Source organism: Falco rusticolus, chromosome 3, assembly GCF_015220075.1.
Source record: "Falco rusticolus isolate bFalRus1 chromosome 3, bFalRus1.pri, whole genome shotgun sequence".
Lineage (NCBI taxonomy): Eukaryota > Metazoa > Chordata > Aves > Falconiformes > Falconidae > Falco > Falco rusticolus.
Window position 1 is genome coordinate 119,520,826 of NC_051189.1, and position 70,325 is coordinate 119,591,150.

Genomic DNA, 70,325 nt, shown 5'->3' on the forward strand with positions numbered 1-70,325 from the left:
GCCCCGTTTCTGGCTTGTCCTGCACCACGTCTGCCAGCTCAACCCTCTGCTGTGATCTTTCCCCATGCCCCTGAGTGTTTTGAAGCATTTGGTGTAATTGCACAAGTGCACGCTTCAGCTGGCACACTCACCTGTTCTGCACTGGAAGCTACCCCTGCTCTCTAGAAGGCCCCAGGGAGAAGTCACCTCCTCTCCAAGAAGTAATTTTTTCAGGAATGCTGGGACAGGGTTTAAGACATTGGTGTCTTACTGCACAGCACACTGGAATAGAACAACTTCTGTCAGCTCATTACTAGCTCTTGTGATGCATGCTGGGTGCTGCACTCTTGCATTTCAAAACCAAAAGGAGAGAGAAAAGTGGTTAACAATGACAATCCAGTGAATGCTGTAAGGACAGACGTCCCTGGAAAACACTGCCATAATTCTTTAGCTCAATCGTTTATTCAGCTGCAAACTCTTCTCCACATCTTCAATCCCATCTCTGCATTCCACACTGCAGAGAGCACTTTAGATTATAATGCCAGTTGACTGCTTTGTAATACTTTTTTAATACAGGAAATTAACTGCTAACCACACCAACACTTAAGAGTGTCAGACCACAAAGTTCTCTACTTAACTTGCCCCAACTGTTTCTACCTTTGGCAGATCAGCGGCTTGCACATGAATTGTGAAGGCTGAGCCTTCTGCTGACACACAGTAATAAAAATGTAACTATCCCTGCTGCTTAAAGGATATCGCTGGATTGAGAAGGAACACTATTCTATAGCCTAAATATTACTAAACTCAACAAAGCAGAATGCCTCTGTTGTGGTTTAACCCTACAATGCAGGCACCATGGCTCTCTTTAACCAGGTCCCAGTTTACTTTTCACTACAGCTTTCCCCAGTGAGCCCAGGACAAGCTGCAGACACAGCGTGACAAAGGACAGTGCACTCAGACTGCCCAAGGCCACTCTGTGTCAGAGGCAGCAAGCTGGGCAATGAGAAAAGCAATGTTGGGGTCTAAAGTATAACTTGAAGAGAGAATCATGCCAGAACCCGATAAAACTTTACTCAGAAACAAAGGCAACTGCTGTTTCAAATCCACTGTTACGTGTCACTCCGGTGCGCGAAGCTGCAACGTGCTGCAGCACAACCAGCAAAGCAGGTCACGAGCAAAGAAGGGGGGGCAGCTTTAAGCGCTGCGGCCTGAGCCAGCCACCAAGAACAAGACCCGCGGTGACAGCTGCGCTTTGCCACAGCAGAAATCCTTCTATAAGCCACAAAACAATGTACAGTCTCAACTGTAGAAGTGTGGACTGGGAACGAACACACTACACTCTCCAAACTGGCAAAATCTGCATTTAATTTACAACATAGTAAAGGTTACAGGTAAAAAGCTCAACAGAAAGTGTGAAAAGGCCTATTACATATTACACAAGTGTACAAACTTCTGTACAAAGCCCCTAGATGTTATACGGACCCCTCCCGTACTGGCCAGCTATGGCCCCTAAGCTCTAAAATAATGAGAGCTTGTTCAAACCCAGGGAGGAGAAGAGCTTTAAAAAACAATGAGCAGTAAAGCTTCCCTTTTCAAGAACAATCTTGCAAAGAGCCATTTGAAAAAAATCAAAACCACTACACCCCCCCAAAAAAAACCCCAACCCCCAAATGAAAACCAAAACAAAAACAACCCAAACTCAAAAAAATGAAGAAGAAAACCTGTTCAACTTTTACTTGCCCTAACTAGTCTTACCCTAAAGAGTTGCCTTCATAAAGCAGACTGACTGGAGAAAGAAAATTCTACACACCAGAAAGAAGCAAAACTAAAGGGAGAAAGATTTTGGAAGCAGCACGGAGTGTTTGGAAGCAGAACGTCTGAGGACTGCATCATATTCAAGAGTAACTAAACACAGAGCAGCACTATATCACGGCGGAGTTACTGTGTTCATCCATATAACAGTTTGAGCTAGATATGATGGTGCAGGGAGGGGAACAAACCAGTCTCTAAAGCCATTGCTCTTGCAAATAGGGTAGCTACTAGCTCATTTTTACCTTGGTAACATGACAGAAGCAACCACCCTGCAGATGCAGAAGTCACACTGATTTTGGAGCATCTGTTCAGAACAGGTCCAGTGCGTAGAGCACAGCAGATGCACCGTAACACAGCGCTGCTCCAGCAACCATCAGATCTTCCTAACACTACTTAGCCAGGTAGCTACAGTACACAATGAACAGCTGGGTACGCTGCTGCCATTTTAGTGCATGTTTCCTGGAAAAACTCCCCCAAAGGAATGCGACTATGTAGCTGAACTGCATTGCAGAACGTAAAAAAATCCAGAGTAAACCTAAGAAAAACAGAGTTCTGGCCTTACCTTGCAAAAAGTAAAGACATAGTGTCTGACTACATGTAAATCAGATTTGGAAACCTAAACCCGAGGATCTGAAGGGCTACAGCAACAATCCAAATCAAGCTTCTCATATTATTCAATGGGAAAAAGCGATGAAGTCGTCAAAAACGTAATATTATGAAACCAACTTGTGCATTGCTTTATTCAAGGTGAGTCAAGATTCTCTACTGAGAATTCATATTCTAGCTTTAAGTAGCACTCAATCCTCACCCACTGTTATTAGCAGTAAAAATAGTTTGCGGATTGTGGGGTTAGTTGTTAAATACAGAAATCCTTTGACACTGCTGATGGCTGCTCATTTTTATGTGTGTCTTCTTGCATCCCACATATACTTTAACCTCACAAGTTCCATTTGCCAATGAAAATTCATCTATTTACGTTAAAAGGGCCATCAAGTTTACAAGAAACTGTTGTCCTCCATGTTAACTCCATCTTAAAAGTTATTACAGGGTAGGGTCAACACTACTTTGTTGGTTTGGAAGTGTAGAAAGTGCCTACCCACCAGTCAAACGCTCCTAGGCTTGCTACGCTTGTATGTTGGCATTGGCATGAACCCAAGCTCAGATCCACCCGTGTGTGCACCCCTTTGCCCACCCACACAGCACTCCGTCGCACAGTACTGGACCACAGCTGAGGAAGACCACCTACTTCTTGTCCATCTCAACTCCACGTTCTCATGACCTAATGGGATGCTGTAGTGTTTTAGGTGGAAATTAAAACAAGCTGTAGCCAAACTAACAAAACCCCCAAAAAATTAAAAAAAAAACAACAAAAAAAAAACCCCCAACAACAACCCCCCCCACATTGGTGGAGTTTTAAAAATGTAAAAAATCAAAGCCGACCTGTATTTTGCAAGCTTTAGAACCCATACCAATGGGATTTCTGAAAGGCTTGGCCCCACAGACATTAACTTCTGACACAGCTGTCCTGCTATTAGCAAGTCCAGCAGGAACAACATCACCCACAGTAAGCACGACACCCAAATACACGAATTTGCAGGGTCATGCCATAAATGATTATTAAATTATATGACTCCTCCCCTTCAACTTACAGATCAAAATTCAGGGGACGGTAATGGCTAAGAAAAGGCTGCCAGATATTTTGGTTCAAAAGGAGATGGGAGCTGTATTTTTTTTTTTTTTTAAACAGACATATAAAAACATTTGAAGACAGATCTTTAAAGGATATTTCACTTCTCCAATCTTGGTATTACATCTGGTTAGGACACTGAAATTTTAAAAAGACGATACCGCACATAAACAGTTTCTGGAGTTCGTAACTCCCACCCTCCCTCAACAACACTCAACTCAGATCAGTAGGGAAGGGGTTGGCTTCTTGCCCGGCCATGCCTCCTTTGCATATTTCTTCTTCTTGGGTTCATTCACAGCTTCAGGGTTAAAGACAGCAGGGTTTGGAGCTGGGTTCATGTTAACTGTCGAGGGCACAACAGGAGTCAAGTCCACATCCGGGGCAAGATTGGGGTAGGGCATTGGCAGACCACCAATGAGTGCTGTCCCATGGACGCCGTGCGGCTGGGAACCTGCCTCATTGTGAGTTGGAGGTAAACCACCATATAATCCTCCGCTGTAGGGAAAGTTTTGCATACGTCGCGATGCAGAATCATCTGTGGTCAATGAGCCTGGATTCTCCAACCGTTTTTTCTGTAGATGGAAGCATTTAAAGAATTATTCAAAATACGTGAAAGCAGCAAGCTATTTAAACTGATGCCAATGCCATTTTCCCCAAAAAGGCACCTAGACCAGTCACATAGGAAGTGGTTACAGACCATGCCCCAGTCTTTGTCCCAGAAGATTTCTTTTGGGTTTCCTTGAAAACCACTTAATAATAAACTCTTAAAGGTGCACAGTGCAGGAAGGGGTGACAGAAGCTGAAGCTCAGGTTTAACTTAGATCAGGTCTGTGCACCTTTTTACCTCCTGTACATGCCTGGGAGTCTTGAGCTTGTCCTGAATGCAAGACCGAGTAGGTCGGTAATCAGTAACACAGACCTGCCCTTCCCACCACAGTAAGAAACTGCAACTTCCACATCACTTGGGTGATTTTTGTCTAACTCCTGATCACGGGAATCTTCTCCTGCAGTCTGAGGTTTATGTAGAATTTTTTCCTTTTCCACATACATTATTTAGGGTATACCAGCAACAAGTGACAATGCTATTCCACTGTTGCTTAACTACCCTGAAGTTCTGCAAATCTTCCCTACTCCTAGCATATTCCAAATAAATATAGCACTGGCCACACACTCATCTTGGAGCAAAGTCTAAACCCTGCTAGTCCTAGTAGACAACTTTACGAAATCTGTAGTACTTACAGTATTTAAACAAACAACCTCTCACTTTTACTTTCCATTTTCCACATTTCCCACAATTTTAACTGATGCCTCGAACTACTATATTAAGTTTCTGGAAAGCATTTCTTTTTGGGAGCAAAAAGAAATTGCCATTAATCCCATGCGTTATTAAAGAAAAGAGCTAAAGCTGGTTTTGAAGGGAAATGGTCAAATCTGCTAAAAGATGGCAACAGTGAAACATGAACACGACTTTTGCTTAACAACAGAACATCTTCCACCATAGAACAGTACGTTTCTACGGTGTAATGCAAAACGTGAGTTGATCAATGTAATGTATTAATTAGAAAGCTGGGAGTTACTCTGTACCTTAACAGGAACTACTGCTGTCTGTACCATGTTCCTGAAACGCCCAACAGAAGGGTCCACATCCTCTGTAAAGGCAAGAACAGTGAAGCCTTCAGTAAGAATACAGGAAAAGAACATCTATCAGCTAAAGGAACTTTTATCAAGAACCGGCACATGGATGTTCTCTTCTCAATACTCGGTAAGCACAAGCGTGCCCAAACAGAGAGGCGCCAAGGGGACACCTAGTGGGCTTTATCTCAAGGTGGGCTCATCAGATATTCTGGTAAGAAAGGCTTCCACTCAAATGGAGAACGGGAAAAGGGAACAGATGGATGGGGAGTTTGCACTGATCTGACAGACTGGAGTTCCAGGCTGAAAGCTGCTCCTGACAAGGCACTGCATGCGCTCAAAGGCACAACAGCTGGCCCCAGAAGTCCTTGAGGGACCTTGAAGTAGGAGTCAGAAGAATTCAACACACAGTCTCTGAAAGTCTGAAAAAAAATTATTTTTCGTAATGCAAATGACTGGTGTTTCCATTAGGACGTTCTGCACACTAAATTGCACAACCTTATAAATCAAAATGGTTATTCTGGGTGGTATACACTGCCAAATAAAACTAGCTCCAAACTGTATTTTGAGATGCATGCTAATTAATAAGCTACTCTTATCAACAAGAACATTATCCATGTAAAATATTGTAAATAGGAATGCCATTAATATAAAACAGCTAAGGGAGAAAAATGACTAACAGGCAATAGATACATCTTCAGAAGTATTGTTTTGAGTGAGGGTAATGTGTTTCAGATATGCAGACACAGCAAAAGACCTCTGAGCTTAAGATACATATCCACTAGGCAACAGGTAAGTAAAGCAATAAGGGACAGATGAAAAACAAACAAGTTCAGTTCCCATTTACACTCTGAAGAAGGCAAAAAAACCCAAAATCCACCACGTTCCTTTTGGACACATGAGATTTTTCCAACATTTCATAGAATTTTGAACAATGAAGCCGAGTGTGATATCCCTGTCCCACACAGATTGTGCAGTTATTTTACAGGTAGAAGAGAAGAAACACAGAGAGGTCAAAGACTTCAGTGAGACACGTGGCAGCTTCTCTGAAATAGCAGATCCCAAATATTGACTGCCAAGTTTCTGTTCTCCTTATCCACATGCAGCCATGAGGAATCCCTATGAGAATACTGGAAAGAGCACCTTATGGGCATCAACTAAAGATCAAAGCAAACTCTTACCTGGATTGATGATTTCATCATCATCGCTGAACGTCACTCTGGAGTTCTTCCGTTTTCTCTTTGGTCTCTGAATATCCAAGTTCCCTTCCTCAATGGTTAGCGTGGAAATTCTTTTGTTGTGGGCTGTATTAAACTCTGTCAGGTTCTAGCGACAAATTTAGAGATGAAACAGTTTAAGCCACTAGTGTATGAAGTCTGATTTAATCGTATGATTGCGCATATCAGAAGATCACAGCACACTGTTCAGTTTTGACTTTAGATCCCTAGGAAGAGAGGGTGCTCCCGTACTGCAACAGGTTGCCCAGCGAGGTTGCGGAGTCTCTGTCTGCAGAGATATTCAGAACTTGACTGAGCATGATCCTGGGCAACCTGCTCTAGCTGACCCTGCCCGAGCAAGGGGGCTGGACTAGATGATCCTGAGAGGTCCATTCCTACCTCAACAATCCTGTGAATGTCACATACACTGCTTTCCCCCTTTTCACCAACTGTTGGAAACAGGGTAGCATTCATTGCTACTGGCCGTAGGGAACAGTGTGGGAAATCACCGTTGACCTGGGGTAATCTTAGCTGGACAGCATGTACTCCCCGGCAAGCCTTTGTGAGAAGACCAGTGGAATAGTAGGATTATTAGGTCACTGATTCTGGGAAGCAGCACGATCACAGACATCATGGCAGAACGAGATGGTTTGTGCCTATCTGCCTGCAGAAGACACCTCAGACTATCTTCAGGGCCAAGAAATTAAGAACCTGAACCTAAGCAAACAAGTGGGAAATGCCATCTGCTTAGCTAGAAATGCCATCTAGCTACAATGCGCGATGTACTCACATCAAGTTCTGTCTCCTCCTCTGGCAGGCCCAGCAAGCCCTTGAGCTCTTCATCTTCACCACCCATTTTCTCATCTCCTTTAACTGCTGACGGCAGTGTCTGAGGCTTCTCTCGCAGCGTATATGCCCGTGTAGAAGCACCAAATGAAACTGTGGAGTCAATGGGTATCTGTTGGGGTTTGTGAGGTTCCAAACGAATATGACCCAAGAATGTGCCATGTGCTGAGAACATCAAAATACAAAACAGCCTGTTAGTCATCAGCTTGGGCTCACAGTATTTGAGTTCAGGTCTTGAGAAGTTCAGAAACTGTACGTGGCTGCTCCAAGATACAAGTCACTAAGGTACTGCTGAAAACATTAGCAGTGTACAATTTTACCTACCATCTCATGAAGTAAGATAACAGACATCAAAAGTCTAAAAAAAGTCAGGGAAATAACTTACAAACACCATTTACTTTCTGGATTCTCGTAGGTCCTCAGTTACTATGTCTGGAATCATTGGAGGAAAAAAAAAACAAAACAAAAAACCAGTTTGTCAGGTTTTAGATCTTGGGATACCACCCTCAGAAGAGAAAACGTCATTAAAATCGTGAAAGGAAGGCCAAGTCACTTTCCTCCTCTCCCCTAGCCTCTTAAATGCCCCAAAATGCTGTTTTAAACACCAAGTGAAGCAGATGTAAGCTGAGTGGAGCAAACACTCCTTTGCTCCTGATCCTTGCCAACCTTTCACTAGGACGCTAATTCAGATCATAGTCATCTATCCATACAGTGCAAACAACAACAACAACAACAACAAAAAAAAAGAGGAAAAAGTACCTCAGATTCAGAAATGTTTAGGCACTGAAATATCATACTTCTGTCTAGTTAAATGTCATGCTACTTACTGCTGTTTAGATCTATGAGGAAAACCCTCTTGAGATGTTTGTGATAGACCAAGGCAGCATGGACCCGAGAGCAAGACTGGTGGTCAATGGTAAAATCACACAGATCAGGATTTCTCCCAAAGAGATAGTATTTCTTCTCATCAATGATGAGTTTCTGAGGTAGAATATCAAACAGAGAAGCATATTAGACTCCTATAATCTTTTGCATCTTCCTGAAAAAGTCAAGAACATGAATAAACAGAGCAAATTAAAAACAAAGCATCAACAATTTTGTCTGACACCGTTCAATACAGAAAGTCAAATGTTCTCTTTGTAAAATCAGAACAGCTGAACATGGAAGAGTCCCAGGTTTTCCCTTCTGGGACTGGGAAAAATAATAACTCTTCAAATCATGAGACTGCCTCTTACAAGAGATTCTCTCTCACATCTGCTCCCAAAGATTTTTACACATTCCCTAATGCAGATGACTTAGGCCTTGTCTAAGCCAGGAATCTATGACAATGATTTCCAGTCCGAAAAAGAACATCAGAATTATATTTCTGTACAGAAACTGATGTACAGAAGACTTCAGACTTCTATGATAAAGATGTAAAACTATACTGATTATGTATTGTGATATGAATCCATTCAAGTAAACCACTAATTTTAGGCATTGCTTCTTAATTCATCCTAGTTCTAATCTCTTCTTCAAACAAGACCTTACATACCGTAATATCAGTTACATAAGCCATCTATGAAATGCAAAGGAACATGTTGACACAGTCCTACAGAGTACACAGCATATTTCTATTAGCAGACAATGTTGTTGGAAAGAACTCCTCGTGCCTAAAAGCTGAAGCACCTAAGCAGCACAGACTTCTTTCTCACTGTATTCCAAGACCTTAATGTGTCTTCTTTCTTCCAGCTGCACAAGTCAAAGGCTGGCAATGCATTACAGATTTGTTAACAGATGGCTTCTCCTGCTTTTTGAAACATTTACCAAAGCCCACACAACGTTCCAATAGCATGATCAAGGGAATGCTGATGATACATTTTCTATCAGAAAAAAACTAGACCTTATTTCAAGAAAGCATTGCTTTCCTAAGATGCTCTGAGCCGAATTAACGTTTGGCCTGCTAGAGCACAAGGATTTCTCCCTTCTCCCTCCTTCCATTCCCAGCTATACAATCCTCTCCTCAATTCCACTGCCACACATCTGAGCACAGTTTTCAGCTTGCAAAGCACTTTTTTTCTGCATTAGCCTTCTACTGTTTTAGTGGACTGAATCAGTTTGCCTTCGTTCAGATGCACATCCCAGCTAGCTCTAGTGAAGCAGTGGATTACATGCACTGGGACTGCGTGATGAGGAAGGACCTCCCTTCCTGGCAGCAGCATTCATGTCAATCAGTCACTTGCTACTCAGTTTTGCCAGCTGTATAAACGACATGGCTAGAAAGAGTGAATGTATCAGACCCGTTACAGGCAGCTGGTTTGGGTTTCTTCTGAGCTATCAGAAAGACTGACACAATGAGCACCAAGAGGGCTGCTCGGAGAGGTGGTGGCACTGCCATCCTCAGAGGCGTTTAAAAAATGCATAAATGCAGGGCTTAGCAACATGGTTTAGTGACTGACTTGGCAGCCCTGGGTCAACGGTTGGACTTGATCTGAAAGATCTTTTCCAACCTAAATGATTCTGTGGCACTACCAAGTCATACAGAAAATAAGGAGATGGCCTGGAATAAAACATAGTATTTCTATTTCTCTGCCTTATCTGCAAGCGTAAAAATCACACGGGCCTCATTTTCTACTACAAATCACCTTGCAAAGTTACATCTATTTACCTACCCACCAATTATGAGCTGTGAGGCTTTTAGCACTGCTGCATTCAGATGTCACTTCCCCACTGACTTTTTTCAGATTCCCCCCCCCCCCCCAGATGTGTTCTCCTGTGTTGGATTTCTCATTGTTCTGCTGAACACTTGTCAGCCTCCATGCTGCAAGTTCTCATAACCTGGTATTCAGTATTAAGTGTTTAATTTATTTTTGCATGTTTATTCTCTCTTGTAGGTCACTACAAGAACTGAACAACTCAGCTCCCATTACACATCATGATGACTTCACAATTAATTGGCCCCTTAGGTAATAATCTGTAATACCTTATTCCCAGCTAACTGAAGGTATATACTTCAGGCACGATTTCATGGGAGTAAATACTTTGTGAAATCCACTGACTTACGTATTTTCTGTGCCTCTGAGTTATAACCCAGTGTCATTCTTTATACACTGAGCTTAAACACTTCATGGCTTGTTTTAATGTTGCACTTTTCAGACCCAGCAATCACAACGTGTACCTCAGACCTCTGCACAAGACCTGGGACACAGATGGCTTGGTTAGTATCAAGTGCTCAGTAATCCACAAGATTTAAGAATGTTCTTTCTTGGTTACTGCTGCCTACCATAAAAGACAACATTGAAAAACTATTTGTCACATGTACCAAACACAGAAACAAAAGCCAACTTACAAAGCCAACTGGGGCCTCCTGTAGGTCCAAAAGCTTTGGGCAGCACAGCCTCAGAGTCTGACACCACCAGGACAACATTCCTGACTGTCAAGTTATCAACACCAGATTTGCTTATCCATTGCCAAAAGCAATGGTGCATCCTCAGCTTCCATATGGCGTTTTGTTCCCTTTTTTCTTTCCCCAGTCCTGACCAGGACTCCCACGACAGACACTTCCTTAGCACCTGAGGATTAATTCAGCAGAGAGCTCCATATAAACTCTTTCATCCTAAAGCTCTCTCTCCATGCTCAAAAATCCAAAAGAAACATGACAAGAAAAAAACTCATCTCAGACTAAGTCTCCCAGGTGGGAAGGCTGCATTATGTTTGGCCACCTGCCACATACCAAAAAACTAAAAGTCACTGCCATTTGGCTTTGCTCACTGAATCTCATTCCATGGCCTAAAAGAAATACTGGAATACTTGGTGCCAAGTACAATCCTTACCCCAGACACTGCTGCTGGGATGTCAGCAAGAAGGCTGAGCTGAACAGCAGTCCTACTACATACAGCTCTCTGATCTCTGAAAGTGATTCTGAAGACGTAACAATACCGTAAGAAGCAGAATACGTGGTCCATGGTTTGAAGACAAATGCAATGCAAAGGGTTTGAAAGATACAGCGCCTACGAAAAGCCAGTGAAGGATAGCTCCAACACAGTCCGAGTAGCAGGTGAGAACCAACTCAGCCATGTCTTGTAGGAACTAATGAGCTACTCTGAAGATGCGGCAAATGTATGTTTGTTAGTACCTAATTCCTTTTAAATTAAGCCTGAGCAAACACCTCTTTTTAGGTCAAGACTGTCTTTGCCAGTTTTCTGTGTCTTTAAATCCAGAGTAAGCACTCCCTCAAAACAGTCTGTAAAACCAACAGTAGTGGACTATAAAGAAAAGCCTCATTTTACTGGTTTCTGGCCTGGGAAAACACAAGTTCATTTGCAAGATACCCATTTATGACATCTCTATCTGCTTTCCTATGCAAAGCATATTCTGGTAACTTAACCAAATTCTAAACAGTAAATCTCTCCTGCTAGACACCAGAAGGAACACTTAATACTGTCTGCTGCTCCTGTGGTAGCATAGTTAAACACCAGCCAAGATTTTAAGTGACCTAAATCTTTCTTGATCTAACACAGAGTTCTTAATTTTCCAGTTTCTGTTCAGAAAAGCTGGCTCAACTTTGGAAATGTTTGCTGCCCAGAAGCATTTCTCTTTCCAGTCAATTGCAAGTTAGAAGTCTGTCCACAGCTAAAATACATTTGCTGGCTTGGGTCCTCTCTGTCAACCATGTTAAAGAGCTTTGTTTTGTTTGTTTACTACTTCTAGTGGGATATAAAACAAAATATGAGAGAACGAGGTGGTGTTATTTCAGACAAATCCCTTTGCTGTAATAAAAATAACTCATTCTGTCTGTGCTAAACACAATGCTGTTCACAGAACCAGAACATGGGAAGAAAAAAATCATACTGTATTTTATACTGTAGGACAGGGGAACAATCCTGTAAAATACAGGATACCTAGTTAACCTTACTGTAAAACAAAATAAAAAATAAGCTGGCCAGACAAGTATCTCAAACAAGCAGTACAAAGTGAAGAGGTTTTCCTCTTAATCTTTTGTATTTAAGATTTCTTTCCCCATGTTATTCAAATGTCTGCTCCTGAAGTTCGTAAGATGAGGTGCCTTCTGTCTGCAGTCTGATACCTCCTATATAAAGTGTCTTATAGGGAATAAGATGTCAGCTCTGCTCCAAAACTACGTTTGCAAGAAATAAGGCTCTGCAAAGTACCAAGTTTCCCTTACAAACATTTTATTTTTTTCTCTCTCTCTCTTACTAGGACAAGTTTTATATTCAGAAATCAAAGTGTCATTGTTTGCTGGCTGAGGACTGCAGTTTTCTATCACTTCAAACACGGCATCTAATCGGAAGACAACTGATAGAAGCACTTCACAGTATGAGACAGCCTTGGAGTACAGGCAAGGGAAAACGATTTCTGAAGTTTCAGAGTAAAACAAACTGATCTGAAAATAATGGATATGAGAGAGAAAGGAAATACTTATGAATAAGTGTGGAAAAAGCTGGGAAATGTTTTACTGATGGTGCCTATGTATATGATACACTAAATACACACAAAACCTGTTTTCATACCTCAATGAGTTTGTCTCCTTTGACTACATCCAGATGTAAGCCAGGTGGCGGTTTTCCTGCCCTAGAAAATAAAGGAAAATACAAACACATTTAATAAAAAGTTTATTAGTGTTAGAGCTAATATTCTATTAGAGCTACAGACCAAACCCAGACACGTGGAAGCAGAATTAGTTTTGGGAAAATGTGAAAATCCTGTAATTTTCTTTTCCTCCCTGCGGATTCCTTCTGACAACACATAAAACATGATTTTTTACAAAAAGAGTTAAGCTAATAGGACACAGTGCACTTCAAGCTTTACTTCTCCAGGTGAAAAATAGCTTATTTACAAAATAAACAGGGCAGCTGCTAAGAGAACATGGTATAAGGCCAGGAAGAGGCTAAGAACCGGAGAAGGGGACAGACTGGGACTGTTTGCTTAAGGACCTGCTCAAGGGCTCTGTTTTCTCATGGTACTTTCAAAACATTAGATCTCTACCCTTAGCTGCTGAGAAGAATGGAAGCTTTTACCATCTTTCCCCTCTAGGACTGGTAATGGTAAAAAACCTGAAAGCACCTCCACACATACCTGTAATATTATAAAAATGTTGGCCAATAGCCAGTGCTCCTCCACACTCCCTATAATCAAACTTTCCTACCAAAACCGGTAACACGGAAGAGACTGCAGTATTAGGTGGCAGAGGGACTCCTACCCTATGACAATACAATCATCCTCCACCAAATTCTCAAACAAACAGCAGCTCAGCTCCCCCAGCCTTATAGCTCCATCCCTGCCCACCATAGATTGGTCACGGCTGGAAGGGAACTTGGGACATTACCGAGTCCAAGCCCTGCTAGAGCAGGTTGCACAGTCGCGTCCAGGTGGGTTTTGAATGTCCCCAGAGAGGGAGACTCCACGACCTCTCTGGGCAACCTGTTCCAACGCTCCGCCACGCTCAAGGTAAAGAAGTTCTTCCTCATATTCAGAGGGAACTTCTTGTGTTTCAGTTTGTGCCTGTTGCCCCTTGTCTTGTTGCCTGGCACTACAGAAAAGAGCCTGGCCCCGTCCTCTCGACACTCGCCCTCAAAATACTTGTATGCACTGGTAAGATCCCCTCTCAGCCCTTCTCTTTTTTGGAGGAGAACAAACAGCAGCAGCAGAGGATGCAGAGCTCCAGGGAAATCTGCTAAAATGGTGACTGCTTCCTAGAAACAAGATTATGGTGGTGTGGGCAAAAGACCACCAAGTAAAAATGATCCCGAAGATGACACAGTCTGTCTGATGAGCTGATAAATGACAGACTCTTCCAGTCACTTCAGCATTGCTAGGGGGCCACCTCCTCTTAAATACTGCGCTAGGATCATACAGCCAGGCTACACCTAAGTATTGCTGCCTCTGCCTGTGCTCCCCTCAGACCTCAGTGCTCATTTTTCACTGAAATACAGGTTTCATTCATGGATCCATGCCCACTTCTCAGTGTTTCCTCTTCCTGCCCCTGAGCACTGGCAAACTTGTTTTTCTCCACTGCACTGAAACTGCAAAGTTGTAGCTGCCCCCCTCCCCCCCCCCCCCCCCAAGTAAACTTTCATTACAATGAAACTCTTCAAAACTGGCACAGAAGATACATACTATTTATACAGTGATCCAAAAATACTGTATTAATGTTTCTTTAGAACATTTCTCATTAATCATGAGAGCACTGTTTAATCATGAGAGCATGTGCTGGTTCTGTTTGACTTCAAGTACTGATTTCTCACATTCCTGTGGAGTTGTATCAGGCAGATCAAGCTGACAAACCCAGCGTAAGGAACCTTTGGCAATCTAAGAACTACCTCCAGGAACAGTATTGGGTGCCTCCCACAGGAATACTCTCCCAGTTACCAGCTCAAGGTTACCAGCTCAAGGACTTCCTGCACCATAGCTGCTATCCATTTAACCAGCTATCTACATAAATTGCTCGAAGAACAAACAAACTTAATGCATTTACAGAATCTTACACAAACAACTTCACAGATCACCTACACATAGCTGAAGCACCCTCTTCTCTATTTGGCCACAAGTCTGCTTGCCATTAATTTCATTTTGCAAACTAGTTCACCTCAAAAGGACAGCAACCACCTGTCTCCTACAGACTGTCAGTTCACTCACAGTTCCAGACACCTAACATCTCTCTTGGTTGTTCCTTCTCCAGACTGAAGAGATGCCTAGGCTAACCATCTGTAGCACAGCTTCTTGTATCTTTGACTGAGATAATACTTAAAAATAATACTTGAGAGAAAGAATTCACATGGTTTTTGAGGAGGCAAGTAGTATCTCACAATTTACCAGAAATACTGGAGACAGCCAAGAAGATTTTAACAAGGCTATCAGTACAGTAGACTGGCATTTTTACTAAAGCTTTTGACAAAATTATCTAACGGTCCTATGGAAATTAAGGTGTGATGGGGAAAAACACTAATCAATGACAGAATGTACATGATTATGAGTCAGGAAAGAGCAGGGTTCTGCAAGGGCTCTGTTTTGTTATACGCAATTTGGAAAAAAGGAGCCAACAAAACCAAGAAAAATCACTTATGACAATTATGCAGGAAATTCAAATCTGACTGAAATGCTGTAAACTAATCTCATGATACTGAACTGCTGCTTGATAAACCATCTGGGAGTGGGGGAAATCGGTGCTCTTGAATGCTAGTACATGCTAGAGAGAGACCACCTCAACCACGCAAACACAACCAGGAGCTCCAGGCTCCTTATTGCCACTCAGGAAAGATCTAGAGTCATCATGACTACATTCAGAAAGAACCAGAGGAACAGTTGACAAAGCAAAGACATCATAAAGAAGAAACTATAAAAATACAATGTTTTAGCATCTTGAATGCTGTGCCAGTTCTGGTTCTCTTGCCGAGAAGGGCACAGGATAATGACCAGTACAGATGGCTTCATGCGAGAGGAAGGAAAAAAAAAAAATCTAGTACATATCTTCTGAAGCTTGGATAAAACAGGTAAGTATTTATTGCCTTTGTCCTCTCAATGAATGCTACAAAACTAGCATACTCACTATTTCTTGAAACACAAGAAACAAGCAGCCCTGGATTCGAAAATAAGGAAAGTGCCTTTGCATAACTTGTGGGAAAAAAAGAAGACATTTGCATAACTTGTGGAAAGCACTGTCACTCAGCGTTGTGGAATTAAACTACAAGGTAACAAAGAAAAATTAGCAAGTTTGTGGAGATCAGGTCTGGTGTTAGTTATTAAACATGATCACCCAGACAGAGTCTTCAGCTCACAAAACCCCTTTGCTTCTGACAGCCACAAGCCTTGAGCGCATACAAGAGGACAGAACACTTAAAGACGATGGAAACAATAGCACATTAAGTTACTGGTCACTACCACAGTATGATAGGAAACCGTCTGGGATGCTGTTTTCAATTAGTATGGCTGTTTCAATGCTCTTTTTTATAGAAAGAAATCAGAATGAAGAAAAAACCTCTTACCAAGATGTTGGTTGAACACAAAGTTGTTGCTCATCATATGCATCAGTGATATGCCTTTCACAAAGCAGAGCATACACATCACAGAAACTGAGACCACGCCAACACTGGCATTTGTTTAGGTGACTTGATTCGCTAAACAGGGAGATATTATGACAAAGTTACGGTCAAACTCTTTAGGGTAATTATTTTAGTTCATGCAGAATGGTTTCTTCCCATGTGGGAGAAGAGGGCTGGATAAAGAGCTGACCAATAATCCTGATCTAACCTTGTTATGTCTGCAGGAAATATGACGGTTAGGGCATTTGAACTTTAAAAAAAATGCAAGTTGATGGGAGGCATTTATGATTTCCTCTACTCTTCGAAGCATTAAAATAATACTTGCCAAACTTCCAGTTGTAAGAAATACAGTAAAAAAAGCTTGCGGCTCAAACTTGGTAATTACAGACCTTGCCTGAACATAAAAAAACCTGACTGTGTTCTAGGAGCATTTTATGGAAGATTTCTGATGAGAAATGTGGCTGCCTCAACTGAACAAAGCATTCCATCTGTATTAAAGCACTTGCTCAACTTCACCTTGGCTCTATGTATGTTTTCTTCTTACAATGCAGTTCCACGCAGAACTAGATTTTACTGGTTCACTCTGGTTCCCTTGGTTACTTACTCAGGAACAAAGTCTCCATGGAATACAGTGAAATTTGGGAACTGTATACAAAATTTAATTCCTGAGAGCAGGGTCATAAATATTCTATTAGAGAGAACTGAAGGTTTTATGACATCAAAAAAATGAATTCAAATGGCATGGAATTAAATACGAGAATGAATATTAAGTAGTGAGCAACAACATAATGATTATTTGTTAAGATTATTCCTACATTTTCAGAGTGAGAGCAGGTATGTTTGGAAGTTTAATTTACCTGTACAAATCAGAAGAATATATGACAGGACTGTAACCTTTATGCCTACCAGGAATCTGTTCCAAAGCCTCGTTATTCTGACAGATTGATTTCCATCCTGAATTTTTTATCAAATCCTTTCATTTCCATCGTAATTTTTTTGTTCTTTCCCTTCAGCTATAAAAAGAAGTTTCCCAAATATTACCCCTCTTTTAAAAATTCTTTAGCCTGGGAAAATCATCCCTGTTTTTATTTTAACAGACAACTAAAGCTCTGTTTTGTCTCAAAGAAGTATCGCTGTTTCCCAGTTGATGAGTTTTCCTACTGCATCTGTATCAGTTTGATTTGAGCTTTATTAAGTACAGAAAACAGACTGCATTTTCATCAGTGCCTACCTAGAACAGCACTGACACGTCTCTATCTTACAAACAGATTACACATCAGGTAAAATATTAGTCTTTTTATTTTTGAACAGTTATATGTTACTAGTGATTGATGGTTGTTCTGTGATTAGTCTATGTACTTGTGTGTATGTACTTTTATTTCTGAATATAAACTTTTGTCTTTTTACTTCTGAATTGTGAGTTTCTGGCTTCAAGAAGTAGTTCTTGTTCTTAGTCACTTTTCCCATCTTATACTTCTGTATTTTATCTTGGTTTTACCATTCTGGTCTTCAAGTTATACCAAAAGGACTGGATTAATACTCTGGCCTCTGTGTTGACCCTGCTTATGTCATCAAAAAGCACTGTGGTTGCTTTTGTCAAGGTAATTAATAAAACCCCCAACACTAAAAGGGTCAGCCCACAGACTCTATTAAACTGCTATTGCCTCCTCAAAGTCAATTCCCTATACACTCACAGTTGTATGAACCCCTCTAATTCTTCCTAAAATGATTGTTTCCTACGTGTTCTAATAAAAACAGCCTTGAAGAAAGCTGGTTCACCTGACAGTCAGCCATGGCAGACATAGTACATCCACCTCCCTGCCTTGAATAATCAGCTCCTTCACAATATAGTTTAGTAGCTGGACACGGTGAAGTTCAGGTTTTCCCTGAGCAGCTACATGTATGGATTTGTTTGCCTTATAAAAGACACCAACTGCTTCGAATGATTAGTAATGTAGTACTTAAGAGGGATGCCACTGAACAAAACCAAGTTCAGATAGGGGTTTTTTTGAGATAAATAAAACACCTACAAGCAAAAACTCTTCCTTCTGTCCTAGAAACAGAAAAATGCGTTTCTTCACCACGGGCTCTACAGGTCAGTCCACTGCTCTGTCCATAACGCCAGGATGATTCTGTGAGGAATCTGTACAGATTATTTTCTGCCATTGATAGCAAACCCAGTACTGCAGAACTATAGAGTAATGGCAAAAAGCAGGGACGGACAGCAAAGAAGAAGAAAAGCCCAAGCTGAGCTTAAACCTGGAAGGAGTATATACAGTAACAAAAATAAAACAATTCAGAAAAAGAGCACAAAGCCATTAACACTTTGGGATGTGGTGCTAGTTAGAAGTACTGAGTAACAGAACTGAAGTTTTACAGACTGGCTGACAGCATCTCTTCCACAAGGCTAAGATTCAATGTTGACATGCCAACTGGGTTACATCAGCCACATCCAGTTGAACTTCAGCAAGGCTGCTGAGTTACATCATTCACACCCAGTCTAAAGAGACATTCTGAGTTGTAGCTATTAAGGACATAGACAGGACAACTTCCCTTCTATTGTGTTAGTTTAAAATTAGGTCACTTATTTAGGTTTCTAGACGTGGACTCAAAAGCCTAAATTTAGCCACTTCCTAAAAATCTTGGCCTATGTGACTACTGTACACCCCTTCAAGTCCAACTTCAAGGACAGGGTGGAATTTCCAGAACCCTAGAGTTCATCCTCTCCAGAAATTTGTGCAGAATCATTGCTGCCAGGTATAGCCTGTTCTTGGCTCAAAGAAACCAAAACAAAATTACTGTAGCCTTTAAAACATACTATTTCAACTGTACATTCCAGAACAAGTGCGACATCCCAACTAATGGTATGTCAAGGCAGAGAATAAAGAAAGATTCACAATCCCAAATGCAGGTTAAACCAGGCCAAAAGGGCAGGCAGTATCCATTAAACACGTGATGGTCACCTCAAAACCACTCTTCAGATTATTTGTACCTCATGGAAATTACTTTTATTGACTAAAATGACCTCAGAAGGTGTACCAAAGTCTTACCAAAACTAGGATGTGCAATTGTTATCTACAGACATTTTCTAATCTCATGGTATGGTTAAATTATAATCCATAGAAAGTATTGGCAGCATCTTTATTCCAATTTTGAATGCATAGCCCATGTCTTTCCTAACACATGCGGAGGAATTGCAGTACATGCATAAACAAGTACGAGCATAAGCAAGTATTATTAAGGCAGCATTTATTATTTTTTGTCTGTCTTGAGCTAGTTAACTGTTAGAAATACAAGAAAAGAAATAATATTTTATGGACTATAAAGTAGTAACCTATAACAGCACAAAAACTAAATCAAAGCCAGAAATCAAAACCAGTGAAAACCTACTATCCACGTTAAGATAGAATAGATACAATGATGAAGGCAAACCTCAAAAGCATGGGCAACAATTTATAAAGACGGGGAAAAAAGTTACTTCTGTTGATTACATTTAAGATATATTTCTCATATGATCAGTGTTTACAGTCCCCAAGCCAGCTCTACTTAGAGGCAGAAAAGTAAAGATAGGTAAAGACTATGATTTTGATTTTAATATAGATTGATGAGATTGAAGATAATTCACTACAGAAGAAGCTGCTATTGACCACAAAGCCTCTCTGCAACTCCATGCTTTTTGGTCAACCAAAGCTTCCTATACAAAGATCTACACTGTTACCTATATGGAAGACTTTTCGGTGCTTGCCTAAGACATCAAGGATCCTGCAGGATACATCTACACTGAGACCTTTGGGAAGTCAGAGCTACAAATATTGACCTAAGTCTACTACTACAAACTATTTTCACTCTGGAGAATCCTACCTGTGAAAGGCCCATCATTTATTCAATATCATAACTGTGTGCTCTTTGGTTTGCTCTGGAAGAAAGAAGTATTTCAAAACTGTGAGCTAAAATCTGTAATTCAGTAGATGCCAGCAGAAGTCATGTAAAGCTTTAATATGAAATATATTCTTCTTTTTTTGCAGACTAGGAAAATAAACCAGAAGTAAATAAATCCACCTGGTAGGAGAGATCCTCCCTCCTAATGGATGAGGCAATGGAATCCCACCAGCCATACCTACCTAATAGGTCCCATTTTATGTTGCCTATTCAGCAGAAATACCTGTGCACGATTTCAGAACATTATAGTAAAAGGCTGCAAAAAGGGAATTACCCAAAATCTTAGAAATGTCAGGATAAAACAGACCCTGGTACCCGAACATCCTGGGTGTGAACCCCTGGCTTGGATCACCTCCCCAGTGCCTCTTCCACCTCATTTCCCTATCACTCAGCACAATGGATTGCTCCTCAAAACCAAATCAGGTCAGAATCTGCATGGTGAAGAATGCTGCCTGTCTGTAGACCCTGCCTTGTATGTAGCTGAAGCCGAAAAACATGTAGCTGAAGAGGCCCTCACACTTATAGTTGTTCAGTCCTCCCCTCCAGATGGTATTTATTTAGGAATTCTTCTGCAATAGCATGCAAGTTACTGAAACTAAGCATTTCACAAGTTATACTTCTCCAGCTAATTCAAGCTACAGCTTTCAAAGGCAGAAGTAATTCAAATTTACCACTGAATATAATGCAAGTTGTGAACACTGTTGTATAAAAACACTATGAAAAAAAAAAAAAGAGAGAATATTTGAAATTTCAAGTTGAACATCCAGAATAATATTTGCCTATACCTACTCTATCATGTCACCATTTTATGGAGCACCACCTTGTCTCATATAGATGTTTGTTATTGTGTATGTTCAGAGCAAATAAAATACTAAAATAAATGAGCAATTCTTTCCCATGAGAGGGTTAAATGGTTTCACTAACTAAAGTAAAGACTTATAAGACAGGTTAACATTACAAAGCATATTCACTAAGCATCCATTCACTGGCCACTATCATCAAAGCACGGAAAGGCAGGGGACCTGTAGCAAAGAACAGATGACTATGCAACCGAAGACTGCAATTATGCGTGCACATACATAGCTAGGTCACACACATATACAGATGCTAAACATTTCAGCTATAACACGTTATGTCATTTTCTATGTGATTTAAAATGTAAGTGCACACATCCCCTGAATAATCAATGCTCTGGCACCCAAAGAAGGCACTACAGCAAAGACCTATTTAGTAATGCATGAAAAGATTCAAAGCAAATGAGACAAGGCCCTAGGTAACCCAATCTAAAGCCCTGCTTTCAACGAATGGTTGGACCAGATGATTTCCAGAGATCCCCTCCAACACGGACCTTTCTATGACTCCAGAACCAGTCACATTCACAGTTCTGATGCTGCTTCTCCAACACGTCCCTTTGCCCTGACTCCTTAACTCAACGCAAGAAAAAAAAACCACCAGGCTAGTTTCAACCCGATAGATTTCTCGTACCGAATACAGAACTTGAACAGAAAATTCCATTTCCAGCACAGCACCGATTCTGTTTAAGCTCTCGGGAAGACCTCCGGGAAGCGCTGCCGAGCTCCGGCCAGCGCCGCACGCCGGCGGTAAGCCCAGGCCAGCCGATGGACGCGCCCACGGGGCTGCGCCCCGAGCCCGGACCCCCGGGCAGGCCCAGCGCGCCGCCGCAGCCAGCCCCCGTCCCCGCGGGGCTGGGCAGCCGGCCTCACACCGCGGCCCTCCCAGCCCTGGCCCCGGCCCCAGCCCCCGGGGGAGCCGGGCCCGACCCCACCGCCCAGCCTGGCCCCACCGCCCGGCCCGGCCCCGCGCCACTCCCCCCGGCCCGGCGGGCACCCGCCGCAGCCCGCAACCGCACACCCAGAGGCGGGCGGCCCGGCGGAGCCGCCGCAGCCCGCCCGCTCACCAGCTGGGGCACTCAAACAGCGAGAGGCCGCCGCCGCCGGCGGAGTTCGCGTTCGCCGCCATCTTGCCTCTGCCCCATTCAGGCGGGCCGAGGGCAGGATGGGAAGCTGGAGGACCGGCGCGGGAGGCGCTCCCAGCGTGCCCCGCGCGGCGCCGCCTGGGCGGGCCGGGACCGGGGGCTCGGCACCCGCCGGAGCCGGGGCAGGGGCCGGAGCCGGGGCAGGGGCCGGAGCCGGGGCAGGGGCCGGGGCCGGAGCCGGGGCAGGGGCCGGAGCCGGGGCAGGGGCCGGGGCCGGAGCCGGGGCAGGGGCCGGAGCCGGGACGCGCGGCGCCGGCTGCTCCCGCGATCCCCACGCTGCTGCGGGAGCGCCACAGCGGGGCAATAAACGGACGCACCGTCCGTCCGGTAACGGGGCGCCAGAACCCGCTGGGCGGGCGCTCCAGCCGGCTTCTGCACAGCAGCCAGCCCGGCCACGCACCGCTACGGGGACGGGCAGCTGAGCTCACCCCGAGCGGAAAGCCGCGTTTCTCCGGGATCGTCCCGTTGAGCCGGGGCTGCCCGGCAGCGACAGCCGGCACCAGCGAGTGTCTGGCGGCGATTTTTCACGCTCGGGTCCATCAGCGATGGCTGCTGTTAAAACCCGCTCCTGCAGCAGCTCCACTGCCCTGTTCCATGATGTAAAGACAGAGGAGAAAGGAGTCAAGTGGTTACAGCAGTCCCCAGTCCCACCAGCTGGACGGGGTCTCCATTCCAGTGTCCAGAGGACAGACAGGCTAGAGCTCCTACAAACACTGCGCCCAGGCTCCCCGTTAGCACGTTGAGGAGGTAAGCGCTTCCACTTTCACACGGAGGTGTGACACCACCCCCCCGCAGCAGGCAGCGCACAGAGAAGCAGGCTCGACCATTTAGGAGAAATATTTCAAATAAGGAGGAGAACACGCAGTTCCCTTGCTTTCAAGTCAGATTTTGCTGTGATTTTCTGTGATCAGCTGTCGTACAGGGCTCTGCACAGGAGTTTTGCGTATTTCCACATGAAAGTAATCCAGCGTTTTCAGCTAGTTTAATTCTTAAGAACTGGGGACCACAGAACTGGAAGAAACACTGCTATTGCTGATGTAAAGTCTTCTACCTTGCTTACAGAGGGAACTGCAAATGTACCCGTGCCGATGTCTAAAATGCAAAAGAAGCTCTGACATAGGGTTTTAAAAGTATTTATTGATGGTTATTAGATGGAATGATGACGCAATAGTGCAAACCACTGTGCAATTGGGAGAACACGCTCCCTTCCCAGCCTTCACATTTACTTTATTATACAGGAGACATGGAATAAGGATTAAATACAAAACGGGTCAGAATGCTGCATTTACCATACTCCACTGGGCTTTGGACAGATTACTGTTCCCTCAGTGCGTGTCAGTTCAGAGCTACATTGAAATGGGGAGTGGCTGCTATGTTCTGTCCAGCTCTACTAGCTAGACAGTTGGAACCAGGGATCTTTTTCATTTGTACACACATCCTCCTCGGTCTGAAAAACCTAGCACTTCACTCAGCCAGTTTCTGTACTTTGTCTCATCAAAAATGGAAAACACCAGATGTTAACAAGCCACACAATATTTACTATACACTACAAGGGAGCTTCAAGGTACTTCTTCAGAAGCAAAATTTCAGCTAATATTCATCTATCTGGCTAGCCTGTAAACTTAGGTGCCCACTTCCTCATCTTGGCGTGATTTTCTCCCAGGAAGCTTCTAAACACAATCAGGAGCAAGCAGCTAAACTCTGTATTTCTAGTGCTTCAGAGTCAGCATTGGAAGGGATTTGTCCAATAATAAACCACCAGCTAGTTTCGCTAAGGAAGTTGCATTGTTAGATTCTAAGTCAAAGAACATCCTGTCCTCAAATGATGCACTTTGGAATAAAACAACCCCAACTACACTCAAAAAAACTAAACAACACAGTTACAAGTCTCAAGGCTAAACTGACCAGCACGCAGTGGTTCCAACCATCATCCATGCCTACTTCTCCTTGCCTTTCAAATCTGTAACATCTTTCTCTTCAAGAGAATCTAGAACCACAGCCACTTGGAGACTAATAAAACCATTGGGCAGATACTGGAGACTTTAGAAACTGCTGAATTAAGGTAATGTGAACTGGGTGTTGTGCCATCTTTGAATGTCATTCTTATTGCAGTCCAACAAAATTACCTATACAAATAACATGCTACAAGTTTTGCCACTTATCAAAAACATGACATCTCCAATTACTGATCGCACTTCAGCATACAGTTGGGACAGGGAATAATACATTACAGAAAGCAAAACCACAAGATTTTAGTTATATAAAACAATATAATTTGTATATAAACTGATAAATACTGTCTCCATGGTTCACTAATTCCAAATACTAGTTATCTGCACATTAGTTGCTAATATCTATTACTAGAAGTAGTTCCAGCTTGTGCTCTCTCAGGGTGGTCAATTCATTTCCAAGACTAGTCAGCCTGTTTGCTTAGAGGGGGAAAAAAAAAATATCTCAGCAGTAGGACTGGGTTCCACGTGAAGATTTCATTTTATTGACCCCCAGATAATGAGTCCTATGATTATGGAAGCCACAGCAAGACCAAGAATCAGGATACAGATCTTCTTACGGGATTTCTTCTAATAAAAGAATTAAAAGAAAAAAAATAATCCACTGACACCAGGAGCAGATGACAAGAGGAAAAAGCAAGTCTACCGGTTAATGTTACTAACTTGAGCGAACTAGAGCACTTGATACCCATGCTTATTCAAGAGAAGTAACAAGTGTAGTCTGAACACTTTTACGTGTTCCTTAAACTGCATGATCCTACAGATAAATGTTAGATCTCAGAGCACAGTGGTCTGAGATGCAGTCAGGTCAAAACACGACAAGTTTTGCTTCTCTTAATGAAAATGCACTTCAAGTGCATTCACTAAGGAATATTTACTTCAAGTTGGCTACAAAAAGAGAACTTGACAACACCTGCTGCATACTTTTCATCCTAACAGACAACACCATGGCTTCAAAGGTAAGCCAAACATCTCTGGCTATTTAGATTTTCCAGGTAAGACTAACAAAACTGCTAAGCAGTTCTTCGATACAATCTCCCCTTGCCCACTTGTGGTTGGTGTGGAAATAGTATTGCATTTGATCACTTTATTCATCATAGGAAACTACAGTCTGTCCATACACACCATTTTTAACTTGGTATTGTCAGTATTTGAGCATAGTTATATATAATTACTTCCTTCTCAATCCAGAAAAACACATCCAACACATGTCCAATAGCTCCCAAACTTAGATTTATAACATACCTCAAAACTTTGTAAAGGAAGCCATAGAGAGAGAGAATACTACTAAATGCTGCCAGATTGTAAAAGCTACTTTCCCTCCCTTGTGGTAAACAGCACTGGGGTTTTATTGCCTTCTAGTACCTTCCCCCCCAAGAGCTTGAAAGAGTGCAATTTTTATCTTGTGTGGAAGCCTGAAGTCCCAGCAGTGAAACTCTGTGTGGGACTGACAGAAGCAGAACCCTTAATTTCTTCACAGAACCTGGACCTACAGGGACAATAATGAAAGGAATCTACAGAAAGCAGCAGCGAGAACCACTGCAAGAGATTTGATGGGACAGGGAGGACAGACTACAGGACAGAAACTTAGCAGTTTGAAAGAAGGGTGCTGCACATGCTGGTCACCAGAAGTCCCAAGTCCGGACAAGGATTTTTGCACATCAACATCAGTGTCTTGGCTGATACATTTACAAAATGGATACAGTGTGAGAATTTGTTCTTGTTTAGCTGTCCTGCTAACTCCTGAGAACAGCAAAGACAGCTGAACACTTACAGTTGCTGAGCACACCTACATGAAGGAACACAGTGACTATATATCCTCTGAAGTAACAAGCCAATTTCAATGCTGTGTTTTTGTACAAGTGCTTTATCTATTCCTGGCAGCACAATTTTGAGCAAGTGCCAACTTGCACAAGCTGTTTTTAATAACTTGTTTGGTGTGCTGCAGTCCTCAGTATGTCTTGTTATGCTGGTTCCATTATTGCTCCACTGTACACTGACAATAATGCAAGCATACAAAATTTACCTGATAATAGGCAGCTCTCTGTAACTGCTCACTGGCTCTTTCCACATGGACTTCTGCACTTTCCACATTTGCCTCTATACTATCTATGGAAAAATAAGAGAACCCATTGTAAAATATTTCAGAGCTTCAGTGTGTAAAAACACCCCAACTTGAAATACAATACTTTTTCTACAAAATACTGGAAAATTCAATCTATGGAGGCAAAATGTGTAATCGAACTAAGAAGAAACTTCCCGTTATCCAAACACACTTACCAATCATATCTCCTTGGTCATGAATCATCATGGCTAAATCCTTAAATATCTGATTGACATCCAAAATGTCTGCCTGAAGACAACAATTTGACAAGTTATAACAAACATCGGTTAGAATTTTTCTAATCCTCATTGTTACTACCTCTTCTGACCATTGTTCAAAGTGTCAGAATACCATCATTCACGGACTGAGGTGACTTGATGCTACAGTCTGTGGAATCTGGGATTAGCACAGGAGCTACATTTCTGCTACTGAATATGGTTTCATCACACTAGCAATTAGCACAGTGTGGAATTGAGATCATTGTCACATGGGTTGCTCCTACCATCTCTGAAGGACCACCAGTCAACACTGAAGGAAAATATACCTAGTCTCCTTGAACAGGAGCAGGGAGATTGATCTTGGCATCAATCCTCTCTACAAGGAACTCTGTTCCTCCACCTGCAGCTCTCCTCAGCCCATCCCATTAGTTAGCACTGCATGACTTCTGTGGTTTATCTCCCAATACTGTTAACTGTGCAGGATCTACTGGTCACCTCTAATTGCCTGATTGCTGTTTCTCTTTCTTTAATGAGTTCAAGGTCCTGTTCAGTTATTGCCACATCTTCTTCCTGAGATTGCATTTGATTCCAATCTTCACCACTGGAAAGAGATGGAAAGAAAGTACAATTCTTCCTGAGTATAGGTACTTCCACGCTCCATTTCTAGCAAAGTGCCAGTGAGTTAAAGCTGAAAAGCTTCCTAGAGGACAACCCCCGGGTTCCTGGCCCTGCAGCTGTATACAGATACAGGACTGATTTGTGACAACAGTTACAGGTTGGAACAACTGAAAAAAAGGATAGATCAGGAAAAGGGAAGAAACTGGAAAACACTTATATACATACAGTACTCTGCTCTAGGATGTGAAGTTATCTACACCATTACAGAAGAAACTTCCTTATTTCAATTCTGCTTTCCTTTTTTTTTTTTTTTTAAATTTTAAATACCTGTACCTTCCTTCCCTCTCACCATTCCCCAAAAAGACAGAAATCAGGGTGAGAGTTTTGATAGACAGGAGCCAGCGAGCACAACATTATTAGAACAAGAGAACACCTGACAAGCATCTGGGTTCAAAGATTCTCACCTGCTACCCAGCATTTGGAGATAAGAATAAAGTGGTTTAGTGTTTTAATTCATTAGTCTAGTAATAACTTCAAACTAAATCACACATCAATAGAGATGTTAAAAAAACAAGTAACTGCATCCCAGTCTACCTCTCTCCTGATGAGCTGGTTCTTTGTAATTGCTGCACAAGTTACACCAATTGTAGTGAAGGTAGTACCTATAACACAAGGCAATCTATACGCTCAGCATAGAAAGTTCTTCAAGGGCAGTATCTTCCTCTTCTCAACAAAGAAGTGTGCTGGAAAGCACTGTAACATTCCAGTATCAGTTATACAATGCTAAATAGTAAGTTTTAAAGTCTCCAAGTGCCAAAAGAAATTAAGATAAGCTACATGACTAGGTCAGAGACAGCTGACATGACAGTGGAGTTTTTAGATATTTAAGACAGAAGTTTCTGACATGTAGCACTGAAGAACTTCAACTGGGGAGTAGCTGCTGTGTGCCACTACCGCTCACTGAGCTAGGAGCCTCTGCATAAGCAGGTACCTGTCTGGTTCCCCTTGCTTTAGTGTGCAAGGCCTTCAAACTCACCACAGCCTCTGTATAACTGAACAGCCTGGGGTTTTCACTCACTCCTGACTCAGTATGTGAAAGCACAGGGCTAATGAAGGGAATGCACACCAAGCAGCTGATCAGATGAAGCCTGCTTTGCAGAGGGAAGATGTACAGGTGAGACGTGCAAGCTAAGTCGCTTGATTTAGAAAGTTAAAAGGATTTATACAGATAGGGCCAATAGATTTCATCCCAAACTTACAAACAGTAGAAACTGATACAGAAATTACAAATGCTTCTGAAGAGTCCCGAGTTCTCTTTACCACACTGTAAAGTTGATATAACACTTCACAAACCTATCTACTATGCAGGCATACTTACTGCAGAGTCAATAAAACTATCTGACAGGTAACAGTAATGCTGCCTCGTTGTGCATGTTCTAGGATTAGTTTGCCAGTGCATAACATCCAGGACTTCTGAATTTAAGGCAGCCTCATCCACTACTTTGTAATAGCTCCAAACGGGCTGCTAGAGAACACTCAAACTCACGAAATATACAGCTCTTTGTGGAAAGAGCCACAGTGAGGGAAATACTGTCTGGTAATCTTGTGCTCACAGTCCAGAAAACCAGGAACTCCAACTGCCACATGCTAGGGACTTTCCTATTCCCCTCAGTGCAGTAATCACACAATCTACATTTAAAGAGGATAAAATACTGTCATATGCAGTCAATTTTTTTATATTGTACATTACCAGTACTATAATAACTGCATTTCAAATCTTTTTGCTTTACATTCAGCTAGCATAGCCTGCCCCAAGTTACAATAACATACTCAAACAAAAAGTTTAGTTATACTGAGTTAAAAGTACAACATTAAGAGTACAAGAAGCTGTTACCTATCAAATGAAACAAGCTGCTCTTCTCTGAACCGCTCATCAGCCTGGAAGAGATAAATGAGTTACTAGTCTTGCAGACTACCAGGACCATTTGCAAAATCAACAGCAATATGTTGAAGACACAGGCATGTACTGTCCAGAAGAGTTCTTCATGAATGCCACTGTCACTTCAACTTTCAGATTTAACTTTGGTTAATTAAGCTTAGATTTAGATTATTCTTTAGATTTAATTTTTATATTAATCTTTTTCTCTGCAAATCAGAGTGATCAGAAGCAACTAGTCCATTTACTCAGATCAAATGTCATTGTTTGTCACTTCCTTTCTTAACATGCAGCAAAAAAATTCAGAGCATAATCCAACAGATAAATGTGCTCCCTTGTAGAAATTAAGAATGCATACTTAACGGAAAGCCCCAAGACAAGGGGAGAAAAATGGTTCCACTGGCCTTTTTATTATGAATTCTTAGTAGCCACAAGGGTTTGTCAAAATATAATAAGAAGGTTCGAACATACATTGCAGATATTAGCAGGACAGAAGCGATAAGAAAATAAAGAAACTGTGAAATTTAAGATGTAATGTAAGGTGTAATAAGCTTCCACATGACTTTTTAAATTTTATATTCTATGGCTGATGTCAAGCAAAGAGCAACATGCAATCTTTGCTATTAATTATACCTTGACTTCCCATCTCATCCTCCACAACAGTTGAAGCTACCAGAATCCCTTCCCTCCTCCACTAACATCAACAAGGAGCACGCTGAAATGAGTGCCTACTTGCAACATCTGGAATGACAAAACTAAGGCACTGAGCCCTCATCTACACTCAGTAGTGTGTCAGCAGTTATGAAGTTGGTAGGCAAGTACAAGATCTCTCAAAAAGACTTGTAGTTCACTATATCAATACAAAATTCCTATAAATACTTACAGAGATACGGGAGCCAGCTCTTGCCCTTGCTACAGTCTCTTTTTCCTTCTCTGACACTCGCCTCTGTATTGCCTGGAAGTTATTTAAGGCTGCAGTGAAGTCATTCATTAAACGTTCTTTCTGGAACCTCTGTTGGCGCTAAAGAAACAAAAACAAGTGTTCAGGTATTTCCATTCATGACAATGTAACAGACTGTCAGAAAACCCATCATCATAATAATAATGATGACAATGAATGCTGGCTTTCAAGTGATCTTTTGGTTCCAACATTCTGGGGCACTGGAGAGAACAAAAAACCCACCGTATTTTAACTCATTATACCAAATGCTGTACACTGCACAAAACTGTTCTGCAATAGGCAATAAGGTTCTCCAATTTCAACCTAGTTTCAAGTCTGAAGTAGAGTAGTCTTCTACACCATTACTGGAATGTGATTTGAATAAAAGTAATCTACCACATTTAATTATGTACCTTTTGGATACCTACAATGCCTTTACCCTCCATTCCTCTACTTAGCCAATCTGGTAGTACTTAACTTTCTGTTGTCCTGATAAGACAACCTCCTTAACTTTCTTACAAATACAGGAAGCTCCGCACTTGCAGAACTAATGACAACACCCATTACTCCAGTTTCAAAAGCTGTCTCTCCCAGACAGTCCCCACGCTGCAAGCCTGCTGTTATTTGATTAGAGAATATCCTCTAATAGTCCTGATAGCCATTTCAGTTTATCTTTTCTCCAAATACATTAGTTGTTAATACTCCTTTTCATCCTCATTTTACAGTATCAACTTATTTGGCCTCCACGGAATGGCTCCTTCGAGTGTTGTGAAACCCCAGTTACGGGAAACAAGAAGCTGTGAAAAAGCTTATCCCAAGTACACTCAATACTCTTGTCAGTTCTTATGTTTTTCATTAGAGAGATTTCCAACAGCTGTCTCAAATTGCAGGCTTTCCAGTATTATAATCCTTCAATGAGTCTGTATCAATTCAACAGCCATTTTGAGGAAATAAATGTTTTTAATTAATTTTTTCTATAATAAGCCACTACAGCGGCCTCATAATACACTGTAGCTTCCATCTGAGCTGTCTGAAAACAACAACCCTTCTGCCCAAGGAGGTCCTCAGTATGCTGATGCCAGCTCCTGCAGATTTTGACTGGACTGCTCCAACAGGCTTCACTAGGCTTCAAAAGTCTCTGCTGCATTTGGTGACATGCATGTGACAGGATTTTGTTCACCAGAGGGAGATCAACTGAAAAATATTTGCTGAACAAACAAGCAAAGCATGGCCATGCTTACAACTGGCATACAAACCTTTAAATAAAGAATTAGACTAAGACATCTGCTGACCCATATCCACCGATCAGCCCGCAACAGTCTCACAAACACAGATATATCAATAATGTGGTAGTGATTTAAAGTAGAGTAAGAAAACGCCAACAGCAGAGGACTGTCCCTTCCCATAGGGAGGGGGAGCTCTAAAAGAATATTTGACAAGAGGTAAAGTCATAATCATTGCCTCACTACATTTTGCTTTATTCAAATGCAAGCGTTTTCCCCCTTCTAATAAATCACATGTAAGGGAAAGCTTTTATGGCATGATCGGATTTCATACTGACATGCAGTTTGGTACAAGTTCTTATCCTAGAATGCTGCCTCGCATCACCAAGCACTTTGTAAACGATATTGTTTTTCAGAAATTTACTCAGAAAACCAGCATTGCATACGCAGCTCTCCCCAAACACTTAGGGCTTCTTACTGTCATGGGAGTTATACCTATTGCCACTGGGAAACATTGTTTCCCCAGTGTCATACATGTAGCCAGCTGAATGTGTTTCCCTACCTCAACAACATCCTTCATTGCAGAAGGCTGCCCTCTTCGCCTGAGCCAACTCAAGCCTTGTGAGGCTGTAGTCTAGTTTCATGAAACGAGCGACTTAAAAATACTTCCAAACAAATCCTGCGTGCATACCTGTTCAGAAGCAGACAGAGGAAGCGGCAGAGATCCCAACTCCTTTAGATATTCATTGGTCTCTTTGGCAAGGCGGTTTGCAGAATGCTGTAGCTGTTGTCTGAAATAAAGGTTCAAAAGCAGTTACACAAGCTTCTACTGAAAAAGCTGTCTCCAAGCATTTCAGTTTCCAAAATAATAACCAAGTCGGGGTTCTGAGATAACACATCTTTATGGTGGTTGTTTTTTTCCTTTCACCCTAATGGAACAGAGACGGACTTTTAGCTTTTACCAGCAACTTGACTCTGGACTATGTTTTTAAAAAAGATTCAAAGTTCTGTGCTCCCTGCTCACTAGTATGATTCAGTAGTTTTAAAAATATGTTTTTCTCCAATGGCATAAGAGAGACAAATTCAAGGGAAAGACAACTTTATTTAATGAACATAATCACTCTTTCAGGGTGAATTCCTTGTGGTACCAATAGGTAACTAAATGTTGCCTTGGCAACCACTGTCTGCATTGGTTAAATGTACATTTGATAAAAGTACAGAGACTCAGAGATATTAAATTCTTACATTTATGTGAAAATTAATGGTCAGAGAGACAAATTATCCAGCTTCTACTGTGGGAAATGCAAGGCTTTCCCTTGAGCCTTCATGCTTTCCAGCAATGTTGCAATTCAAAGCTATTGTTGCAAAGGATTTAGTGCGCCAGCACCTTAATTAGTGCCACAAAACAGAAAGACATCAGTTACATTGAACTTAATGTAAAGACATCATCTTGTACATCAAAGATGCAGTTTATTTGAAAGAATGCTAGTGCTTCACAGAGAACAAACTGCAAATTTTTTTGGCAGCCATATGCACAAAAAACTAATGCTGTAAACCAGGAAGACACAAAATACTAAACCAAGAACCAATTTTTTTGGCATTCAATGGATAATGACTAAGTGCAAGTCACCTCTTCAGCCCAACAGATAAAAAAATTGAAGTATTCAGACTGCATTACTGTGTAAGTTGACCTGCAATATGTGAGCTGACTAAACCACCAATGCATTTTTGTATCAAATTTGTATGGCAGCGGGAGTGCAACCACTCTCACCTGAAAAACGAGGGCCATTTCTACAATGAAATTAAACAGAAAGACATGTTTGGTCACCAGTGATGAGCTCAATCTACCAGTTACATACAGATCAAGTCAACTGAACAGCTCAGGCAAACAAATACCTTTCTCTCCCAAATAGGCTCGGATCTCATCCTTCAAGTGTAGCGTATGTAGCTATCACAAGTTATTAACTTATCCCATAAAAAAATGGGGAAGTTGCGTATTCAGAGGTTCAAGGTACAGTCACATGAAGAGATAATGTGAGAACTTACTTTCAGGTTTTCTTTTACGACTCCAGAAATTGCTCTTCTCATAACCTGCTGTTTATGCTTTACAAGTTTGTAAAAGACGCACAGACATGCAGGCAGTTCAGTCTCTCTAGGATTCAGTTTGGACTATGCCTGTTTAAATGTCTTCTACATTGTCCCCACTGGGACGTTATTCTTCTGAAATAATATGTGGCATTTTGTCTGCCAGATAAGATTGCTAATCTTTCTAGCACCTAAATCCATCATACATGCTACTTTTTCATTAATCATGGGTCTTTTCCTTGCTGTTTTCCCTTATTGCCCTTATGTGATGACAGAGTACCTAGTATGGCATTCATTTCTCCTAAACCACAAGTGCAGCTACTATGGCTAGTCCTCAGAGTACAGCTAACGCATGGCTGACGTACAACTACCCTTTTTAAATAAATTATACCATTTATAACCATTCCTATTGAGCCCTTTTGATGGCTTCTCCAAAGTCCTGCAGAAACACCTTAATGCATCCAGTAAACGACTTGACACATCTAGCCATTTTTGGTTTGTAGGATCGTATTACATTTATCTAATAAAGCATCTCCCCAAACCAAGTAACCCAGTTCCTCCAAGAATACAGACAGAAGTGAAGGAGTACCTGTATAAATGTTAGCTCATTTAATACTTACAAGTTCTCCTGAAGCTTGCTGGAATCCTGCTTGGTTCCCAGCTGGCTCATCAAGTTCTTTATTTGAGCAGCTGAAGATAAAGAGATCACAAGATGAGTTAGTATGACAAAGTCTAGTGTATTTTATTCCTTCTTGGACGTAATCTTGTAGCTTTCCCCAAAGGATTTCTCTCAATGTTTGACTTAAGCTGGTAAAGCAACACTTACATTTTTTGCTTCAAATTCAAAGTGCATTTTAAGCATCCTCATTTAGACAGGATCCAGCCTAACAGACTAACTTTCAGTTAAGAAAGTGATAAGGCATACATACCCCGAAGACAAGTACGTGGGGCTAAAGGTTTGCATGCCCCTCTTCCCCAATCTTTTTAGACCAACTAACATAGCTGTTTGTTTCTACCAGTCTCACTATTTCTCTATCTTACACTATTGCTGCTGTAGAACAACTTCACTACACTGTGTTGACACTTTCATATATCCTAAAGTTACTTAAATGGTAAGTGCTCTGTTAAAAAAAATAATTAAGAAAAAGCCAAGGGTTGCCATCAGTTAAAAAAAAAAAAAAAAAATCAGAGTTCTACCACTCACGATAACCTAAACCTTTTGTGATACAGCCACAAAAAATCTTTCAAGAACAGCAGATAGCAATGGTGCACTTCACAGTTAGTTTGCATCAATTTGAAATCATGTTGTAGGGAGAAGAGCTATTCTAGCCCTCTATCGATCATGAAATCGTATGCCATACCGTCAAGCACTGAGAGAGGCAAGACCAAGGAAAATCAACTTAAAATAGTTCTATAGGCAGCTGAATTGAGTTGAAATATGCCATGCATTTAACAAGAGCTACTTCCAAGTCAGCGACATCCTAGTGGTCTAATTTCTGCTTTCAGTCTGGAACAAGCCACTTCAGCTGGTTAAATATGTTGCTGAGGAAACGTCATATTCCTACAACAGCCACTTCTTCTAAAGTTATGTCCAATGGCTTATAACAATGGCAGATCAGCTAAAGCTGCAATATGATTTAATCAGTAATTAGGCAAGTATTCTAGCTTTTGCATCCAGTGAGAATATTCTGAGTATTCTAGACTTCTATTAACTCATACAGTGAGGAGTTATTAACTCCTTATACACTGAGCTGAACATGGCTTCTAGCAAGCAAGACTGCATATATTTCACAGCTGTCTGCCACAGGAAGGTCAGAAAAGTTCATAGTCAAGTTAAGCTGACAAATGGCACACAGACCATACTCTGGGTGGGGGTATCAAGGACTTCACAAATGGCATTTGTGCTATTATGTCTAGATACTCTGTGATGTATTTTTTTTCCCCCTCCATTGGGGGAGATTCTTGGGCGAGTCCCATTTCCATGCCAGGGATCCTGCTTTTTGTCCTGGTCTGAGCCAGGCTCAGCAGTTCACTATGCTTAGTTTATCTCAGCCAACAGTAACACACAGAGCCTACACAAAATGAGAGCAAAGTGTCTGGGAGGCCAAAGGGAAGGAGCTGGAGCTCTTTATTGTTTGGATAGTGGGTACACATAGCAACATAAAGAGGCCCTTGGTCAAGAGCTTTCAGTCTCCAATCCCTCTCAATTTTAGGCTGTAAAGCCTTCCATATACTGTTTTTCACTTAAAATTACTTAAAACATTTAAGAATCCTCTCTAGATGCTTAGGTAACCTAACAGTCTTGCAAGCAAGTTTTACCAGCTCAAGTCACCAGTTCTCTGTACATTTTGTGTGAAATGCTAACTCTACAGAGTTTCCCAAAAGGAGCGAACAATAGTCAGCGGTGTCCACTGCTTGCTTGCTGTTTTCCAGCTAGGGAATTAAAATTCTAAAAAATAGAAATGAGGACAGGCTTAAGGCTTCCACATCTCTTCTCCTCCTAGGCCTGAATGGAAAGCTTTTATAAAATGGGTAAAGTTAATTACCGTAACATTAAGTCAGATGTTCTGTGTGTTCCCACCCACCTTGACAAAACTGTAAGGCTATTTGTTTCATTTGAGGTAAGCATTGCACTGAGATAGGAGGGCTGTTGGTCACGAGACAGTGGAATCTTGTCCTATGAGAAAGAGAAGCTGAGCTACTTACAAGGGGAGGCTCACAGAAGTCCTGTGGAAGGGAGGTGGGGTGTAAAGAAAAAAAATAGTAAAAAAAAAAAAAAAAGAAAACTCCCAGATGACCTGTGTTATTTGGTGAACTTAGAAGCAATTCAACTAGCCTATACCAAGAGGAAATGAACGTGACTGAGCAAAAGCAAAGCAGTTCCAGCAACGTTAGTAGTTTCGTATGATGGAACTGGAGGTCACCAACTTTCAGAGGAACCATCTTCAACTGACCTCGCCCCTAAAAAAACCTGCACGGCCACTCGGACAATCGATGGGTTCTTTAGCAAGGGCAGTATCCCTCGGAAGGGGCTGTATCAAAGGCTCTTTTGGAAATGACTCAGTAAGCAGCGTTTCAGCGATCAATACTAGGATTTCAACGATTAGCTTACGATACCGGTAACTTCTCTACCGTCAACCATACGACCAAGAACTGCACAAGCACCGGCCTGGCGGCAGCCGCCGAACTGCAGGGCGCCCCCCGGTGCAGGGAGCGGGGGCGACTGAACACCAGCCCTGCGGAACCTCCGCGGCAGCGGCTCCCCCGGCCCCCCACCTCCCCCGGCCCCCGCCTCCCCAGCGGGCAGCCGGAATACCGCAGCCCGGCGGCCGCCGCGCCTACCGCGCCCCGGCCGGCAGGTGGGCTGCGAGCCGCAGCGCACGGAGGAGGCCCGGCGGCCGGTCGCCGTGGGCCCGCGGGGCAGCCGGACCCCCCCGCCCGGGCCAGCCCTCAGCCCGCCCGGCACGGCCCCGGCGCAGGCCCCGCGGACCCCCCCGCCGCAGCCCCTCACAGGGCGCTGCCGGGCCGCGCCGCGCCGCCCCCTCCCCCGGGCCGGCCGCACTCACTGTACTGCGCGATGCGCTGCACGTTGGCGCTGCATGTCTGGATGATGCCGCCGAAGTCCCGCGGCGGCGCCGGCGCCCCGGGGCGCCCGGGGTCCAGTGGCCCGTACGACATGGCCCCGCTGGCTGACAGACGCCGCCGGCCGCGCAGGCGCTGCTGAGGGAGCGACCGCAGGGGGCGAGGCGCGGCCCTGGCGCATGCGCGCGGGCACGGCCGGGACTGCGCGGCCAACACGGCAGCGGCGCCCCGCCCCGCGCGATGCCGGCCTCAGGGCCCGGCGGCGGGAACGGGGACACGGCGCTGGGGGGGCGGGACGCGGCGCTGGGGGGCGGGACGCGGCGCTGGGGGGCGGGACGCGGCGCTGGGGGGGCGGGACGCGGCGCTGGGGGGCGGGACGCGGCGCTGGGGGGCGGGACGCGGCGCTGGGGGGCGGGACGCGGCGCTGGGGGGCGGGACGCGGCGCTGGGGGGCGGGACGCGGCGCTGGGGGGGCGGGACGCGGCGCTGGGGGGCGGGACGCGGCGCTGGGGGGGCGGGACGCGGCGCTGGCAGGGGCGCCCGGCTCGTGGGGGGGCGGGCGCTGAGCGGGGGACCCGGCGCTGAGGTGCCCGCAGCCTGCGGCAGAGGCCGGGGGAGCGGGGCGCGGTGCAGGCCCGGGCTGCGGCCGCTCGCGGGGGCGCCCGCCGGCTGAGGCTGCTGCCGCCTGCCCTGGGGGCAACGCGCGCCCCCGGCCTTCCGAGGGGCCCGGAGTCTGTGATGGGCCAGCGGGGCGGCGGGAGAGCAGCCAGCAAGCGCTTAAGGAGCGGACGTAACAGTGCGCCGCGAACGTCCCCCTGGCTTTCCGTTATTGCCGCGCTGTCAAACACAAGCGTGAGATTCTTTCCATCTAATACTGCTTTACATTCTGTCTCAAAACACGACACGGATTCTGGCTCCTGGGGAAATGCCTTTTTTCAAGGCAGCAGAGCGATCTAAACAATTGGTTCTATAATTTGTTTGGTTAGATAGCTAATTTTAATCAAGGCTGTAAAATTAGTTTCTTTTTTTTCCCCTTCTTTTTTAAATTTCAGCTTCAACTATATAACAAACTAAATTCTAGATGCTTTTTTAATGCCACCACTGGAGGGAATCATACCTGAATTCAAAAAGCTTACTGTAGTAAATAAAAACATTTGCAGCAGTCCTAAAGGTAACTGAAGTGGTATTCTCTCTGCTGGCGTAAATAGCCCTGTCAGCTGAAAATGCAGCCTCTAAAGAGGAAAATTCCTTCTCTGCTAACAAGGCCTTCCAATAAATTAAGTTACTGTGAACATTGATGACACAGGCAAGTCCATACGTAAGGCTCCAGCCAAAGGTGACATGGATCGGTGGCTGAAGCGTAGGTGTTCTCGCTGGCTTCAGGTGGCCGGTGCTGATGGGGGGGACAGCCATGTCACCTCGCTGAAGCAATCCAGCTTTGATTTCACCCAGTTCAGTATTTGCCTTTGCCTTTCAGTATTTATTAGTCAGCGAAGCTGTTGGTGTGTCCATTTCTGTACAATAAGCACAATAACAATGAGATCTTTAATACAAAAAGCGTGAATATTTCAATGTGTATTCACAGAGATTACGAAATAATCACTTTAGCAATATCAGAATATAAACTAGGAGGAAAACAATCTCAAAATATAAAAAGAGACGACCTTCTTCAATGTTTAAAATCAATTTACATTTTAAAATTATTTAAAAATTCATAATACTTTTACAATTACTCAACCTCTTTTTGTTCAGCCGGTAATAATGCAATGCTGGCTTTCAAATCAAGAATAAGGAAAATTTTCACATCCATTTCTGCTACCTTCTGCAGAAGCTGTAGTATTTTAAGGAAAGTACATCCAATCTTTGAACAAAAAATCTGAGGTCATGCACTGTTAAGAAGCAGTCAGTGTATATATGATTAAGAGTGTAAATATTTCTTCAAGAAATGGCTGATACAGTAACAAATTTCTAATTACAGAAGTGTACACAACAGGTCAAAATCGGGTAAATATAGATCGGGGCTATGGAGGAAACCTGGGTGCGCAATTGATACTCAGCTTCAAGCACGTGAGCAGTTTGCTCAAGTTAATTTGCTTGAAATGGCATGTAGGCAAATACCTGCAGGTCCTGAACTATTGATGCACTTGTTCATGTTCAACAAATCTTTGATGAGCACAAACAAGGCTTGTGACAAAGAAGGGAGGCATTGGACAAGGCATGGAGGGTAGCACACACAGTTCCCAGATTGACCGCATTTGTGACAGAAACAGATTTGAAAAAGAATGTAGTAAATTCCAGTAAACAGTACTACAAATTTTAGTGAGGCACCACTTTTTACTTTGTTTAATAAGAGTATTAACAAACTGGAACTTGCTTTTCAGCTTCAGAAGTATTCTAGGAGATCCTCATCGCTCCAAAATTGTATTCTTAATAAAGGCTTCATAAAATAAATTGAAATAAAGCAAACATATGATGGTGTTGGGCTGAGGTAGCAAGTAATTTGTACTGCAAGTGGTCCCTTTTACATACCCTAAACGATCAAACCATTGTCAGCAGATGAAAACACACTTTGAAGAAAAAAAGCAGCACTCTAAAAGAGTTTTCTTTGTCTCTTGACAGAAAGTTACCGTGAAAATCCAGATCCCCGTCTTGGCTGTGTCAGATTCGTGGTTCCTGAAGGCCTGTAATGATGCTGGAATTGTTTAGCTGCCGGCTGAGATGTACGGTATGCTCTCCTGGATAAGCTGTTCTTCTGAAAGTGCCCATTTTAGTGTGGTGCGTTTGCTGTGATAAAATCCCACACTCCCTCCCTTCCTCTGAAGAATAATGACACTCTCATCTGAAAGAATGAGATCTTTTTCTTTCTCTTTTGTTCTGTTTTGTCAGTGTCAGCTCTGACGAGGTGACAGACAAACAGCTAGTAGCTTGAAGATCGACGTGCTTTATTGTGTAAATTTCTGGCCTGATAGTTTACACACGGTATTGTCTGGCTGAAATGCACCAGGGTCTTCTGTAGGTGCTTTTCTACCCTGGGAGCTGGGTTTTATTTGGGAAAACCAATAAAAATGTTAATTCCAACAGAAGGGAATCTCTGGGTCATGAGATTTCACTGTGCACATTAACTAACCCCATGGGGGGGGAAGGGAGCACAGCTCAAGCTTCACGATGCCAGCTATCTCCCACTCTATACATGCGTCGCCATCAGGCATAAGTGTTTGATTGCAAAATCAATCCGTGTTGTGTACCTGGATCACCCAGATCTGACTCTGTCCACCCCTGTGGAAAAAGTAAAGCCTGGTTATAAGAAAAAACTTCACAGGAATTTTATGTTAGGGATTTATTCAGTGGTTGAAGAACCAATTCTTTAAATGCAGAAGATTTGCCCATTATCTTCTTTTACACATTTCTTCAATGAAATAGGACCATCCATAGAGAAATGAAGCCTGTAGACCAAATGAGCAGCAGAAAGAAGAGGAATGACACAAACCACAGAGGTAATCTCACAGGTCTAAAGAAGCTTGGCATACACAGTGCAGGGTGACAGACGTGTCCTTCGCCAGTGCTCACTGCTGCCCTTTCGGGACTGCACCTGCACTGCCTTGCTGCCTGCAGACTCAGCAGTGTGAATTCATCCTAGTTTCTAGATTTATATAAAAAATGTCCAGCCCTCCAAGGAAGATTAGCCTTTTTGCAGTGGTATATTTCTCCTGGGACTGAAGGAACAATCCTCCCTCCAGAAACTGCTGTGAGGAGCAACAGTGGGTGGCAGAGAGAACATACATATGCAAGGAAGGATAGACTGGATTCACACACAGCTATCCACACTGCATTACCATAACAAAAGTCACCAGCCTCCGTGCTGCTAGCATGAATTTAGAATCTTTCTTCATAGGCTAAATCCAATCTTGGAAGAAAACAACCAGCACAGTACCTGTAATGCCTGTTCTTGACAGAGTCTTCAAAGATCTTTCAATAGAACTTCACAAAGATAAATCTAATTTGGAGCGATCCCAGGAGAGGGAAATAGGATCTGCAAAACACTGTGTCCACTTGGTTGGGTGCACTCAGACCTGTCAGTCGAAAGGAAGACAGGAGAGCAGCACCATAGGTCATCACAGTCAAGGTGAACCCAGGAAGCTGCGGCTTTGCCTGCTGCTTTTGGTTCTAAGACCACAGATGTGCATAGGTGCAAAGTGGCATTCCTAGTGAACACAGCAATGTTTGGCAGGCAAGGAGGTGATGACAGAGTTGCCTGTCAGGATCAGTTCTGCTCTGGAGGCACTTTTCACATAATTACTACTTACTGCTCCCAGTCAGCAGTGGGAATCAGCTCATTGCCAGGTGGAAGTGCTCTCTGGCTGGCAGTAAGCAGGTCATGGGGGCCCGATGTCTGATGTTTGGAGAGCCAGGAATCTGAGCTGTAAAAAAAAGTAGAGTTGAGGAACTCTGGAAGCCTCTTTAGGGATCATGCACTTATTTCTGCTTGGGTATGTTACCTAAGCATGACTTATGTTTCTGCTGTATTTTCAAATGACATGCTCTATCTGTACTGCTCTGAGTTGGAGGATCTTCCTGACCGTGCTGGAGGAAAGGAGCAGCACTGGAGCACTGGAGCTCTGCAGGAGAGTCCCTTTCCAGGATCCCATGCTTTAATGACCATCCCTGGTGTGATGCAGAGGACAGCACACTGGTGATAACATGTCTGGCCATCTGGTGCATGTTGGCATAGAGGACTGTCTATGTCAAGACACGGCAGAGAGCTGACAGACTGCCTTCATTTTCTATAGTGCCTCAAAAACCTTGGGAAGTCTGTAAACACTGAGCTTGGGAAGGAACTGATCTGCCCACAAAACAGGGGACTGGAGTCATCAGCAGAGCTGTCCAGTGTGCCCTGCTCTCAGCCAGGCTTTGCTTCCCCTCCACCAATCCATGGTGTGGCTCAACAAGACTGCTGTGTTCCCCCTGTGGTTACAGCAATAACCGGTCTCCACGCCAGGCAGAAATGAAGATTATTGGCTCTGATTTATTTTGGGAGAGGCTAGGGCAGTGTTGATCAGGAAGGCAAAGGCTCCAAGCAGCTGGGCGTCTGAGAGGGTGCTCCCCGCTCCCCAGGAGAAACTCCTTGTGCATTGGTCATTCGTTTGCTATTTTATTTTCCGGTGGCCAGGCAATATAATCAGAAACAACCTGTGTGCTGGCAGGGTAGTAAATGTCCTAAATGGTTTTAAAATAAGGCTATAGATGGTTTCTGGCAATGGTTAACCAGGGACAAGACCTGGATATTCATAGCCAGCAAACTAAGAGCATCTGTATGACAATGATGTAATACAGCTGAGCCAGCACAAGGCAAAACCTTTTCTTACAAATCACAAGTCACTATTAAAGTCAGTAAAGTTCCTGGTACAGGAAAACCTTTCACAAACTGGGCAACAGCACTCGCTGCAGACAGGGAGGTGGGGGATATTGAAGGCCCAGGGGAACGAGTAGTCCTGGAGCACTACAGCTGTGTCTGCATACCACCAGTCCGGCTGGGAAGCAGGTGGGACAATGGGCTGGAATAACGTGGTCAGCCACAAGTTTTTCAACAGCATTTGTATTTTGTTTTGTACCTAGAGCAAGTTGGTATTTGATGGAAATTCAAAACAATTCATGTAATTTGCCTATGCCTATGGAACTCACTGCTGTAGGGGGTCGCCGGGGGACCCTTTGCAAAAGGATGGGATGACAATGAGAGCAAAAGATAATCCAGAGAGGCTTTCAGCTGTTTTCAAAGGGTCACTATGCAGCACACATCAAAGCGCAGGCTCTCTAAAGATGTGTCTTATGGAAAATTCTTCTGCTTCTGGCTGTAGCGGCTGGTTGTGGCTGCTCATGCAGGGAGCATGGTGAATTTGGCAGACCTCAGACTTGCTGCAGTCAGACAGTTTCTGTGTAGCTGCCCTGAGGATGTGGTCAGTAGGTATCAGTATTGCTGGGTGATGCAGGATTTTGGGAGTCTGTAGAGCTCCGTGGTACAGCCCACTTCTAGTGTGTGGCCACAGAAGAGGTTTTTGGGGAAGGATGCTCCTGGGTACCGCAGCGTGGGTTATCATGCACTGTGCACCTGTGTTACCTGAGCATAGGGACAATGATCACAGCGCTTTTCTGAAACATGGACTCAGCATCGTTGAGCAGACAGGAAAGTGGAATGGAGGGGAGATGAAGAGATTTGTCTGACTGCACAGGAAGTGTGTGGCAGAGCTAGAAAGGATACCTGTGTCACCTCTGTTCTGAGTTAGGCTAAGTTACAGTTGTTCTCTGACAGTAGGTGCACAAATTTGGTCCTGTGCTGCCACCGTGGCCGGGCCATGCTGCCAGCATGTCCAGCTTCCCCAGCTGCAGGACACAGAGCGCCTGAAGGCACTTGCAGTGCCAGCTGAGCAGCTTGGTGTGGGGCGGGAGGTCCCCAACACACCATGTGCTGGTGCGGGAGCACAGACGGGAGCAGAGCCTGGTGGACCAGGACCGGCTCTGCTCCAACGGGAGCGGGGAGATGGAACACGAGGGGCTCACGGGGCAGAGAAGGAGTTTTGCAGGACAGCGGGAGCTCCGGTGGCGAGCCCATAACGCTGGCGTGCCTGCAGCGTGCTCTGCTGCAGCGGGGAGCGCGGTGGTCCCGGCCCCCCGCCCTGGTCGCTGGGGGCGCACAATGGCGGTGCCGCCGCCGTGACACGCGGCTGCGGGAGGGAAGGGGCCGCCTGCACCGTGCCCGCCGCGGCGAGCGCCCCCCGCCCCCCCGCTCCCGCCCCGCTGCGGCTCCCGCCCGCCGCCACCGGGGGGCAGCAGCGCCCCGTGGGAGTTGCCGCGCGGTGCGGGCGGCGGGGCCGCCGCGGTCCCTGCGCGCCCGGGGGCACCGTGCTGGGTGCGGGGGGGCTTCCCGCACCGTGTCTCCGCTCTTCTCCGCCTTACCGGGGCTGCCGCCGAGAGCCGAGTGCAGGGCCCTGGCGTGGAAGCGGCCCCAGCTATCGGTGGGGTTTTGCCTCCCCTCCACCCCACTGACGGAAAAACCTCCTGTCCCGTTTGTAACCCGTTTCCACTGGGCATCAGAGTAGTCCTGGGCTCCCAGGGGTGGAGACAAGAGGGAAAGTCAGGATGCGCTTTTCGGAAAGTGCCACGATTCCAGAACTTTGCTGGAGAGGTCTGGGAGCTGCTGTGGCTGCCCCGTGTCCTTAAAGACGTGCCCAGGCGGCGCTGAGCTGCCTGGTGCACGAAGCAGCTGCTGCAGGCTCCAGCCTGGTGCTCCCAGCTCTGCTGTTCCCCAGTCCTACGCATGACAGGTGAAAACCTGCCTGGTTTTCACCTGGGATACTGTGTATTTTAGCGCGGTCCAGCTGGTGTGATTTGTGAGTGTGGTGAGGTCCTGTGATGAGAGGCCGTGTCCTCACACCACGGACACTATTCCAGCATGTTCAAGCCCCTCATCGTTCTGAGATCGCACGTAACCCGGGTCTGCAGTGCAGAAATGAGGGAACTGATTGAACACCCTGCATTAATGAGTCTGCCTGGTGCCTGGTGGCCACGTAAAAACTGCAGCAAATAGGACGTGAGCCGGGGTCCCCTGCCTGCTTCCAAGCCACACCGAGGGGACCCCTGCCAGCTGCCCTGCGCTGAATGCCTCAGCTTGCTGAGCATGCAGAGGCAGATGTAGGGTTTTGCATACTGAGACGATAAGGAGAGCTTTTTTCAACTCTGAAAGCTGTTTATTCTTTACAGTGTGCTGACACCAGAACGGAAAGTGCCTTTTCCTGAAACTGGCTATTTATAAACAGCCTGCTGTGCCGAGCCTTCTTTTGCAAGGGGGCAGGGACTCCTGTGGCTTGTCTTTCGCTGCCTTGAATTCACCCAGAGATCCTTCAGACAGGATTGAATAGAGCAGATCTTGCTGACTCTCTGCTGGGGGCACACTACAGCACTAATGGCTTTTAATAACTCTTTGGTGTTATCAAACTCCAGTGAGCATCTAATTCAGCGCTAAATACTTTGGCTGAGCAGTCAGTGCTGTTCATAGCCCTGCATTCTTGCAAAGTCTTTGCAGGACAAGTTATTTGTGGCAGTCGTGCCTTTACTGCCTGGAAAAGCTGAGCTTGTCCACAGGGGATGACCCCTGCAGTGCTCAGGCAGAAACTGGCAGCAAGTTTAGCTGTATCTTTCCAAGCTGCTGAACAAGTGCAGCGTCCACTGCATGCACACACTTGAGGTGGGATTTGTCTGCTTTAAGATGTATAAAACATAGCCTCCAAGCCTTAGCTAGCTTTCCTTCTCTGTCAAAGAGGAGAAATAGGCACCTTCAAATCTCTGTTCCATAAGAGGCCTTTCTTAGGATTTTACCTAGTTTAATTGTGTAGGGCTGCTGGGCAACACTCTGCCTGCCTCTCCCTGTCTTTGTCCAGCAGGCCAGCAGCTCTGCAGCAGTGTTGAGCTCCTCTTCCTCCAGGGACACTAGGATCCTCTTTTGAACCCCACCAGAAACTCCAAGGAAGCTGGGACTAGGTTTACTTATTAAAACTGCTGCTCCTTCCCTGACCTAGCTGTGCCCCCTTTGCAAACAAGGTTTGCTCTGGGCAGTGCTCACAGTGCAGCACTGCAGTATTACCCAGATTTTCCCACCTGTAGTGATGCGGTGGCTTTGGGTTGTGGCTCTTGGCAGCCAGGCACAGACCAGTGTGCCTAGCAAAACAATACACAGGGGTTCAGCTGAGAATGAAAGAATGAAACAAAACCCTCTGTCCCCTTCTGATGTTTGCCTTTGTGCTGTCAGAGAAAGGAAGAGGTGTGCAGAGGGATCGGGAGATGCTGGGGCAGGCTACACAGCTCTCTACCCATGCAGGGAGAGCCAGATTTTGGTGGCTCTGCACACCAAACAGCTGAAGTAGCGAGGATGGATGCATGGCTCAGAGCCAACAGAGTGGGAGAAGATCAGAAAACTGTTGAACTGAGGTCTCTTCACCCCCTTGGTATTTCAGTGGTCATGAGCAGGTCATGGACTTTTGTAGCAGGCTGAACTTGCAGAATTCCCAGGAAATGTGAACTCGGGGATATTTCTGGCAAATCTGGAAAGGAAATGATCTTCCATCCGGAGGCTGCAGGATGCAGCACAGCCCTTGCACACTGAAAGGTCCTAGTGCTTCTGAGCTGCGCACATACAACTGACAACAGGACTTGGCTGACATGTCAAAACTTTTCTCAACTCACTACAATGCTCTGCAATCAACTGTCTTTTGTATTTACAGTTGAAACAGGAAAAGCAGGACTAGGTCCAGACCTTGGTGTAGCAATTATGAAGCAACCTAACGGCAGACTGCAACCAGCATCTGAAAATGAGTGTTGTAATGTGCCATAAACAATGATATGCCCCAGAAGAGACCCTCAGCACTCAAATGCTGTGGAAAGATGGGCCATAGAGTAACCTACTGTGCTTTCCAATCAACAGCATTTTATCAAAGCCCTGAGATGCAGATCTCCCCGCCTCTTTCCCCAGTCCTTTGGGGCAAAGGCTGAACTGGGAATCAGGCTGGGATCAGAGGCTTGCAAAAGCAGTCACTTGTAAAGCTTTTACTATGGGCTTAATACTTTGTCTCTGGAATATCACTCAGATTTGGCAAAGAGCTGCCTTCCCTAATCCCCATTCATGCAGGCACATGTGGAAGCTCCTGGGAGTCCCTGCTGCCCTAGGGGCTCAGGCTCAGCAAAGTGGGACCACTCCCTGTGAGTATGCAACAGCGGCATCCTCAAGAGACCCCAACCTGCCTTTCTGGCTCTGGGGAGTGATGCACAGCCCCTCTGCATTGCTCTTCTTGACTGTGGTGTTCTTCCTCGTGATCCACAGACCTGAGAATACACAGAACTACTGACCCAAAAGAGAGATGAAACACTGAGTCAGCAAGCTAGCAGCTGGTGCCTTTAGAGCCTCATCCATGTATCCGTATGCTGAGCCCTGGCCTGGCTCCTCTGGATCCACGTGGTCAGGCAGTGAGCTGTGGCAGGCTATAGCTGAGCTTCCCGCTGCTCCCACAGCATTATTCTCTGTGTAAAGACTGGTAGAGATGGTGCAGGAGGAGGGCACCCCACTTTGCTCCCAGCCCTGGGTGGCACGGGGGTGCTTTCTGTGATGCATCAGAGATGCCTGTCAGCTGCTCCCCGTGCCATGCATGGACACTGTTGTTTACTGAATATTGGTTCCTACCTGGGGAGCCCATGTTTTGTAAAAGGGCCAAGTCTGCCCTTTTCTGACTCCAAATGTCATTTGGTGCATCATTAATAGCAAGGAGGTGAATTGCTACCTATTTCTCACACTGTTTTCCCAGGACAGACCTGTTGCCTTGCTGCTGGTGCTGCAGGTTAAACCCAGCCATGGTGGCTCACAGAGGCAGCCAGGGTGAGGAAAGGAAAGGAGCGGGATGCTTTCTGAACACAGTGTATCTAAGCACTGAGGTGTGTCTGAGTACAGGGAATTCCTCACACAAGGCACCTCCATTGATAGCAGAGGTCAGGAAAAGGAGGAGAAAAGGACACCGTCAGCCCCAGGCTGCAACCTCCTAAGCCAGACACAATTTTTATGTGCTTACAGACCCTTCATGGATTTCTCTTCCAGGAACTTGTCTGGCCATCCCTCAGACCCTCAGCAACTTCACATATCCACAACATCTTGTGGAGAGGAGTCCCACAGCTCAACCATTCACTGTAGAAACGCCCACCTCCTTTAATTTGCTTTGAACTTGCAGCTTGCCAGTCTGATGCCTTATTGCTTGCATGGGAAGAAGACTGAACAACTGCATTCCTTCTCAGATAATTTCTGAAGAGTTGTGGTTAGTGGGGCCTCAGACAGAGGCTGCCCCGCAACTCTAATCATGCCAGATGCCCTTCTCTGAACCTTTTCGATTTCTACCCCATCCCTCCTAAGCCAGGAAGATGGTAGGACAAGGACAGCACAGTGTGCAAGTTGGAAGTGAACCATGCAGAGATACAGTGGCATACAGCAACGGCCTCTGCTGTGTTCTCCAGTCTGCTCTTGGCAGTTTGTAACAGTCAACTGGCTTTTCGTTCATACAGAGGAGTTCCTGTCCATGTCCACCCACAAGTGTTCATGTACCTCCCATGCTGTCAGAAAGAGCTTCACCGTTTGAGCTACGTTGCACGCAGAGATACCAATGTTCACTTGGGTCTGAACCTGGCCGCTCCCACCTAAATTTGCAGAGATCAACAGATATCTCCCATTACACCTGGGGAAAATAATTCCCTAGCCACCTTCCCCTTTCACTTATTTTACAAACCTGTTACCCAGCCCCTTTCCTGACTGAGGAGTCCCAGTCTATTTTGTGGCTTCTTTTGAAAAACATTACCCTGCCTCAGTTGCTTCCTCTTTCTCTATAGTTTCTCTAGTTTTACATTACAATTTTTCTAATGAACTGACCAGAATTTTTGCTTGTGTGGGCAATTATGCAGGTGAATTGTGTATTGATACTGTAGGGCATTGTTCGATTCTGCTTTCTGTTCATCTCCTAATGATTTCTAACCTTCCCTTTGCTTGTCTGGCTCCTCAACAGCAAGTTGAGATTTTTCATAGGAACATTCTCTGTAATACTAAGATCTTAGTTCTGAGTAGCTGTAGTTAGTTTAGAGCCCAGCACTGTGTATGAAGTCAAGAAAGATCAACCCTACACATATAATTTCATTTTTACCAGTCATTTGCCCAGTCACTCACTATTAGCAGATCCTTCAGCTCTCTGCACTGGACTTTCCTCTTTGCTATTCTGAATCACCAAGCACTACCAGCAAACTTCGTGACCCTGAGAGCACATGTGGTCAAAGACAGGGATGTAGAGAGGTGCCGTGCCTTTCTGTACTTTCACACACGTGCTCCCAGAGGCTGCCTCAGGACCTGGTCTTCCTAAGAATAGCTACAAAAATTATTTGGAGTATTACAGAGGATCCAGCCAAAGCAAGGGGACAGGGTTGTTGTGTCCCAGCCATCACATCTGGACTAGGCAGCAGGGGGGTTGGAGAACCTTCCTTCTTCCGCAACACAGAAAGCAGACTCCTGGTGTCTCAGAGGAGTGGTGCTTCCCAGCAGTTGTCTCTGAACACAAACTCACCTCCATGCGAGGTGTTCACTTCTATGCTCACAGCTCCCAGACCGATTGGTGCTGTCACTTGGCCACCATCTGCAGCGCCTGCCAGCCCCTGCGGGTACCGGAGTTCTGCAGCAGCACCCTGCTGGCCTCCTGCCTGCTGCTGGGCGAAGAGGTCAGTCAGCCAGCGGGAAAAGCACAGCTCAACCCCGTTATATTTTTGGTGATCATAGATGACTTCAAGGAACTCTCCTGCAGACCCAAGTAGCGGGGTTGCCCCGTTGCACCACCTGGCACCTCTGCTCACTGTGTGGTGCCAGCCACCCTGCCAGGAGACCTGGACCGGCACTATGCCGCTGCCTGGTGCAAGGCGTACAAAGCAGGCAGCGTGGAGAGGGGTGGTCCAAACTGCACCTAAACCAAGAAAGCATTAAAAAGGAAGTGATCACAGGACTCATCCAGCCTAACCCAGCCGCAGGCAATAGGCTTGTAGCAGAAATTGTGGTTTTGGCCTGGGTTATCTAGTAAATCATACAGGCTGACCACAAATAACAGTATCTTTTGAGCAAATGAAGAGGTAACACACCTGAGGAGTTCATTCCTGCTCTGAAGTTTGTATTTGTATGAAAGCTGACATTGAAATAATCTCAACCGAGCCTGCTAGGACAGATTCCCAGGAGAATCCTGACTGAGACCCCCTCCCAGTCACTCCACATCTCTAGTAATACCAGCTCCCCTGCTCAGACAAATCAACAGTCCCTTTCCCAGTGCACTGTGCAGCCCTCCAAGAGGATGTACAGACATGTTCCTCTGTCCAGTTTGCAGCAAATACCAAGTGTTTCTTAGGGAGACGCATGTTCTTGTTCTGGAAAACCTCTGCAGAAATTGCTAAAGTTGACAATCCAGCATCTGTGGGCTGGACATAGCTCCCCACGGGTAGCTGGGCCACTGCAGGCCACAGTGGTGTGTCACACAGCCTGCACCCTCCACAACCACAACTGATAGCCCAGTACATGCCTGCTTATTTTGAGGTTCAGCTATTTTTACTCTGAGGAATAAATCCTGTTGCCGGTTCCTCACCGTTTACCTACAACCTGCTGACCAAGCTGTCTGCTATTCTGCAGATGCACAGAGAAAGCAAATCTCTTCCAGGTCTCAAGCAGCCCATCACCACGGAGCTGACAGCCCAGGCAGGGCTCTCCCACCTGCAACGTACGCCCTGCCATTTACTTTTTGACCAGCTCTCCAGATGCATAGCATAACCACCAAAATGACAGGACAGGAGTTAACAATTGCTCAAGTTGTGCAAGGAACAAGGCCAGAAGACACTGACAGACAACTCAAAGTGTGGTCGAAGTGATCCAGCCGCTCCAGTTCTGGCATCCACAGCCCCACTGCTACAGAGCAGGAAAGGGACACGTGGCAATATTCCTCAATTCTGCAAGAGGACTGGCAGGGAACCCTATAAAAAGAAAAATCTGGAAGAGTAGATGAAAGGCCATCTTGATTTTTAGAGCATTTGTGGTATAGAAAACTGCAGCAGAGAGCTCCTAGCAGAGCTGCAACCCAGCTGCGCTTGGCCTGAAGGAAGCGTAAGGACTCGCCACCCCTTGTCCGAGCGCCTGGCTCAGCCAGCAGCAGGGCTACGAGCCACGGCAGCCGCTCCGCACCCCGGCAGCGCCATCCACCGCAGGAATTTTCCCTCCGTACAGAGAAGGAGCATCTCATCCTCCCAGCCATGCTTTGAGGGTTGACGGTGTCCAAGCATTAAACTAGAACTACAATCCTTACAACTTGGGTGTCAGGTGGGGGACGCCAGCGACTGGATCCGCAGCCCACCGACGGGAGCGAAGGAAACTGTTGAACCGCGTTGCACCCGAGCCGGAGATGAGCACTGAACAAAAGCACACTGGAGATATTTCAGCTTTTATTTGCAAATTCATCTGTACATTCTCACTTGGTTGTTGAGCGACAGCTGCCAGGGGCCGGCAGCAGCAGGGGGCAGCAGCAACTAGGAGTTAACAGGAGCTTTCCACAGCGCCTGGAAACAAGAGACAGCAGAGGAAACAAAACCCCACTCGCCTTTTACATTTAACCTTTTCCGAGCAAGGGAATTAGAAATCGGGTCATCTTTATCACATTCAGAAAGGTGTTGGATTTACAGTCCTATGCGTTCAGCATAAAGATCTCGGGTTGAAGTGACTATCTGCAGAGCAGCTTGAAAACTATCCCAGGCTTGCTTTTTTTTTTGAAGCCAGCATCTTAAAGCTGCAGTACTCTCCATGCATCCTTCCCAGCAGTCCCAAAGCCAAATAACAAAAGAAGCCCTTGCAAAATAAATAATCATAGGAAAATAAATAAGATTAGAACTGGAATATACAGTTACATGGTCTTTATTTGGTTTCAGAAGTGGAAAAAAGTGGAGCTAAACTGCAGCTTTAAGCCTTATGCCTGAAGCAACCTCAAACACTTTGCAAATGTTACAGTTGATTAGCTGTACAGGTCAGAGATCCGCAGTTCCACAGAGATGAACATTTAGGCACATACGCACCGCCTTCCCCATGGCATACTTTATTTTGCTCAGCCAGTTAGAAAAAAGCCTGCTGGAGGGGAAGCGTCCCCTTTCCGAGCTGAACAGACAAAACCGAAGAGCTATTTACTGTCACAGTAAAAAGTCCCAACAAATATCTAACCCCACCCATGTTTGCAAGGGGAAAACTAGTTCAAACCATGCACCAGGGAGGCAATCCTCTCCCGGGGGAACCTTTCAACTTTGCTGGCACCACAGAATCCTTGAGCAAATCCAGCTACCAGCAGGGCTGCCAGCTGCCCATTGCTTCCTGCGCTCAAAGCCTAGTTGTGGAAAGTCGTAAGTCCATTATTTCTACTTAAGCCAGAAATCCTGTTAATGCCATTTAGAGGCAGCTCTACAGCAAGAGCTCTTGATCTGCTCCCTGTTTAGGGTACACGCCCCCTCCCCAGGAACTCCCACACAGAAAAACCACACAGAAGAGAAAAGCGATCCATTGCAAGCCAGTGTCCGATGATTGTCTCTTTGGGGAGGTCAGGAATCCAGGACGGGGCAAGGCAGGGGAAGGGAGGATGGCAGGTGGAGAAGGAAGTTAGAAGCAAACTCAAAACCACCAAGACACAAGGAGGAGCTCAAAGCCCCTCAACAGCTGATGGCACTAGGTTGCTGTTTGCTAACAAAGTCTGAAATGAAGTCGAACTCGTTCTGTCCCAAGAATAGCTCTGGCAGCTCCTGAATCCGGTCCAACCCCAGTTCCAGGACAAGGGACGTCAAGACCTCCTCATCTATGAGATCAGTGTCCATAACGTTCAAGGTCAGTGCCGGTGAGGGCATGTGCTGCATGCCCGGGTGCTGGCTTGGCCCCGCTCTGTACTGCTGGGCACCAGCTCCCATGGGCCCGTTGCTCATACCCAGCGGGTGGCCCTGGTACTGGGTGTTGAGTTTTTGTAGGTGCATGCTAGCCATGAGCTGCTGGGTGCCCACCGGCCCCATGTACTGCTGCTGCTGACTCGGGCCATTGAACATCATCGCGCTCTGCATCTGGTGGTGGCCCATCTGTCCGCTGAGGCTGGGTCTCGACCTCATCGCACCGTCCATACCAGCCCCTCCGTAGGGCATCATCTGGCCGGCCGCGGGCAGCGTCCTCAGCACATGCTGCCCGTGCTGCGGGGGTCCCTGCAGCCCACTCACTCCCATGCGGTAGCTCTGCAGCCCGGTGCCACCGTGGCTCATGGACATCATCATGTGCTCGGCCATGGCTCCGGGCACGGCTCCCGAGGACGGCACCGCTCCCCGCTCCCCTGCGAGCCGGCTCCGGCCGCGGGTCCCGGAGAGCTCCCACCCTTGCCCCGGGAGGAAGGCGCCGCTCCGCGCCCGCCGGGGGGCCGCGCCGCCCGCCCCGGGGGCCGCTCAGGTACGCACCGCTCCGGGGCTGGGGCGCGCAGCGGGTCCCGCACCGGCACCGGCAGCGCCGCGTCGCTCGGCTCGGCGGGCGGGGGCGGGCGCCGCGCTCCGGCGCTTATAGGGGCGCGGGCGGGGGCGGGCGGCGCGGGTCGGCCCCCACCGCCCATTGGAGCGCGGCGCAGCCCGGCCCCGGTGGGGCGGGCGGGGCACAACGCCCCGGCCGCTGCTGCGGGTCACGGCGCAGCCCGGTCCGAGGGGCACCGGCACACCCCGCGGCCGGGGCTTCGGGAGCGGGCACCCTGCCCGGTCCGCTGCAGCACCTCGGGCCGGCGCGGGGAGAGGGGCGGGTGGCAGGCGGGGCCCCGGTGTCCCACCCGCACCCTGCCGGGGGCGCGGAGTCCCCGGTGCGCGCTCCCCGGCCGTGCCGCCCGCTGATCCCTTCCCCACATGTTCCTCCATGTCAGCACCAGCCAGGGCAGGGGGCGCGGCGGCGGCAGGGAGCGAGGGACAGCGGGGCCGGGGGTCCCTCGGTGCAGTTCCTCCAGGGACACTCGGCCGCGGAAAACTTGGCTCATCCCTGTTCAATACCCCACTTAGGCGCCCTGGGGCAAGGATTAGGCCTGGGGCAACTGGGAACCTCAAGCAGGTCATTTCTGCTCCCAGCCCGTGGTGCTGGGGATGGTGCTGTGTTCATGCTGAGCACCGGTTTTAACTGTTTGCTAGCACTGCACTCACCCTGCTTCCTGAGCAGGGACCCTGCCTGCCTCTGCTACTGCACATGGCGTAAGATCAGCTCTCTGGAGAGAGTGGCCCTTCCAGTGCCTTCCTCTGGCCCAGGGTCACCCTGACCCAGCCTTCCCTCCTGGTCCCGCAGCTGGCTGGGGTGCTGGTACCCACCGCGGGGCTCGTGCTGAACTTCCCATTCATACTGAAGGATGTGCACACAGACCTTCATCAAGTGCTTCCAGGACCGCTGGCCCCCGCCAGCACATGCCCTGGTGCAGGAGGGTGCTGGCCATCATGGGAAGGGTCCTTGCTTGGTGGTGGTTCTGGTTGCAGGGTCAGCAATGGGGTGTTACCACATGGTGAGTCCTTACCAGCTGAGGTGGCTGGGGTTAGTTGCTGGTGTTAGCTGGACGGTTACTCTGCCAGCAGTGCCCTCCCAGCAAGGATGCATTGACACTAGATGCAATTGGTAGCAAGGTGAATGTTACAAGCGGAGATTTGCTGGTGTAACTCTGTCTGCAGCACTGTCATTTCTGAGTTGAGTTTTGGCTCACAAGGTCCCAGTGCAACCCGCCTGCTCACCCACTGAGCTGTGCCAGCCAGGTTACCATGGGCCTTGGCTACAGCAGCACTGGTGCTCTCTATAGGACATGATGCTTTCCAGTAACATATGAAAGCAAAGCAGTGATTTTTCCTCTTTACTTTTTGTTTTGAAGGAACCTAGAGACTTCATTTTTAAATATATTGGTGTTGCATGGTTACCCACTTGGAAGGCAGGTGATGGCAAAGTTAAACTTGCTTCCCCAGCTTCATTGTCTTAGTTAAAAGCTGCACAGGAGAGCACATAATCAACAGCATTACAGGTCACAGCTCCCGTAATAACAGACAGACCTTTTCTGGAGACTCAGAGCAGGTTTTTTCATGGATTTTATGTGTTCTGCATGTTCATCGCGCTCACGGACCCTGCTGAGCAGAAGGAAGTGCCAATAAAGTTTCAAACGTTGCCGAAGAAGTTGTTTGTTGCTAATTGCATTACTTGAGAAATGAGGCCTAAGTACACACTGGCATGAAGGGACTGAGTTAGGCAGCACAGTTGTCTTGGGCGAATGCCTAACCACGTGGTGCTGACCTGAAGGATTCCGTGCACGGAATATCTCTATATCAAAACACCTTAAACCAGCAGCTCAGAGCAGGTAATGCCCAGAAGCCATCAGCTTCCAGATGCAAGTAGCCAAGAATGGAAAGTGTCTTTTCCTACCTGGACCGAGCACAAGGCCATTAACCTCCAGGACATTCTGGGAGCTGCTTTTGTTTGTGCCATCTTCTGCCTTGCTAAGTGGCTGGGATGGGTTTCAGGTGTTGCTGGTGAGCCTCTAACTGATGAATCAGCTGGTTAATTGTTTAATGTAATTATGTAATGATTGTTTTTTAACTCTAGAGATTTTGACAAATGCATTTTTTAGTGCTAATAAACACATGCTCACATACACATACTTGCCTGCCTGAGAGTTCACATGCAGATGCACACCCAGGTGAGGAACAAATACAAGGGGAGTGCCTGCCCTTGTCTTTGCAAGTGCATCCAGCCATGAAAACCTCTCTGACTTGGAGGAGAGGTGTGGCATGTAGCACAGATCCTGGTCAGGGGCAGGAATTCTTGGACAGGAGTAACAAGTGGGAAGGGGCTGTCCACAGCCATTTGCATTACAGCAGACCCCAAAGTGGTCAATGCCCCATCATTTTGGAAAAAAATTGGCAGATGAGGGAGCACGCTTGCTAAACATGAGTGTGCGAGTCTCCTCCATCTCTACACTGACTTATGTCCCTTCCCCTTTGAGAGAAACCAGATCAGCAATTGGACCAGAAATGGAGCTATGATGGCTGGGATCCAGTCCCGGGTCTAGCTTGTTACATTGCCCCCTAGATGTTTCACCAGCATAACCTGGGGTGTTCTGAGAGGAACCAGTGCCTGCAGAAAAGGAAGAGTATGGAAGGCATTGTGGTGGTGAAAGGTGTCCACAGATCCGCAGGCTCCATGCATGCTGTGCTGTGTGCCGCCTTCCTGTGCTCTGTGTCTTGAGGACTTCCTGTTCTTGAACCAGTAACGCTTTATTTCACAGGGACCATTGTAGACTTGCCTGCTGCATTGCACGCTGCCCAGGCAATGGCTGGGGAGCGGAGCTGGGAAAGGGCTGACTAGTTCTGGGCGCATCCCCCTCACTGGCCTTTTTGGCCCAGAACAAGCAGCGGTTCCTTGTTGTGCTGAAGTTTCAAGTATCAAGGACTCAAACCACTGTAGCTGCATTTACAAGGCACTGTGTGCGAGTTGATCTAAGCCCCGGGTTGCAGTGTCTCCTCTGTCTCCCCATGCACTGCCATCTGCCATCAGCCCGTGGACAGACTGGCCTTTCTGGGAAAGCAGATAAACTGCCTGTGTATCAGATCCAGCCCTGAGGCTGTCAGTTGGTCAGCCCTGACTTAAGTCACCACATAAGCCACCTCCAGGAGTGTGTCATTTACGGCTTCCTGACGTGGGACTTCCCCCGTCTGGCTGTACTGGTGTCATCAGCCCTGTGTTATCGAGGGTGGATTAACCAGGCTGGGAATTAATAAGATCGTTGCTCCGGTGGCACCAGTTTGGCTCTGCATGACTGGGGATCTGGAAGCACTGCCCATGTGCCTGTGTCCCAGGTCAAGGTATCCATGTGGGTGGGCATCAGTTTAGGGATCTGATCACCAGCACATTGCAGACCTTTTCTTTTCCCTCTGAGGAGGGTGCTTGCAACCTGATGTCCAGCTAGCCTGCATTACCTATGTCTTTACGTAAGATGTTCCCTCTTAATTTTTTATCATCATGCATCAACTGCACAGCTCCAGTGGTATTACTGTGGTAAAATCGTGTCCCCAAAGCCTCCCAGGGGTGACAGGTGGCAAGGCAAATGCTTTTTGTAAGCAGAGATGTGAACACTTTTCTCTCGTGATGTTTCACATCTAGCAAAACTGGTTCTTGCTAATTCCAATTGCTGATCTACAGTCCAAGACCTCTTTTTTGTAAGATCCTGAAAACTCTGTTGCAGTGGGGGGACACAGACATTTTTATAAAGAGCTTTGTAGGATGTAAGATGTACTGATGAATAGAGAGCAGGCAGAGGATATTTTGTTGAATTTCCTCCTACCAAGCAATTATCACTATGCATTTGAGTTTACAATCCACCCACTGCTGTGGGGTGTGATTTACCTTTGCATGGAGACTGCAGAACAATGTGAGTAGCAATGTGAGCTATGTATTTGGGTGTAGATGGAAGGATCTGAGGAACCTCATGATTCAAAGGCTCCTGGATGCCCAGCTAAGTCAATGCTTGGCCCTGCAGAGCTTCTACATGGTAAAAGGGTCCTCCAGGAGAGCTGAAGCCAGGTGCTACATTGTCCTGTGGTTCCTCATCTGCATTTAGGTAGAAACACTTCATAAAAGGCAGGAGGTGTTAGGCACACTAGCAGTGCAAATGGCCCGGGGAGGAGGACAAGGGCAGCTTGTTCCCTGATAGCCCCGCTGAATGCAGGGGTGTTAATGCTGACAGCAAGCATGACTGGTCTGCAGCTGGTGGCCAGCTCCAGGGAAACTGGGTTCGCCATTAACCCTGCTGGGATTCGGGAGCAGTGATGCCAGGGAAGGGAAGGCTGTGCCTCCGCTCAGCTCTGCAGGAGCCTGACAAGCACACAGGTGGCTTGTGTGCAAGCTCCCTGCACACATGCTCTGGGATGCATGGCTTCCTGCAGGCACTGACAGCGATGTAGGACTGTGTGCCCTTTGGCAGGGTCTCACCTGCCAGGGCTACTAAATGGTGCGAAAGTGATTGAGACCAGAGCAGGGCATGGAGAGGTTTGGTGCTTCAGATGTAGCCGGGCCAGCAGCTGACCCCCGCGTGGGGGTGCTCCAGCCACTGAGCTGGCTTCCCCATCTTGTAAACAACTTCTTCTTAATTTTTGTCCTCTGGGTTAATCTTGCTCTGTGGGGGCAGATAACATCACTGGATTTTTTCCAGTGTCCTTTGCAAGCGCCTCCTGCTTTGGACTTTGGCTGAGACGCACACGAATGAGGCGCGAGCTTCCTCAATTGCTTTCTCTTGTTTGCTTTCCTCCGGGCCTGCCGCACACCCCTGGTGCTGGCCGCTTCCCGCTCGGCTCCCTGCCCTGCGCCAGCGCCTTGTTCTCAGTTTTGAGGAAGGGTCTGGGAGGTGAGCCCGGCACGGCCACATGCCTCCCTGGGTGTCCTTGTGGGGTTGGGGCCAGGCTGCTGGCAGGGAGTCGGAGGGGGCAGTGGGGTCTGGCCTCCCCTCGCTGATGCCTGCAGAGCTGGTGTGGGACTCGGTGTCCTGGCTCTTTGCCCTGCAACTTTGTCTTGTTCTGTTGTACTTTTGCCAACACAGCCGGTTTGGGGTTTAGACCTGTAGCATGGCGGGTGTTGGCTGCACTTTAGCCTCAAAGGGCTGAAAGGCTTCTAGTCCTGAGGCAGAGCCAACCCCACTGCAGCTGGCCTGGTACCGGACCCCCAGCCCACCCAGCTGCCTGTCCTCACTCTGCCCAGAGGTCCCACCTATCACCCCTCAGGGACCTCCCTTGTGGGGTCTGACAACAGAAAATCTGTCTTGCTTTGGAGAGAGCTGGCATGCCCGGTGCTCCCCAGCCATGGATGTGCAGCCTGATCCTGGCCCAAAGGGCTTCGGGTGCTGCTCCAGGCATGGCAGGAGCAGGCAGCCTGCCAGACCGGTTTGCTGGTGCAGCCTCCGATGCCATATGGGCCGTGCACGTCACCAGCTCCTGCCTCGGCTGCATGTGTCACCGCTCACCTCCTCCCTGTGCTGGCACCCCTCCCCAGCATGGCCCCGTGCCTCGCCATGGCCAGGGAAACTGAGGCACCAACCCTGTCCTGCTGCTGCCCACGGGCTGGGCCATCAGCGGGCACAGGCCTCGCTGGTGTTCCCTCCCTTGGTGTTTCCTGTTTCTGTCCTTAGAGTTTTACAGGTTTCCGTACGGTGCCTGTGGTCCGTGGACTGAGCCCGCACACCGAGCCAGCTCTAGTGCCAAAGGGACAGTCCCCGGGCACTGTTGTGGGGCTGTGTCCAGGCACTGTCCCTTCAGTGCCACGGCCGCCCTGCCCACGTACCCCAGCATGTCCTTTGCCCTGCTAAAGACAAGCCAAGGCACAGTCCCCTCATGTGAGCAGCCCGTGGCTCTGGTGAAGAAGCTGCTTTGCCCAGGGCCTGGCTCGCATGGCTGCCTGGGCGTGCTCCTCCCCGCGTGGCCTGTCTGGGTGTCTTGGTCACTGCATTTCCCCCAAGCTGGATCTGAAGCCCAGAGGGACAGAGCCATGCTGTGGTTTCTCTGGCAAGGAGCCTCTTGAGTCAGGCACCATGGGCCAAGGCGGCCACTTCTTGTGTCCCCGTGCAATGCCCTGTCCCTCTGCCGGTTCCTCCCGGGGCCTGGCATGTGGCAGTGGGATCAGTGGAGATGGACAGCAGTGGCGCTTTCCCACCCAAAGGACCACTCCTGCACGGCACAGCATCCTCTGGGGCATGGAGTCAGGGGCGTTTGGGCTATTTCTTCTTATCTCTTGGCGCCTGCATTGCTGCTGTCTTGAGGCAGATTAGCTGGTGGCGGTTTCTCTGGTCTGCTGGCTTTGCCTTATGCAACTGTCTGGCATTTGGAGGTGTGGGGCAGTCAGGGCCGTGGTGGTGAGTGTTTGGGGGGGGGGCTGTAGTGTGGTGTTTCTTTCATTATCATCAGAAATAGCTGTTGCTGTTTATCTGCCTTTGCTTTCCTTCATGTTATGCAAGCTGCTTTTCAAATGGCAGTGGTTGTTTTCCCTGGGTTGATGTAGCAAGGATGCTCTTCTTCCTGGTATTTCCAGACCCTTGTGGCTATGACGCTGCTTCTCTAGCCTCATTCCTGCCCCTCTCACCGCCCTGACTGCGTTAGGATGCCCAAGTGCTTTTCCACTTTCTAACCAGTCTGAGTGTTGAGCAGATCCCTGGGAAGGTGGGAGTGTGTGAGCGGGGCGGGGGGGGGGGGGGCGCGCGGGGAGTGGGCTGGGGGCTGGGTGGCTCCGGGTCCTGTGGCCAGGGGAGGAACAGGACGGGTGACTCAGGGCAACTGAAAGTTTTGTCCTGGGAGAGCTGCCTGGGATCCAGGTCGCTGGGACCTGTTTGTCAGGTTCCTGTTTTTGTTATTCATCAGCTCAGTATTCCTGAAAACAAATCGCCTTCCTGTCACTGGGTTGGCATCACACTGCACCGGAGCATGGAGGGCGTCCTGCAACACGTGCCTGTTTGTGTGGCTGGTTTCGGCTCTGCCAAGGCCGTGGGCAATTGTGCCGGTCCCGTGGCTGTCTCCAGCAGGAGCTGCTCCTCCGGGGCCGTGCTGGGAACAGCCCCAGCATCGCCTGGGGTCCTGCCTCCCTACCAGCCTCCTCCAAAGCCAGGGCAAAGCGTCGCAGCCTTTACTGTCAGAGGAGACTTTCAGGCTCTGTAAGGTGTGATGATGGTCTCTGAGTCGTGCCTGGGTTGGGGTGGGACAGGACAGAGCTGTGTGGGTGAGTCACTGCTGTGTGGGGGGTGAGAAACTGCTGGTTGTACGGAGAAGGGGAAGAGCAGACAACAGGGTGCCGCAGGGGCACAGCCTGAGGCACCTCGGGAGGCTGTAGACAGTTCTGGGGAGAAGATACTTGGGGTGGGCCTTGCTGTTTCCTTGGTCTGCAACAACTCCCTTCTGGAGCTGGACAGGACATTTCTACTCAGGCAAAGCTTCAGCAGAAAAACCTGCTAGCTAAACCAGTGATTTCACCGTTACGTATTTTTTGCTTAATGGAAAAACTTCTAAATGAAAATGTTTGTTCTATTTTGAGGAAATAAAGAAACAATTTTTCTTGCATCATCCATTCTCCTTTTTATCATGGTAAAAGCTTACAGGGAGCAGTACCTCCTGATCTCAGAAATAAAGAAGAAAACATCTGTTGGTATTTGTGGTGAAAGAAACATAGCTGTGCATAGCTCACCAAGCTGCTACCTGCCTGGATTTTAGTCATCTTGTCATGTCACCCGGATGGCAATGTCAGTAGACTCAAGCAGTGCTGCTGGCCTGGTGCAGTGGACATGTGCCAGATGCCTGGAGGTCAGCCAAAGTAGCAGGGCTTGTGGCCAGAGGAAGCCCAGTTCTCATGTGAATTTGTTTTCTTTTTACAAGGAGAAAATGATCTGGATGCTTAAGTGAGTTATCAGTTTATTGGGAGTAACCTGAAAATGTGCTACCCGCAAGTGTGCGCTCCTGGCCAGTATGCACTGAAATCCATGGGAGCTATTGAGATGTGTGATGTTGGGAAAACAGCTTGTGTTGCTGCTGCCATTGTCAGGATTAAAACACAATTGCCCTTTTTTGGAACACTGATTGCTGAAGGCATCTGTTGTGTAAAGGATAAGCTGGTGAAAGCGGTGGAGTGCTAGGTGGGGAGAGAAATTGTCCCCCTCTTTGCTGCAGGCCATGCTGTGTGCTTTTGAAAGACCTTTTAGTTCCTTGCTCTGCACTGTGTTCCTCCTGTCCGGGCTCCAGGGAAGGTGGTGGTGGGGTAGTCAGTGCTGGTGGGTATGGCGTGGGGTACAGGAGAGGTGGGAGCAGGTGGCGGTCAGCCCAAAGCTGGGCAAGGAGGTCCCTGGCTTGATGTGGGATGCAAAACTTGGAATCACGGGATGGAGTTCAGAAGAGGAAAATGAGAGCCAGACTTTGCAGCAAATCTCCTTGCATGGGAGACCAATTTGGCCACCGGCCAGCATCCCACTGGTGAGCTGTGGATGCCTTCACCCAGGAGCTGGAGCAACGCTCAAGGAGGTGTTTGGTGGGGGGTGAGCCTGCAGCGAGGCATGGAGGACCAAAGACATTCCTCCTTCCCCTCCACTTGCCCTGCGCCATCTCTCTCTGCTGCTGAGCCTACAGACAGGGTTGTGCATGGCCTGTGCAGGGTTGCCTCCAAGGGATGCTCCTGTGTATCTCAGGGGAGAAGTGGCTGAGGCCAGACTCTGAGGTTATCTTGCCACTGGGGTCTCTCCGATGCTACCTGAGGGATACACAAGACAGCGTCAGTCACACGCTGGCACCCCTCCAAGATCTTCATGTCCTGACACTGATGCCTGAATGCTGCCATTTCTGGCCTCGGCAAGGTCTGAGTTGGGCTCTGCAGCTGAGAGCCTGCAATGAGTTTAAAAGTTGAGGGTCTGAAATGAGACAATCCATCTTAAAAAATGTCATCCCCTGGGAGACACAAGTGCAAGGCTGGGTGACAGCTCTGCATGGAGCTACAGCCCTTTCTCACCTTGGACAGAAGTGAAGGTCTGGTTGAGGCTTGGGCCACCACAACTCTACCTGTGTTCCTGTACAGGTGACTGGCTTGATCATGCTGTGCTTTCCAGCAGCACCGTGAAGGCATTCCCATCTCTTGGGGTGAGGTAACTGTGCTGCAGGGCATGAACATCTCTGGGACCTGAAGGGTCCCAGCTCTCTCAGCCTCTCGTCATATAAAAGATGCTCCAGTCCCTTCATTCCTGTGACCCTGCACTGGACTTCCTCCAGTAGGTCCTGATCTTTCTTGTACTGCAGTTTGCGCAGCAGCTTCTGGGCACTGCTTCTCTGAGATCTTGAGATCTCCTTAGGCTTCTAAGCACTTTCTCTTCCTGTGTGGAACACTGCAGATGTCCCACTGCTATGTTTGCAATCTGCCTTACACAGCTGGACCCCCCACGGGTGTCCATGCCCTTGTGCTCCTACCACTGTGATACCCAGGGTCTGCCTGCACTGGGACAGAGAGGTGCCCTGTGTGCTGTCCATCTGCCTGCCCTTCCTCACTGCATCCATCTGCTCTGGCTGGGCTCTGTGCTGCCCAAGAGGTGTGGAGCACGTCAGAGTTTGGTGTGGACCTGGGCTGTGCCTGGGAAGGGGGATGTGAGGTGTTCCTGGGACGACGGGGTACCCCCAAAGCCAGGACAAAGCATGCCAGTAGGTGGGAAGGTCCACTAGAGATGACCTGATCTGCTGCAACCACGGTGTTTGGTCTGTGCACTGTGTGAGCAACAAATTACACATGGAAATGGGGGAAGGGAAGAGAGGTGGCCCTCCCCCACTAGCTACTTTTGTGGGGTTAAAAGTATGAGCAAGTTCTGAAGCTGGTGACAGCAAGGAGCAGGAAGAGATGTGAGGGGTTATAAATATCTGACTCTCAAGGGGCAAAGAAATGAGATACTAGTTTCCATGAACAGGCTCCTGGAGTGTGACACCCTCTTCCCTCTCTTGCGTGGTTGTACTCCAGATAACAGAAACCACCGCTGATTTCCTGAACTCACTATCTTTGTTATAAAAAACCCAAACAGCAGCAGTTTATAAATAAGGCTTAGAAAAAAGAGCTGCTATTCTGAGAAGCAATGAAACCAGCAGCTTTCCCAGCTCAACACTTCAGTTCTGGTTCACAACAAGCTCAAGCCACCCCAGAAATAAGCCTGAAACCTTTCACAAAGAGGAAAGGAAAGCGGGACTGGGCTGCAAAGGAGGCAGTGGAAGTGCTCTGCAGAGCGGTGGGGTGCTGTTTGCCTTCCCCGCTTCTGCTGGCTCCATGCTGAGCTTGCCTCTTCCTCCCGAGCTTCACCAGATAACCTCCCTGTGTCCTGGCAGAAGCCCACAGACACAGTTACCTGCTAGACCTGCTGGTCCAGAAAACAGACTGCTGCTTAGTCACTGTGCTTTTGCAACCTGTGACATTTCAGGGCTCTAGGCTGTGTACTAACGTCAATGGACAATACTGCACCTGGCACCATGTTGTGGCCGGATGCTGAGGAAACCATCAGCAAGACAGCAGGAGCTGAAAAGAATGCAGGGATGTCTGCCAAATGTTCTCTTAGAGTTCACTGTGCCTCTGGCCACAGGGTCAACTGTGTACTGGGACTTCTGGGTACTGCTGCACCTTCACTGAGATGGGGCATGGACCGGTGTCTAACAGGGGTAGCTGAGCCAGCTCTGCAGTGCTGAAACTCCACAAATGTGTGTGGTGAAGTTTGGCTAAATGTGGTCCTGGCATACTGGAGCAGATCTAATGGGGTGGCTGTGGATGGGGAAGCCCTAGGGCAGGGTTTTCTTGATGCCCCAGCACTTCAGGAAAGATGTGGAGCAACTGGAGAGTGTTTTGAGATGAGCAATCACCAGCAGAGCCCTGGTAGTTGGAGTTGCTGGACAGTTTATCCTGGAGAAAGGACAACAGAGGTAGGGAGAAGAACAGTCTTCAAATACACAGAGGACTGCTGTGAGGGTGAAGGACAGATCTTTCTGCCGTGTTCATGGTGCCCAGAAGCTGACCAAGGGACTTCAGCTGTGGGAAGGGGATTCACGTTAGACCCAAGGAAGATCCTCCTGCCTGGAGACAGCTCTTTGTCTTGTAAGAACTTTAAAATAGTATGATGCAAGGATAGCTGAGCTACCTGGGGTTGGAGAGCAGACCTGTCTTCACCCAGCATACTTTCCAGTCCCCAAGTGATGCCAAGTCTAGTCTATGAGCTTCTGTGGTCCCAGAAGACTGCACCGTCTCTTGGGTTAGGGTCTGCTGAGTTTCCAGAGGGGGAAGTCTGGCCTTTGCTACTTGTGTGGAAGTTTTACAGTTCAGGCCAAGAGAGAACCAAACACCAAGCTGCGTGCTGCCGTATGGGGCTCTGGTCATCTTGAAGGAGCTTCCTCCAGGGCAGAAAAAATGACTGTGCAGGTGGCTGTGTGGCCCAGGACTTGTCATTATTTGTATTTTGAGAAGGCCATATATCTTGGTGGTTCTTGCTGTCAGGGCTTCACACTGCTGCGCCTTGATAGGAGTTGCCTGGCTTACGGACCTTCCCACAGCCAGAGCTTTGGGTTTCCACAGGGCAAGACCATGGGTGCAGAGGCTTTTGCTGGAAGCACACTCAGATCAGGCAGGCCAGGACACAGTTTTATGCTGGAGACTTCCAAGCTCGGAGTGTAATAGGAAAGCGGAGCCATCTCTTCTGTGCACCCCCACGCTCCCGCCCCCCAGAGAGCAGTGAAGCCTGGCAGAGTCCCACCTCACAGAGAAACAGCCCCTACTCTTGGTGCAAGAACAGATGATTTCCAAAATGTCGCCAGCTCTGGCTGTGCAATCGTTGGGCTTTTGCAAGCTACAGTATTGACAGAACAAGCAGTTAAACAAATACTACCTTCTGCTGTAACGTTTGTTATTGTAGGCCACAAACCACAGGCAACTTGGCCTGACTCCAGGAGAGAGACCTGTGTACATATTCCCATGTTAGCAGTTATCTTCAAGATGCAGCTTCAGCTTGGGTCTTTCCCACAGAGGATGGAGGGATAATGGTTTACAGGCAAAGGCAGATCATCTCAGCACACTGCCAGCAGAAGCTGGGGCCATGGAAACCTGCTTCCTGGGCTCCAGAGATTCATCTTCTGCAGCTTCCAAACTCAAGCAGGAATTTTCATACAACACATATGCATGGACATAGCACATACATGGAGAGAGGGACGGCAAGCTAGAGGAGGGTGTATGGTGTATTTGTTGGCAGCACCTGTGGGCTCAGCTCTAAGGAGTAACACTAGCAAAACGCTGGTTTTGAATTCTGTCACATCAAAAACCTTTCCCATGTTCCCTTATGGGGTATTGGAACGGTCAGCTCATTGCAACCAAGATGATGGGATTCTGCTAATCCAAAAAAGGTCCTAAATATGGAGTTCTAGGACGGATTCCACATATGTTTCACATATTGTGCCTATCAAGTAAAATTCTGTTTGGTGTAGTTCTTCTTGGTTACCTTGTTGATGCTCCTGACATTACAGATGGGATGGGACGGGATGGTATGGTATGAGTGGAGAGAGTGCAGACATACTTAGTTATCTGCTACATCTTGTCTTTGAAGGAGGACAAGATGCCAAACCCTCTGGGCTTCCTGCAGTTGTGCTTTCAGGGGCATGTATGCAACCCTGGATGGGGCACCTTGGAGATGAATGGCCACTCTTTGTGAATGACCATTCATAATGACTGAGGAGGAAGTGCTCAGCCAGAGCAGATAACTGAGGGTGGCTCAGATTCAGGCATGCTTGGTCCTTGCAGAAGGTTGTCCAGTTCTCCCATATGTCTGGCTGCTGAAGGTGTGTAACGATTGAGCATGACACTCCTTATCACAGTTAAGTGGCCCTGTGGACTGAGACACTGATGTCAGGAGTTGCACAGCTGCATATTTCAAGACGCGGTGCCCCAGTGCTGAGCATTTACCTAGATCATTCCAAGGATCCAGCATTTTGCAATACGGGAATAGAAACCCCATCTTGCCTTGCAGGGCTACAGCAGCGACAGAAGTATCAGTGGCTGGTGATGATCCAGTGGCTGCCGGCACAGAGGGGGGTGCAGGTCTCCGCGCGTGGGGCTGCCTCGTTGCCCCGGCGGTGCAGGGCTGCACGCTGTTGGTGTGTCACGCTTCCCCGCTGCCCTCCACGGGAAGCATCTTATGAAAGAATCGAGCAGTTACAGTTGCCTTCACTCGGCTGCCACTCAGGTTGTGGCAGCTTTTCGTTCCTGATTCCTTTCTTGCTTAAGAAAACAACTGAGGGTTGGTTTTTTTCCTCTGTCATCTTTGGCCATCCTGTGAATGTGTTTCCTTTGCAGCCACGTGGCTTGCAACCAGCTCAGGGCTCCAATGCAATCAAAACCTGCACGTAAGCAAGGTTGGAGGCTGTAGCCCTCCAGAAATTAAACTCCTTGGACCTGTCCCGGTGGGCTTCGAGCACGGTCTGCTGCATATGAGCATGGGAGGCTTTTGGGGTTCACTCTGAACCAGCAGCACCGCTATAGTCCGACACCCTCAGAAGCAGTGCTGCAATGATCTGACACAGAGCATCAGCTCTGTGGCCCCTCCAGAAGGTCTGTGGAGGGGCAGCGAGCGCACCTAGTCCTGCTGTGGCCATGCTTCTCCCAGCAGGCAGGCTGTGCTCGCTGGCTGCCCGCAGCACCCGCAGCCAGCCGTGCTGCCCAGCTGCCGGTGCCTGGAGATGCTGATGGAGAAACAGGGGATGAATGTTAATCCCTCAGAGCAAGGCTTGGCTGGCCTCTGCAGGGCTCACGAGCCACCTTGGTATTTGGGAGGGAGGGAACAAGTGGTGTCAGTGGAGCCATGAAGAGTTGGGACAAGTGAGAAAATGGTCTTAAAACAGCACAATCATGACAGCTGTGTGCAGAGGCTATTACTAAATGCCAGGTCTCAGTCAATCCTGCTGATTTCTTGGGAATTATTCCTGCCCTGGGAGAGAAGGATAGATTTTTCTTCTGTTATCCCTTCTGCTCTACAGCAAGCACCGTTTGAAAGCTCAACAGAACAGATAGTGATCTTAAAGTAAACATTTCCCCCATTGCACGCAGGCTTTAGACATCATCCATGGAAAATAAACTCAAGCCTTGCTCTCTGCACAGCTACACAGTGATGCTGTTGCTGTCTCTTCTCCTCAGGATGATGCTGGTGTGGCTCTCTCTGCACGCCCTCCTTAAGCTGTGCCACTGCAGAGCCAGGACACAGAAGGAATGAGCGAAGAGCATTTTTCTGCTGGACTATGTTTTCAGACACAGCCGAGGGCCTACCTGCCTCCCAGAAATGGGTCTGATCTAGGGACAACAGCCCAGAGAGGCAGGAAGGCCCAAGCCTACGCTGGCCATTTCCAGCTTGGTGGGAAAAGCCGATTCCATGTTCATGGTGGAGGAACAAGAAGTAAGTGGTTTGTGTCCTCTGCTGGGCAATGCATATGATGCACTATTTTCCTGTGCCTGAGGCAGCACTGGCTACCTGACATGCTTTTAAGGCAGCAGCAACACTTCTTGACACAGACTGAGCCCAACAAGGCACAACTGGGTCACCTCAGGGCTGGCTGGCAGCCTTCCTGATGAGGGACAGCCTCAGGAAGGATGCAGCAGCTTAGCCTCTCCGAGGGCTCGCTGCTCTAGCCAGGCTGGGCTCTGCGTGGCCTCTGCATCCCTCTGGGATGAAAGGTGGAAAATCTTGGCTGTGTGCCTCTCCCACCCACAGGACAGCTCTGCAGGGCAAGCTTGGTCAGCTGTAGGACGGAAAGAAATGGGGAAAGAAGTACCGGTGGTGTCATTTGCGGTGAGGTGCCATGAAGATCATCACCTGTTGTGTCTTGTAGCTGCTCAGAGGGCTGATTGCAGGACACAGCCAAGGGTGAGGATACCTCCAGGTCAGATGGGAATGAACTGGAAATGTACATTGCTGGGCTTGGAAGTGGACTGATGTTAGGACCAGGACTGGCTGTGAAAAATACCCTGGAACTGCTATTGCCTCAGCCTATACAAATCTACCAAGACATCATGGAATGGGGCCAAATGAAGCAGAATTCATTCAGGAAAGGAAAGTTCAGAGTTGTAATTGAACCCGTTTCAGACCAAAACATCTCCATGTTTCCTTTTGAAGTGGATGTTTTGAAATCTCAATATTTTCCTGCTTTGTGTGATAGCAGAAAATCGCTTGAAGTTCAGAACAGAAATAGGAACTTGGAGTTACCTAAAATAATGAATGCAAAATATTGTTTCCATGCCTTTTATCCCAGTCAAGATCAAAATTGAGTTCTGATATCTCAGAATCGCTGGTGGAAGGGATCTTTGTACTCTGTGCAGCTTCCCTGTGGCCCAGAGAGGTGACTGCATGTTGCCACTTGTCAATGACTTGCTCTGACTCTTCTGCTCTTCTTTACACTACGCAGGGCAGCGAGTTTTGTCCTTTCCTCTTGTGCAGCAGTGTCCTCTGCGTCTTGGTGATTGCTTTCCTTGCTCAGTGCATCTGGCCAGATAGGGAGCAGCGTGTTTTGATCACACAGAGCATGAGGAGAAGGGAGGAGGAAGATAGAGGAGGGAGGAAGAGGAGTCAGGTGGTGGGAGATGGAGATGGAAGGAGGCAAGTGAGGAGGCAGCAGCAGAGAAGAGCAGAAATAGTCCCTGGAAAGGCTCTTCATGCTCTCTGTATGGTGGAGATGGTCCTACAGCCTCCTCTCCAGGACCTGCAGGCCCAGGAGCGTGTTGAGAACATCTCCTGTGGTGCCAGCTCCCTGTGCAGCCCTGGGTGCATGGAGGTTGTTTTTAACTGAGTGTAGGTTTTTCCCCAAGTTTGCGCAAGATGCTCTCAGAGCGAGCTATAAATACCGCAGCGCTTCCTGTGCGGCTCTGCAAGGAGGAAGCTGCTTCCCCACCAGGGGAAGAGGCAGCAGCGTCCTCGGGGGTGCAGGCAGCTGCGTGTGTTGGGGGGCGGGGAGGAGGGGGGCATGTTGTGCAAGAGCCCCTCTCTTCCCCAGGTAGGGACTGGCTGCTTTCATCCAGCCTGGCCAGCACAGCCAAGCCCTGTTGCTCCACATCAGACTGGCCATATTTTGGCGTTTCTAGAAAGCAGCGTGTGGGGAAGCCATGGTGGGCTTTCTGGGGGCTAAGGCAGGAGGAGCAGGGTGAGGTGCATTCACAGACTTGTGCTAGGGACCAGCAGTGAGGTTCTGCTGGGAACAGTCCTAGCCCCTTTCTTACCAAGGTCTGTTGGGTGAGAAGATGCTGCTTTGTGTGATGCAGGAGGTGGCACTCCTGGAGAAGGGGTTTTGGAGTGACTGATGGGTTCGCACCCACAGAGAACTCTACAGAGGTGAGGAGAAAGGGCCACCTCTCACTGCCATCACTCCCCTGGCTCCGCTGCCCAGCTCTACTTGAGCCCCGGAAAGGGGAGCTACAAGAGAGGGGAAAACAAAGACACAAATGTGGCAAGAAGGCCCAGGAAAAACTGATCTCAAGATTTTGGTGGAATTTGGGAATGCAGGTCTTGCATTTGCGATAGGCCAGGGGAGCCTGTGGAGGAAGGGGACCTTGGAGAGCGTTTAAAGCACAGAGATGGAGGTGATGGAGAGGAGGAACACATCCCAGCCCCTTGCTGGACACACGGACCTCTCTTTGTCTTGCAAATGGTGGTGGTGAGCTGGGGGCCGGGGGGAAGAAGAGCAGACTCAGCACCAGCTCTGCTCTAACCAGCATTTGGGGTAGTCTACCTTTTGTGTCCATACTTGAAAGTTCACGGTCTCCCTCTGATGAGATGTGTGCTGGCCCAGGAAAAGTGTTTCTGCACCTCAGCCCTGCCAGCCCTCTGGACTCACTGTTTGCCCCTGGCTCACTCCTTGTCCTCCCAGCGGTGGGAACAGCATGGACACCCAGATTACTCCTGCAGGACCTCAACACCCAGGCTTTGCTATGTCCAGTCTCAGCTTTTCACCTTGTGGGCTTTGCTTCAAACGTCGGCACCGAACAGCACAGAAACCTCCATTACCGGGTGCTGCACCGGCGCGAGTGAGAAGGATTTGCTTGAATAGCCCAGCACCCCAGCTGGAGGGCAGACCCCTCGTTCCTCCTGCCACACTCCCCAGCCCAAGTGGCCCAGGAAGGTGCCTGCACAGGTATGTGATCATCCACTCAGGCTCTGGGCGGATCCACGCCATCCCTGTGATCTGGGAACATTTCCAGAAGCTGCTTCTTTACCCTCTGAGTCTGATGTGCAAAGGACGTGCTGTGGCTCATACTGCTCTGCGGGATGTCTGCTGCTCTGTCTCCTGGGGATGGACCCTCTGGGA

The 70,325-nt window shown here is 47.3% G+C and overlaps 3 protein-coding genes, 2 long non-coding RNA genes and 1 other non-coding gene across 6 annotated transcripts; 2 read left to right on the forward strand and 4 right to left on the reverse strand.

Moving 5' to 3' along the window:
- Positions 1-1,327: 1,327 nt before the first annotated feature.
- Positions 1,328-22,200, reverse strand: PPP1R8 (protein phosphatase 1 regulatory subunit 8). Its single transcript, XM_037382244.1, has 7 exons — positions 22,069-22,200; positions 12,684-12,744; positions 8,001-8,154; positions 7,118-7,338; positions 6,292-6,436; positions 5,063-5,127; positions 1,328-4,050 (listed from the first exon to the last, which is right to left on the reverse strand). Exons 1-7 carry the CDS (start codon positions 22,128-22,130, stop codon positions 3,697-3,699), a joined length of 1,062 nt encoding a protein of 353 aa, XP_037238141.1. The 5' UTR covers positions 22,131-22,200; the 3' UTR covers positions 1,328-3,696.
- Positions 10,221-10,386, reverse strand: LOC119145705. Its single transcript, XR_005103511.1, has one exon.
- A 189-nt stretch (positions 22,201-22,389) lies between the features above and the next one.
- LOC119145610 lies at positions 22,390-31,437 on the forward strand. Its single transcript, XR_005103462.1, has 2 exons — positions 22,390-22,893; positions 30,697-31,437. It is a non-coding gene; the product is annotated as an uncharacterized LOC119145610 (long non-coding RNA).
- Positions 23,264-37,383, reverse strand: STX12 (syntaxin 12). The gene is made up of 10 exons (XM_037382245.1): positions 37,372-37,383; positions 36,846-36,961; positions 33,900-33,969; positions 31,886-31,985; positions 29,915-30,052; positions 28,990-29,033; positions 26,973-27,078; positions 26,436-26,508; positions 26,182-26,264; positions 23,264-24,725 (listed from the first exon to the last, which is right to left on the reverse strand). The coding sequence occupies exons 2-10, from the start codon at positions 36,955-36,957 to the stop codon at positions 24,633-24,635; spliced, it is 819 nt and encodes a 272-aa protein (XP_037238142.1). The 5' UTR covers positions 36,958-36,961; positions 37,372-37,383; the 3' UTR covers positions 23,264-24,632.
- Positions 37,384-37,505: 122 nt separating this feature from the next.
- On the forward strand, positions 37,506-39,943 carry LOC119145611. The gene is made up of 2 exons (XR_005103463.1): positions 37,506-37,712; positions 39,480-39,943. It is a non-coding gene; the product is annotated as an uncharacterized LOC119145611 (long non-coding RNA).
- Positions 39,944-50,881: 10,938 nt separating this feature from the next.
- On the reverse strand, positions 50,882-53,000 carry LOC119145189 (cbp/p300-interacting transactivator 3). The gene is made up of 2 exons (XM_037381415.1): positions 52,797-53,000; positions 50,882-52,764 (listed from the first exon to the last, which is right to left on the reverse strand). Exon 2 carries the CDS (start codon positions 52,752-52,754, stop codon positions 52,140-52,142), a length of 615 nt encoding a protein of 204 aa, XP_037237312.1. The 5' UTR covers positions 52,755-52,764; positions 52,797-53,000; the 3' UTR covers positions 50,882-52,139.
- Between the last annotated feature and the right edge of the window lie 17,325 nt (positions 53,001-70,325).

What these genes read in the sequence shown, in the direction of transcription:
- LOC119145189 (XM_037381415.1), bottom strand. Translation starts at nt 52,754, where the DNA reads ATGGCCGAGCACATGATGATGTCCATGAGCCACGGTGGCACCGGGCTG.
- STX12 (XM_037382245.1), bottom strand. Translation starts at nt 36,957, where the DNA reads ATGTCGTACGGGCCACTGGACCCCGGGCGCCCCGGGGCGCCGGCGCCG. An exon ending in TGACCAAGGAGATATGATTG is followed by an intron (nt 26,265 to 26,435) that starts GTAAGTGTGTTT and finishes ATTTTTCCATAG; the next exon opens with ATAGTATAGAGGCAAATGTG. An exon ending in AGAGAGCTGCCTATTATCAG is followed by an intron (nt 24,726 to 26,181) that starts GTAAATTTTGTA and finishes TTCTTTTATTAG; the next exon opens with AAGAAATCCCGTAAGAAGAT.
- PPP1R8 (XM_037382244.1), bottom strand. Translation starts at nt 22,130, where the DNA reads ATGGCGGCGAACGCGAACTCCGCCGGCGGCGGCGGCCTCTCGCTGTTT. An exon ending in CTGTTTGAGTGCCCCAGCTG is followed by an intron (nt 12,745 to 22,068) that starts GTGAGCGGGCGG and finishes TTTATTTTCTAG; the next exon opens with GGCAGGAAAACCGCCACCTG. An exon ending in AGGAGGAGACAGAACTTGAT is followed by an intron (nt 6,437 to 7,117) that starts GTGAGTACATCG and finishes ATTTGTCGCTAG; the next exon opens with AACCTGACAGAGTTTAATAC.